Below are 72089 nucleotides of genomic sequence, written 5' to 3' on the forward strand. Positions count from 1 at the left end.
CGTTTACAGAACAACCATAGACTACTGTAGTAGAAGTTCAAACTTCTCGTGTTCAGAAGTCCATGCATCACACAGAAAGGATCACAGGAAGCATCCATGTGTAGCTTCTATCTTCAAAATGGAATCATATAACTTGGGGGAAGAGGCTTATTTTTTCAATCCATGTTACCATTAAAAAAAATAATGCAGAAAGGGATCATGCTCCAACTGAATAGTGCTGAAAAGTAGCCAGTTAATCCAAAATGACTGTGTGTGCACGTATGCAAAAAACCCCAACAAACTTGTGAGGATTCCCCCCCACAGCTCATAGTGCGCTGTCCAACCATTTGTGCTTGTTGCTAACTAATGAGGCCACTTCACAATCTGCAAGTGCAATTCATGCACAAAAGAAGCAGAACATGACACCTATTAAAACAAACCACGAATTCTTTATACATTATGTGTAGAACTTGAATGTGCATGTGGGGAAGCAGAATCACGTCCAATGATTCTGCCTGTGAAAGAGCTTACATGTTTGAACAGGCATATCATTCATAGACTGGTAAAAGAGCCAGTGGAAAGTGTTAAGATGTGTCCAAAGAGGCTTCAAATTCCATCTCAGCCGACTGTGGATGCTCAAATTACACACTATAATTTTCTGCGCCTCTTCCCATCTAACAAAGCTGGTGTAAATGGGGCAAACCCAATGAAGGCAGATGAGTTTAGGTCGAGGTGGAATCTGAAGCCCAGCTTCTCGAACAAAACCAACACCCATCCAGATTCAATTTATTGTAACGGCTTAGTTTTAAACTCACTTATGGCCAGTTAAATAGCGGGCAGCGAAGAGAGAGTGTGTGACAAAAATACACCCCCGGGATCTGCTCAAAGCACCAGCTGCGCCTCCCTCCACTGTGACGAGATTGAATGGAGGAGACATGGGTGGGAGAGGAGACTGCAAGCCGCTCGGGGCAGGGGGCCGCCGCTCAGCCAAAGGCGCTATAAATAGGCGAGATCCCCCCAGCCAGCGACAGAGCGAGCGAGGCCTGCCCGCTCGGCGTGCCAGATTTGCAGCGGGCGGGCAGGGCCCCCTGCTGCCCGCCGGCTGTGTACGCAACAAGGCGGGCTTTCGCCGAGCGAGGCGGCGCTGACTCAGCCTGGGCCGAAGGAAGCGCAGGGCAATGGCGCTCAGCCCCCCCGAGAGGCAGCCGGGCCCGCCCGAGCCCCCGAGCCCGGCAGCGGCGGCGCCACAGCAGCAGCACCAGGCGGACGACGAGGCCGACCTCGACCCCGACCCGCAGCAGCAGCTGAGCGGCCTGGAGCCCGACGCCGGCGAGGGGATCCCGCTCCACTCGCCGTGGACCTTCTGGCTCGACAAGTGAGTGCGGGGCCGCCGGCACACCGGATGGGGAAGGCGAGCGGCAGGAGGAGGAGAAGGAGCTCGCGGCGAGAGCGCGGGGCCTGGAGCTCGCCTCTCCCGCGCCGGTAGGGTGGGAAAAGGCGCGCTCGAGGGGGCAGCGGTGGGGTGGGCGGCCGGCCTTTGTTCGCCGCCGCCGCCTCCTCTCCTGCTCAGCTCGCTCCTTCCCCGTCCCCACGGCGAATTAATTCCCTTCTCCGCCGAGGCCAACGAAAAAAAGGGGGGGGTCTGTACTCCAAGCCCCACCGATTGCTTCACTTCGCTTAACCCACCCAGAGCTGCTGTTTCTGTCCTTCCTTGGCTCTCCCACACTCCACCCCCCCCCCCGGCAACCAGCCCTGGGCGCCCTCAGGCTCGCTTTCTCCTCCTCGCTATTTCCAGGGTTCTCAACGCGAGGTTTTGAACTCTTGAGACCTCTTTTTCCAAAGCGGGGGATCATCCCTGTTAAGCGTGTTGAAGTGATAGGGGCTCTTAGAGGAAAGTGATAGAGGCTCACTTTTCCTGACTCGGTGGTATCCACACACAATGCATGCGCGCATCTAGCTTGCAGGCAGAAAAGCCAACAAGTGCAGCTATACCCCTCCTCAAGGTTTGAGACGCACAAGGTCGGGTGGGAAAGGGGCAACATTACTCGGTGGGTTGCCTTGGGAAAGGCTCGCCTCTTAGGTACGCTAGAACAACTTGGGGCATCCTAGCTATTGTGTTTTTATCCCATTGGGTGGCATTTCTGCTCCGCTTCCCTTTGTTGCCAGTTTCGGAACTTCTTTTTAATGCACCCAGCGCTTAAGGTGGTTTGTTTATTGATTTAACCAACCTTCTCTGGATAGTTTTCAGACCAGCTGCTGTCTGGAAATACATCCCCTAGGGTATGGATTCCCTAAGCTAAAGCAAAACAAAACAAAGTATTTGTTTTGCCCTGGCCTCCTTTGGGAGGAAGGGTGAGATTATAAATTTAACAATAAGGTTTTTTAATTGCACGTACCATAAAACAGGCCTTGATGAGAAACCTATTGTCGTGTGCACCCCGTTTTCCCCACCAGTGACAAGAAGTTAAAAGGGGTACTGCTACTTCTTTTGCATCAGTGGACAATGCAGTCCACATGCTTTATTTAAAAAAAAACACAAGGCATAAATTGAGGCAAAGACTTAGCCATAATCCTTTACCCAATATCAGAGAGGGGCCGTGCCACAGCAAGGCCTCTTTTACCAGCTAAACAGTTTCTGTCTTTCCCTACTTACTTTTGAGACTGCTTACTGCTGTTTTTCCCACTCATTCTTCCTAGTCTTCCCCACAGGGGGGCACATCCACACGCATTAAAGAACAGTGGGGCTACTATCCTATACACTTTTACCTGGGAGTAATTCCCACTGAACAAACAAGTAGGATTGTGCTGCAAGGTTCTTCTGTGCCACATCACAGAGTCACTTTAGAAGTCATCTTGGGGGGAAAGCATAGTGGTAATATAGGTAATATTCACAATTTAGAAATGACTATTTTTTCGCCCTTTAAAGGTGTGTATTCCAGGCCACAGTACAAACCGATGACTCTTTAATAACCATTAACCATCCTATTTGGCATTATCTTTCTGTGCATGCCTATAAGAAACTATGGTGTTGGTGAAGTGGATTACAGTGGTGCCCCGCAAGACGAATGCCTCGCTAAACGAAAAACCCGCAAGACGAAAGGGTTTTCCGATTTTTTAGCGGCTTCGCAAGACGAATTTCCCTATGGGCTTGCTTCGCAAGACGAAAGCCCATAGGGAAATCTCCGGAGACAGCGGGGAAGCGCAGCGCGCCTTCTCCTCTGTTCCCAGACCTGTCCTAAGGCTTGCGGTGGGAGGTAAGGGAACAGAGGACAAGGCGCGAAGGGCTTCTCCTCTGTTCCCGGGGCTTGCGGTGGGAGCAGGGTTTTTCCTCCCCACCGCCAACATTCAGAACAGCATTCTGAATGTTGGCGGTGGGGAGGAAAGCCCTCCTCCCACCGCAAGCCTTCAGGACAGGTCCGGGAACAGAGGGGAAGGTGCGCAGCGCTTCTCCTCTGTTCCCGGGGCTTGCGGTGGGAGGAGGGTTTTTCCTCCCCACCGCCAACATTCAGAACAGCATTCAGGACCAGGACCTCTTCTGAAGGCTGGCGGGGGGCAAAAGTCTTTGTCCCCCCTGCCTGCCTTCCTGGGGGCTTTTAAATCGCCCCGGGACAGCGGAGAAGTCTCCGCTGTCCCGGGAAGGCAGGCGGGGGGAAGCAAAGACTTTCGCCTCCCCGCCGGCCTTCAGAAGAGGTCGGGGGACAGACTGTCCCCGGACCTGGTCTGAAGGCGGTTTCCATAGGAACGCATTGATTGATTTTCAGTGCATTCCTATGGGAAACCGTGCTTCGCAAGACGAAAAACTCGCAAGACGAAAAGACTTGCGGAACGAATTAATTTCGTCTTGCGAGGCACCACTGTATAATGAAAGTTAGGGAACTAGTGGGTGGTAGTTATTCTGGATTAAAGGCAGATTATTTACACACACACAAAGACACTTAGTGAACATGTATCAATGGCAAACATTATTTCAGCACAAACCTTACAATCCGTGCTTGGTTGCCCCTTTCCACCTTTCCTTTAAAGTCCTACAATGGGCAGACAATCAACAGGTGAAACTTCTGGGTGAGCCTTGGCAATTTTTACAAAGGATTAACTACTGTCTCTTCCCTTTGCTATTTTATTTTATATCAACCCATATTCTTGAAATATCCTTCTATGGTTGAAACTTTGATCTGCTCTTAACTGTCCATAATTTGCAACATGATCTCTTCCTACCTTGTTTTTCATTCACTGCTTTAAAATAGATCTGTCTGAGAATCCATCCTTCCCTCCACTCATTATAAAAAACAAACAAACCTTGGTTCCCCTCTCTTTTTTGCTAAGAAAGCATAATCCTTTCTTAAAATCTCTATCCTGTGTTTATTTTCCACAAGATTCAAAGCCATATAAGACTTGTTCCCAGTGTCTCTCATTCCAGATCCACTCCTCCAGTCATTACAAAATCAGACTGACATGCTTGCTTTCTTATACTGCATCAGACTACAATTGGTTGCTTCTTTAGCTATGCTTTTTATAACTCCATGATATCCCAGTACTTGTCAAATGACACACACGCACGCTGTCCATTCGGAGCTTGTCATAGGTGGTTGGCTTGTTTTCCTGTACCAATCTGCTTTTGTAACTTGAGAAAGAAACATGTCCTTGAGGTATAAACAGCTTTCTCTGGCAAGCTACATAAATCCTGAAATGTTCTTATGACCAATTGCATTTGGTTAGCACCTTTTACAACCACTGAAGGGTTTGCTGAAATGAAATACTAAGGGACAAGCTACAATGTGACCATGGTAGTTTTGTGTACTTAAAAATGGAACTCTGATATCGTGAAGTTAGTGGGAAGTGCATCTGATTTTAACAGCAAAAGGAACACATTGGTGAGATGTGCCACCCCTTTACCTCTCACAACCAAAGTCACTTGATGTTTTGGAGCTCAGCAAAAGTACAGTGGTGCCTCGCAAGACGAAATTAATCCGTTCCGCGATTTTCTTCGTCCAGCGGTTTTTTCGTCTTGCGAAGCAAGCCCATTGACAGCTTAGCGGATTAGCGCTATTAGCGGTCTAGCGGCTTTTAGCGATCAGCTGAGAAGCGGCTTATCAGCGGAACAGCTGAGAAGCGGCTTAGCGCTTAGGGAAAGGGCGGAAAAAAGCAGAAAAAAACACGGGAACTCGCAAGATTTTTTCGTCTTGCAAAGCAACCCCATAGAGAAATTCGTTTAGCGAAGCGCCTCCAAAAACGGAAAACCCTTTCGTCTAGCGGGTTTTTCATCTTGCGAGGCGTTCGTCTTGTGGGGCACCCCTGTACTTGGGAAAGAAGATGCAAGGAGGTAAGGAAGTAGAATTCACTCCTCATCTGGGTCCGCATTTTTGCTGCTAAAATCACATCTCTGCCATCTCATTGTCCGCTTAAACTCATCAGGAAATTATACTTTTTAAATTTTCTCATAGCTTGTAGGTCAAGATTGCTCCTGCTGCCTTTAAATTATAGCCATCTTGCATTAGGTATTTCAACACATGGCAGGGCATCTTGCTGAAGGATAAAGAACGATCTAAGCTACCTCACCTTACAAACCCCTTCGGTATAATCCATATATTGATTGTAGAAGCAAGCAAGGTGCCCAAAACACAGTGTGTCTGCAGGCTAGAAATAGTTCAGCAAAACCATTCAAAAGGCCTTGGGTAAGCAAACAAAGCAACAAAAGGTGACGAGAAATCTCTAGGGTCACTATAAGCCAACATTTTTATTATTTAATGCATTTATATCCCACCTTTCTCCCAAGTTGGGATTCACCAGATGTGGCACCAAATATGATGTTAGGTGCTTTCCTATTGTTGCATTTTTTAAAAAAAATATCCCCCCTCCTCCCGGGACTAATCCATAGCATCCAGTTTTCACCAGTTACATGAAGTACCCAAAAAGTTAAATCAGTGATTAGATACATATTATTTAGGTGATATATATTTGGTTATATACCATGGTGGGGGTATCAATGAGTTTTGTTCTAGTTTCTTAAGGGCAGGAATTGTGAAGGAGAGATAAGCGTGCAGAAGTAGAGGACAGGAATAGACAATCAAATCTCTGTCCAGGTTGTAATTTACTTCCTAAGTCAGGGGTATAGCCAACATCAGACATAGGCAAACTCCGGCCCTCCAGATGTTTGGGACTACAATTCCCATCATCCCTAGCTAACAGGACCAGTGGTCAGGGATGATGGGAATTGTAGTCCCAAACTTCTGGAGGGCTGGAGTTTGCCTATGCCTGGCCAACATAGTGACTGCCAGATGTTTGTTGTACTACAGCTCCCACCCCTGACAGTTGATCATTCTGAACGGCACTATGCTGGCAATTACTGCCCAAAGCCGTTAGCAAAAGCTGTTTTGTTCATTAAAAAAAAACCCTTCATACTCTTGAGTTTCTATGATTGCTATCATATTATGTGTTGGTTTCATGCATAATTACACTCAGGGAGCCATCTAGATATTTACAACCTTTCATTTCAGTTGTCTGTATCTCATGCGTTTTGAAAAAAATAAAATATCGGGCCTTTGATGATACAAATCCTTCCAAGGTTGTTTAATTACTTGGATGCCAAGAGTAAGACATTACTGAAAGGTAACAAACCCAAGATCAGCTTGCAGAAATGCCACCATAGTGAGTGAGACTCACATAAATGGAATACTCTTAAATTTCTGTACATACTGCAAATTATGTAATGTGCCACACAAGGAAAGAATCCCCCACTCAAGATGTGCCTCCTAATTTGAGGGCTACTTTAGCAGGAAGTCAGCCCACTACACGTTTTCCATCACAGCCTTGTTTTCAGTAAGGAAACATTTGTAAAAGACTTTTCTTCTGCAGTTACATCAGTGACCCTACCCGACCCCAACCTATTATTAGAAGCCATAGTCTTGAGGACAGAACAAGGCAGCTGGGCACTTGCTGAGGTTTATTATTATTTAGATGATTGGAAATTAGAGTACCGTAATTGGTAGGCTAAGTCTGGAACAGGACTCCTCTTCTGCCTTCAGTTCCACCCCAAGTTAATCTGGCCTTCTCACATGCAGAATAGAATCTTCTGAAATCCTTTTTGCAGAGGTGGGCAGGCTGGGGCTCTATGGATGCTGTTGGATTCCAGCTTCCATCAGTCCCAGTCAGCCTCACCAGTGGCCAGAGATGATTATGTGAGTAGTAGTCCAACAATATATGGAGGGCCAGTGTTTCCCTTACCATGTTTTAATGACTGGACTAAAGCGAGGTCACATATTGCAGTGGTAGCAGTTCATCTGAGGCATGCATAAAAGCTAGGCCAGCTTAAAGGGCCATCTATTCTGCTTAAGCAGTGGCCAACCAGATTCAGGTAAAGTTGGTTCTCATAATAAATACCAAACACATGCAAATAAATACGTGCCAATAGCAAGCACAATGCCGCCTTTGGTTGTATGAAACAGCAGAAGTCATTGATTCGTATCTTGGTCACCCTCTTGTGCACATGTTCCAGCTTCACCTGGTAGGTAGTTTGGCTAGATTACTGTGACCTCTGGTCCAGGAGGTAGGATGAATCCCCATTGGGTCAAAGCACATTTTGCATCTTCCTACTTGGCAGATTACGACTGCACAGCCTGCAATTGACACAACAGCTCTGTGGATTGAAGGTTGTTAGCTTGGTAGCCAAAGTGACAACCTTCAACCTTACGGGCTATTCTACAAAAGTTACCAGTTTATTTACCCAGTCATATGTTAGCTATTCATGGCATTTAGATTGTGTGGAAGAAGAACCTGTTCTTCCAACTAAGTTACCCCACCTGATTGCCAAGTGGTGAATCTTGCAAGCTGCTGTGTTTGGCAGCTTGAATCATAGAATCTTAAGAGTCGGAAGGGACACCAAGGGTCATCTAGTCCAACCCCCTGCAATGCAGGAATCTCAGCTAAAGCCTGTGGACAAATATTTGTATGCCACTTTTCCAGACAAAACCCATCCAAAGCAACTTACAACAATAAAATTACTAAGTACTGTATAAGAAATTATTGTATACACTAAGAGTAACTGACAAAATTGAAACAGACTCGGAACTCCTGCTCCTTAACCATACTCTAGATTGCAGTCAGTGCTAGGGTAGGCCAAACAAAACAAATGATTATTTAAGGCCTTCTGAAAAGCCTTTGTAATCACATGCTGCCACTCTACTGAGGGGGGGTGTTAATAGTGTGGAGCCACCACAGAAAAAGCCCCCACTCTTGTGATCACCCACCTCATAGATTCAGGAGGTGTTCACAGTCCAGGGATGCCCTCAGATGCTAGGGCCTCACTTACAGGAGTTCTAAGCCTCTCACTAAAGTATTCATAAGCAAGGGCAGCATTGCAGATGCAGCACAGTCCAAACCAGGGGTTGGCAAAAGAAATTAGCCGTGGGCCGGTCCACTGTCCCTCAGACCTTGTGCTGGGCTGGAGAAGCGGCGCTGGGGGGGGGGAGCTGGAAGAAGAGGGGAGGGGAGGGCAAGTAGTCCTCCTCCCCATCCCCACTTACCTTCCCAGGGGCTGCTGCTGCTGCTTCTCATGGGTAGGCAGAGCGAGCTCATCCGCACCGCTCTCTGGCCCACAGGAGCACCAGGGTGGCGGCGGCAGAGTGAAGATGAGCGGTGTGAAAGGGCTGGCTCCAGACAGGGGCTGTTTAAAATGGCACTCAGCCAGCTCAGCCCAGCCCACTTCCTCCTCTAGGCAGGGTGGGGAGAAGCCAGGAGGAGGGAGGGAGGAGGCGCCGCCACGGTGTGTGTGAGGAAGGGGGGGAATGGAATGGCACAGGGAGGGGAAAATGGTGCAGCCCGAACGAACAGAATCCCCATGCCGATCCATGGACAGTCTACGGGCTGGATCCTGAAGGCAATTGGGCCTGATCTGGCCTCCAGTACTTAGTTTGCCAACCCCTGGTCCAAACAAACCAGGATCAAGCATCAAGAATCAGTCTAGGTTCAAATGTGACCTAGGTAGAAAGACAGGCAATAGTCCAAGGGCAGATAGTTCAGGTAAGGCAGAAAAACTAGGAGCTAGAGACCTGTGTTATTCCCAGCGAGTGGAAAACTCGAGATGGAGGCCTTATACTAACTAGCCTTTTAAACTACACCCTGACCACCAGCTGCTAGCAGTGAAGGAGTAAGACCCAGAACAGTTTAGGGTTTGTGGGGTGGAGGGAAGTCTCATTGTGTGAGTGGACTTCCTTCCATGCACACATTCCCCACTTAGTGCTACACTGAATTTCATCCATAATCATAGAAATAAACCTAATGAGAATCTGCATCGCTCTACATAGTACCGTTCTGTATGGTATTATAATGATCAAAGAGCCTCTGTTCCAGAAAGAGAGAGAAAGAAAAGGGAAGAGGTAACTCAGAGAGCTTCGTTTGTACACATCACCACCTACAGGCACACCTGACATTTGCAGCACAGTCATTTGAAGTTCGTTCTGTCACTCCCCTCTGCAGAAGGCGGGAGGAGGGAGGTCATAAGGCTTGCAAAACCTGATGCCGATCTGGGATTAGCACTTACTGGATCACCAGATTTAGAGGTTGTGGTTTCCAGGAGTCCCGGCACCTTTGTTACTGCTAGAAATGTTAGTAGTAACTTGAACCAGAATTTCGCAATCTGATTTTTATCTCTCCGTGCTATTGCACCACATTCTGCTAATTGTGAAACGTTAGATTTTACTTTGTATTTGTTTAATACAACCGTACACTTTTTGCACATTTTATGATTATAATTTTGCATGAAATGTAAAGTACATGTGCGTTTTTAAAGAGCCTGACAAATATTCCTGATGTAGACTAAAAACTTAGAAAATATTTGTTTCACCTAGCATACTTCTCTTACATTTCTCGGGGGGGGGGGATTTATGGTGCTGTATGTGTTATGCATGGTTAAAAAGACAGGGTTGTAGTTAACTATCTTTTACTTGGAGTAGATTTATTGAAATTAATTGACCTAAGTTAAAACAAAAAAAATTCCTTCCAGTAGCATCTTAAAGACCAACTAAGTCAGTTCTTGGTATGAGCTTTCGTGTGCATGCACACTTCTTCAGATACACTGAAACAGAAGTATATGAAGAAGTGTGCATGCACACGAAAGCTCATACCAAGAACTGACTTAGTTGGTCTTTAAGGTGCTACTGGAAGGATTTTTTTTTGTTTTGACTATGGCAGACCAACACGGCTACCTATCTGTAACTGACCTAAGTTAGTTGTGGTCACTAATTTCAGTGTGTGCACTCTGCATAAAAGTTGACTACAGCCCACTATGAGTGAGTTAAAAGCACTGTAGCTAGATGTTATTTAACCAAAAAAGGTTTAGTTACAGATAGGTAGCCGTGTTGGTCTGCCATAGTCAAAACAAAAAAAATTCCTTCCAGTAGCACCTTAAAGACCAACTAAATTAGTTCTTGGTATGAGCTTTCGTGTGCATGCACACTTCTTCAGATACACTGAAACAGAAGTTTCCAGACCCTTCTATATAGTGAGAAGGTGGGGAGGGGTATTACTCAGAAGGGTGGTGGGAATGGGTGATTGGCAGATAGCTGTGAAGGGTGGTGGGAATGGGTGATTGGCAGATACCTGTTGACGACTCTTAACGACTGCAATAGGTCTTACAGGAAAAAGCAAGGGGTGAGAAGGTGAAAAATGGCTTTGTCATGTATAATGAGATAAGAATCCAATGTCTTTGTTCAGACCAGGTCTCTCCATGGTTTTAAGTTTGGTGATAAGTTGCAATTCAGCAGCTTCTCTTTCCAGTCTATTTCTGAAATTCCTTTGTAGTAAAACAGCTACTTTGAGATCTTGTATAGAATGTCCTGGGAGATTGAAGTGTTCTCCTACTGGTTTCTCTGTCTTGTGATTCCTGATGTCCGATTTATGTCCGTTTATTCTTTGGTGTAAGGTCTGGCCTGCTTGTCCAATATAGAGAGCTGAAGGACACTGTTGGCATTTGATGGCATACACAATGTTAGACGATGAGCAATTAAATAGTCCCGAGATGGTATGTGTGATGTTGTTGGGGCCAGTAATGGTGTTGTCCGGGTGTATGTGGCAGCAAAGTTGGCATCTGGGTTCATTGCAGGCTCTGGTGCCAGTGTCCGTGTTAGGTCTGGTTGTAGTATTATTGTGGGTTAGGAGTTGTTTAAGATTGGGTGGCTGTCTGTAGGCAATGAAAGGTCTTCTTCCCAGAGCTTGAGAAAGAGAAACCCAGATGCCAATCACCCATTCCCACCACCCTTCTGAGTAATACCCCTCCCCACCTTCTCACTATATAGAAGGGTCTGGTAACTTCTGTTTCAGTGTATCTGAAGAAGTGTGCATGTACACGAAAGCTCATACCAAGAACTAACTTAGTTGGTCTTTAAGGTGCTACTGGAAGGAATTTTTTTTGTTTCAAAAAAGGTTTAGTTTAACATGTTAAGTAAAGGTTTCTCATGTTCATTCAGTGACAGGAAATTTAATTTAATTTGTACAAATATTTATATACTGCTTATTCATAAATGATATCGGAGTGGTTTACAACAGTCATACTTAAAACTATACAATAAAAATAAGAATATTTTTAAACCAGAGATCAACTAACTATTTCAGAAGTGTATAAATTGCAGCTGTTAAGGGACACACCCTTAATAGACATGTTGTTTAGGCATCAGTTGTATATTATCCTCTGCTGTTGTTAGTTCCAGTTTCACTGGAATAGGTTAGTTCTTATTTCACTATGGAATAGGGTGACTGTCAGTGGCCATCTGACATTTGCCCTCTTAATTTCAGGGAAGTGAAAGTAATGAAAGCCTTGTGGAGTAAATTACTGGCCAAAAACAACTTGTTGTCATCACCATAAGTGCGTTGAGTGTCTTCTGAAAGAGACTGTGTAGGAACCGCTCAACAAAATTTGTTTCAGGCATGCACTGTTGTCTGATTACAGTCACTTAATTTGCACTGAAATACCATTCTCAGCCTGGCAGGCCAAGGTTACCCTTGGAGTGCTAACAGAATGTTTTCACATCAGTATTAAATTGTCCCCTTGGAACTCTTTCATGGACATTTTGATATTGCCAAACTTACTTTTTTGTGCCAAGTCTCTCCCTCCCTTCTTCCAAAACGTATTTTAGTTTGCTAGAGAAAATAGTTTAACATTTAGGTGGGAATGTCAACCTGGGCCCAGTGCTGGCCTGTATGCCAATCCTCTATAAAGTTAATGATAAATCTTTCATTGACATAACCAGATGTAGACAATGGCAGCCTTTGGAAACATATTTCACCATCTGATATAGCAGGAGAGCTACATTTTGTCTACACTATGTTGCAGATTCAAAATGAGGATCATTTTGTTTCATGGATTCAGCACTTGGGTCTGTTTCACACCAACATACGTGTATGTATTCAGGTAGTAGTTCTATAAACAGAAGAAGAGCTTCACTTACAGAAGTAAATTCATACACCAAGGCTGCCAGGCAGACCCTCTTTTGCACCCATCTGCTTGTTTCTGTTTAGTGAGGGTGGGTAATCCAGGATTTAGTATGCAGCCTGTGTTGGACGGGGCTGCACTCCTCATAGGAAGTTGCCTTACACCAAGCCATGTCATTAGTTTATCTAGCACTGCTAGGGATGCAGGTGTGGTCTAAACCACTGAGCCTGCCAATCAGAAGGTTGGCAGTTCAAATCCCCGTGATGGAGTGAGCTCCCGTTGCGCTGTCCCAGCTCCTGCTAACCAAACAGTTCGAAAGCACACCAGTGCAAGCTGATAAATAGGTACGGCTGTGGCGGAAAGGTAAACGGCATTTCTGTGTGCTCTGGCTTCCGTTGCACCAGAAGCAGTCTAGTCATGCTGGCCACATGACCCGGAAAGCTGTCTGCGGACAAACACTGGCTCCTTCGGCCTGAAAGTGAAATGAGCGCTGCACCCCATAGTCAGGTTTGACTGGACTTAACCGCCCAGGGGTCCTTTACCTTTTATACCTATCTAGCACTCTATTGTTTACACTGACTGGCAGCACTCCATGATTTCAGACAAGGGTCTCCAGCCTTTCCTGGAGGTGCCAGGGATTAAATGTGGGATCCTGCATGCAAAGAGTATCCTTTACTACTGGGGCATTGCGCAGCCACTTTTAGGATGCAGAGTTGTAGTCAATCTGTCTCTGCTTCTAATCACTGCTGCTACCTGATCATCCAGGAGTCCTTTGTCTAGGTTTTGTTTTGTTGACTATTTCACAGATTAGTTGGGCTGCAGAAGGCGTGCTGGAGAGACCACACATTCAAGAAACGCAAAAGTAACTTTTGCTTAGTTTAACAACAAATAACAAAAACAAAAAATCCTTTTTCACTAAATTACATTATATCAGTAAGTGTGACCTACTATACCCAACAGCTTAATTAACATAAAAGCACCTGCTATACTGCTTCACAGCTGTAAAACTAGGTCATGTTATTTTCTCTGGCCCTTAAAGACATACAAATATTGTGAAACAATAATGAAATCTAAAATTTAAAGAACCCATTCAACAGGTTTGACTATTACACCACCTGTGTTCTTTCCTGGAGATGACTGACCCGGCCACAGTCACACATGCTTTAGTAACCTCTAAACTGGATCCCCGTAATGTGCGTTTGGTGGGACTGCCCCTGAATAGCATCCTGAAACTATGCTGTTTCGTAGTATTGTCTGAGGCAATCTGCAGTGAATCATATGTCTTTTACAATTCTTGCCCATTTGGGTATTTCCCCCCTTTAAAATACAACTTATGAAAGTTTACCAAAGAAGCCTGTGATAGTAATAATTAGTAGATCACTAGTAGGTTCTCGGGAATCTGTTTTGTGTTAGGTGCAGCAGATGGAAGTTAATAGTCTAAGGTAGCTAACTAGAAGCTATCAGTTTGGGGAAAATCTAACTTGAGTGCATGTGCATTTTCTAGTTAAGTTTGTAATAAGATGATTCAGCATCTCTCTTCAGCATACCAAAGGAGAAATCAGTTTTCTCAAGCTGTTGTAAAATGACATGTGGTTCATTGCTATGTGAGGCAAATTACTGGAATAATCTTTGTTCTACCCATACTTTAAAAATAGTTAAGATAGCTAAGATTTCTGCCATCTGCAAATGTACTGAGTGTTTCTCCAATCAACAGAAATAGTATTTGGAACTAAAAACAAGAGGTGTGATCCAGAGAAATGTACAGTTAGAAGTGAATTTTGCATGTCTAGCCATTCCAACAGTCAGCCATTGGTTTTGATGTTGTCTGTTACCTGCTTTTCAGACAGAGTCTAAATCCACTCATTCCCTATATTGTCATGGATTTGGGTTGCTTTTTTAAAATAAAAAGTTGTAATGTAATGATTGCCTCTGGCTAGAGTAAACATTACAAGAAGGGATACTTTTTCAGTACATTAAGCATTATCTCACTTTCCATCTGTTTATGAAACTGTTAGCAGAAGACACGTAGCTCCAATCACACATTCATTTGGCTCATCTTCTATAACAAAGATAACATAATCTCTTTGCTATCCTGAGTTTGGTAGTCTCTTTTGAAGGACCAAAAGATAGCTTGCTTGATAAAGAGGTAAAGGTACCCCTGCCCGTACGGGCCAGTCTTGACAGACTCTGGGGTTGGTGCGCCCATCTCACTCAAGAGGCCAGGGGCCAGCGCTGTCCGGAGACACTTCCGGGTCACGTGGCCAGCGTGACATCGCTGCTCTGGCGAGCCAGAGCCGCACACGGAAACGCCGTTTACCTTCCCGCTGGTAAGCGGTCCCTATTTATCTACTTGCACCCGGGGGTGCTTTCGAACTGCTAGGTTGGCAGGCGCTGGGACCGAGCAGCGGGAGCGCACCCCGCCGCAGGGATTCGAACTGCCGACCTTTCGATCGGCAAGTCCTAGGCGCTGAGGCTTTAACCCAGAGCGCCACCTGCGTCCCTTGATTAATTATCTGCTTGCTTGATAAATTATCCCAATTTGGAGCTTTTCGTGGTACAAAAAAAGGGGTCAGTTCTTACAGCAAGGCAGGTGTTCCTGTTAAGTAGCTATAAAGGTGCGCCTTGAGTTTCAGTAATTCTGTAGGTGAGCAAAGACTGAATCCAAGCCCAGAGAAAACACTACCCTTTTGCTACAGATACCGCTAATGGGATCTTTTTGCTTGGCAAGACTTGTCCATCTTGCTGCTATGTTTGTCAGCTTATGGTTGTAATTGGTTACTGAACCATATTGGGTGCATATTGCTTGCATGAGATTAGATAGATCCTGGTAACTCAGTAGTCCAGGCATAGGCAAACTCGGCCCTCCAGATGTTTTGGGACTACACCTCCCATCATCCCTGACCACTGGTCCTGTTAGCTAGGGATGATGGGAGTTGTAGTCCCAAAACATCTGGAGGGCCGAGTTTGCCTATGCCTGCAATAGTCCATAGGATGCTGTTCAAGTTAGTTTCGCAACGGAGAAGCAACATTATTCCTCCAGAGTTAGTCTCTTATAAAAAGCATTCCAGGATATCTGTATCCAGTGCTTTTTTCTGGGTGGGGGGGAGTATGCAGGGGTACGTGTACCCCTAAACATTTTGTGAATCTAAGTTTGGCCTCATTGGGGGGCAGTATTTCATTATGAGTAGGAAAATGAGAGTATCCGCCAAACATTTTTTAGAAGAAAAGCACTGTCTATATGGATAACTTAACCAGAAGTATATTGTACTGTATTTGTACGAAATGTATGCAGGTACATTTAAGACCTCTGCATGGCCCATTTCATTATGAGAATGGGGTCCCATGATAAAAGAATAAAATAGATAAAAGAATAAAAGAGCTTTTATTCTTGGATTTTACTCACTATAGAGAGGGTCTTGCTAGATTTATAGAATGTTGCCATCTAGTGGCACAGATGTAAAATGAATAGAATAATTTATTAAAACCCCTGTGTTGTGAGAATAATGCTTCTTTAAGCCTTGTGAGATGCAGAATATGTTCAAAATACAGTGGTACCTCTAGTTATGAACTTAATTCGTTCCGGAGGTCCGTTCTTAACCTGAAACTGTTCTTAACTAGAGGCGTGCTTTCGCTAGTGGGGCCTCTTGCTGCTGCTGCGCCACCAGCACACGATTTCCGCTCTCATCCTGGGGCAAAGTTCTCAACTTGAGGTAACTCTTCCAGGTTAGCGGAGTTTGTAATCTGAAGCATTTGTAACCTGTTTTTTATTATTATTATTATTATTTTCTTTTAACAACACCAACGCTTGTGATTATAGTTTAGAAAAAAAGAGGAAAATTTCTGGATTCAAATAGAACTTATGCAGAATTACAACGACAAAATGTCTATAAAATTAAATAAAAACTGCATTCTATTTCAAAATGAATTAACCAAATTGAAAAAGAGGATTGGAAGGAAGGGGGGAGGGAGAGAGAGAAACAAGAAACTATATCATCACCTTCTGACAGTAGATGTAACCACCCTCCCCAAACCTGACTTCAAAACAGAATAGGGTTTTTTAAAAAAATGACTTCCATTTTCCTTCCACCCACAAATCCCATGGTATTGGTAATTCTCAAAGACACAGCTTCGTTGTAAAGCAGTTGGATGATCACACAAATATATTGATTAAAAAAAAACACCACCAAAATATATTGATCAGATTCACCATTTACCATGTCAACTTCCATGATGTAAGTTATGGTACCTGTTCTCATTGTATATAAATGTATTTTAAAAGCATGCTTTTGTGTTATTATAATTATTATTACAGTGGTACCTCAGGTTACAAACACCTTGGGTTACAAACACTTTAGGTTACAGACTTCACTAACCTGGAAGTAGTACCTCTGGTTAAGAACTTTACCTCAGGATGAGAGCAGAAATTGCACGGTGGCAGCGGGAGGCACCATTAGCTAAAGTGGTACCTCAGGTTAAGAACGGTTTCAGGTTAAGAACGGACCTCCGGAACGAATTAAGTTCATAACCAGAGGTAGCACTGTATATCAATGTGTTTCTTTTCATAAATCTGATGAGTACACTTACTATACCGAATCTTTATATGGTCTCTTCCTCTCTCTCTTTTTTTCAAGGTCACTTCCTGGGACAACAGCTGCTGAATGTGCATCAAATTTAAAGAAAATCTACACAGTACAAACTGTACAGGTAACAAAGATGCTGCATATGAGAATTTCATGTTGCAATATAAAATCCCATATATTATCGATAGACCAAACAGGTTTTTTTTCCAGAGCTGAGATGTAACTTCTAATCTAACAAAACATTTGAAAAATCAGTCAGTTTGGTTTATGATAAGGCATTGTATTACGATCAGTAGAAATTAGAGAAAAAATGCTTTTGCAAACACCCTTTACAGGTCTAAAGTCATTGTTATTGCAGGAACAGAAAACTTAATATGTATCACCGAGTTTGCCCCTAATAAAATGATCATTCTTTGTATGTTAAATTTAAAAGTATAGTTTATTTTAAAAAAACCAAAAACACACATTTACTAATTTACTTTAAAAAAATATTTTTTGTCATGAATGGATCTATAAGCTGCTGAACTGTAGGGAATCCAGCATCAGTTTCTGCTAATTTATGATAAACAGGCAAAAATTTGAAGCTGAGAACAGAAGAATTCCTCAGTGCTATAGTAAAACAAAGAAAATTATTGTGTAGTCTAACTTGGTCTCATCACAGTGTCAAGCAGACACAGAAAGTGCTCATTTCAAGAAGCGGGGGTTCTGTGAATACTAATTTTGGTGCATGAAACAAAAGGAATTGGAGGCCGTGTGATGTAAAGGCCTTGTCACTATGTTGCAGTACAGATGCACAGAATCCCAGGCTGCATTCCTGCTGCCAGTGTCCGCTCCCCATCTTTTGAGGCCTACTCAGGAAGACAGAAATGGAGCCACCAATCTGTTTAGACCAAACATCAACATGAGAAAGCCCACAAGCAAAAAAGGCACTGAATAATTCTCACTTATCTTGTGGGAAATTCCAGTGCCGCCTTGGAAGCAGAAATGCAACCTGCTCTTGCATTTGAAAGTTGTGCTATACTTCTTGTTCTCAGTGTACAGGGATTGTAATGATCTGATTCAAGGTCATTGCATGAGTGGAACAACGTCTGTTCATGCCTTGGATCGTAGCTCCCCCCCCCCCAGTGTGCACCCCCAACTTGCTCTGGAGAATTGGGGGGGTCCCTTAGAGCAGATATTTGTGGGGGGAGAAGTTCCGTTGCACAAGTGGAAGATGCTCCCCCACACAGTGATTTGGTTAGATGCAACCATCTGTACATTGTCTTGCATGAAATTCTTCCCAGAGTAGTCTCCTAACAGAACAGAACAGATCTGTTGAAATCACTGGACATCACTTATTCACATTCTTTAATTTCAGTGAGTCCACCGTGAGCAGAACCTAGTTGAATACCACCCATAGTCTTTAGTTTGGGGGAGTTAAGGCCAGGTAGGAATATATGCACATGGTTGTCTTGAAGATTTTGCACCCCAGGATTCCCCTTACCCAGTTTCTTAGTAGCAGCTAGTGGCATAACAGAATTTCTCTTCTCCATGCACTCCCCCCATGCACACTCAAAAATCTGTACACTCAGAAAAACAAAAAAGCCACAGAGCAGGGGGGCGGGTGGAGGCACATGAAAGGGAAGGTGAAGATTCAATGCCGAAACAGAATTCATTCTGCTTGTGCAATGGCTTCATTGGATACAACCCTTTGAATGTTCAATGCAGAACTAGTTAGCTATAGGTATACTGGATAGTTGTCCTTTCAAAAATAATAATTAAAAAAGCATGCTTAAAATGTCATGTTTAAAATCATTGTTTAAGATGCTTATTGTTGACTCAATTCCCTTGTTGTTTAGGATGTTGGGGGTTCCTTGTTTTCTTTATGAAGATAACATTATAGCTACAATTTACTTTAAAATGTGTTAGTTGTTTTGCCGAAAGTTATGGGCTGCAAGTTTAAGTGGTGACTTACAAGCTCATCCGAGAGGGCATTGAATACAGAACTGTTGCATTATTGAAGATCAGTTGTAGGCTGGTGGCTCAGTTTCTACCACGGTGGAAGAAAACCAGCTTCCTTAGGAAACACAACTGGGTCTAGTTCCAATACCTTGCATTTTGCTTGAAACTGTTTCACTTGGTTATTGCTTTTTAAATCACTGTAATGGTTTTGGACTGTATTTTATAGTAACCCACCCTGGCATATTCTGGTGAAGGGCATATAAGAAATCAAAAAGTCTTGGTGCAGCTATCCTTCAGGTTAGGGGAGCATGTGGAAAAAATGAGCAAACCCTGTTCCCTATTTCCGAACATGGAGAGCTCTCTTATACCAAGTCAGTTCCTTGGACTGGCAGTGACCCTCTTGCGGGGGGTGGTCTTCCTTATCTGGAGATGCCAGCGATTGAACCTGGCACCTCTTTCAGACAGAGCATGTGCTGTACCACAGAGCTAAACAAAGCAAGGAAATGCCATGCTGTTACGTGTGAATTTACGAAGTGTAATAATTCTCTTTAGATCTTCTGGAGTGTTTATAACAATATTCCTCCTGTGACAAACCTGCCTCTGAGATGTAGTTATCATTTAATGCGTGGAGAAAGACGGCCGCTGTGGTATGTTTATATTCATATTATTATGGCGCTCTGGGCACAAACTGCATTCATTATTTGCTTATTTATGTGTAAGTTAGAAGAAATGGGGGGGAGGGATAGAAAAAAAATGGAGAGGCGGGGCAGGGGGAACATCAGAAGGTTATTTTTTTAAAAAAAACCGACAACAATTATGTTTAGTAAACATGATAAATTACACTGAAATGGTTTTTGTTTGCCCATGGTGTTTTTAAAACGTTAATATTATGCAATACGATTTTCGCATATAATTGCCTAAAAGTAGGCTTTGCAAAATCAAGTTAAAATATGTTGAAATTTTGGTTATTTGTGGCAAGTGCTGCATAGACAAGGCTGGGCTTCAGGGAACTATGCAATCAGTTGCCCTCTCTCAGCATGAAGCTTTGGATTTATGTTTCTTGAACAGTAGATCACTTTTTCATGTGGCAGACCACCTTTGAAATGGATACAAATGCAGAGATACAAGTGGGGTTTTGCGGGTGGCGGTGGTGGGGCACATCTTATGCTCACAAAGTGCAATATCCTGCTGGGTGTGCTCAAGGTCTTGGACATGCCTGAAGTAGCCATGTCCAATGTATTTATAAAGGGTAAAGGGACCCCTGACCATTAGGTCCAGTCGCGGCCGACTCTGGGGTTGCGGCGCTCATCTCACTTCATTGGCCGAGGGAGCTGGTGTACAGCTTCCGGGTCATGTGGCCAGCATGACTAAGCTGCTTCTGGCGAACCAGAGCAGCGCACGGAAATGCCGTTTACCTTCCCGCCAGAGTGGTACCTATTTATCTACTTGCACTTTGAGGTGCTTTCGAACTGCTAGGTTGGCAGGAGCTGGGACTGAACAATGGGCGCTCACCCCATCGTGGGGATTTGAACTGCCAACCTTCTGATCCGCAAGCCTTAGGCTCTGTGGTTTAACCCACAGCACCACTCATGTCCCAATGAATGTATTTATACAAATAACAAAAGCAAAACACTCCTATGGATCTTGCTGACTTGAATCAAACTTCTGCTTACTTGAATGTTGATGCTGACAACCTGCTTTTTAAAACCTAAGACCAAAATGCGGTGCACGTTCTTGTTACATGCACAATGTATTTCCCTTAAAACCATGAGAGGAGTCTACTGAGGAAAGCAAGACTAATAATAATAATAATAATAATAATAATAATAATAATAATAATAACTTATTATTTATACCCCGCCCATCTGGCTGGGCCTCCCCAGCCACTCTGGGCAGCTTCCATAGAACCCAAAAATACAGTAAAATATCACACGTTAAAAACTTCCCTGAACAGGGCTGCCTTAAGATGTCTTCTGAATGTCAGGTACTGTAAATCATAAAACACTCTGTACAAATGAACACATTTTTTAAAAAACACAGATGTGTTTTTTTTTAAAAGACACTTGCTGCTTAAGCTACAGTTCTGAAAAAAGTACTGGCCATCAATGGGGAAAGGCAACAAACCATTATGCCAATCTTGCAGACTCAGGAAGTTAATGCTATGAGGGGCTGCACCAGTCTACAGTATAGGTTTAAACATGGGCAGATTGCAAAAGTGAGCAACACTTGATAAAATTGCTGCTTTGGTGAGCCTCACCTAGTTTGCTGACAAGTCCTGCCCGCACCTGATGCAAAAAGTCATTATACCCAAGATCAAGGTGAGCTGTATGTTTGGGCAAGTCTTTTTATCTCTTCCAAAATTATTTTAGACTTGCTTATAGGGATTTGTTCCCTTTTTTTCTATGCTAGAAGGATGCCAAAGGGAAATGAAAGCTGTTCTGTTTCCTTTCATAGCTGCACTTGTATTTGAAAGCTGCATCTAAGAGGGGCCATAGTTTGAAGGTCATAATTGAAAAAATGTGCTTGTTTCTTCTGAAGTCCCCTTGATCAAAAGTTTCACAGTCCCTTTTTTTAAGGGGAAAATGGGTAGCACTAATGTCACAGCTAAGTCATTTCCTTTTAATTATTTTGATAGTGGCCTTGTTTTTGTCTTCTAATTCATGAAATGTGGTATAATAATCAAGATTATAATTAATAATGTTTGAGGAGTGTATTTATTATATATAATAAACCATAGACTTGCGTGCCTTCCTTGCCGTTTTCACTTATTTTGAAACTTTCACCAGCAAAACTGCCTATCCACAACCCAGATTTTGCTTTAAATGGCACTAGAATGTATACTTGTATCATAACTGTTAGGTTCTGAAGTAGGGTTACCTAAATTGCAGTATTGTATTCAACAAAGTTATTCTATTAGTGCAAAGATTTTCACCTGTGCACCAGGATGTCCTCTCCCTATGCATCCTTCAATCTGTTCTAGAGGTTCCTCCAGCCCTTTGAAGCAGATTGGGCAGGGAGGGGAGAAAAGTCTCATCACACAGGAAGATGGTCTTTGCATTATTGGGACGAACTTGTTGGATATGATCCGTGATAAATACATGTTTAGGTATGATCAGGCTATGTTCAGAAAAATCTTTTCATGCACCAGCAGATTACTCAGAGTCTGCCTACCGTTAGGCAGTGTGAAGCAGTTGTTTCAGGCAGCAGGTGCTGGAGAACAGTAGCAAAATAGGTTTCATTTTTTTCTCAAAGTACTTCAAGTCCTGCAACTTATATAAAGTATGAATAAGCTTTCCATTATTATTATTTTGACTGATTTATTGTGTTGGCTTGGGAAGGGGTGAAGAACTAAAGCAGGCATAGGCAAACTCAGCCCTCCAGATGTTTTGGGACTACAACTCCCATGATCCCTAGCTAACAGGACCAGTGGTCAGGGATGATGGGAACTGTAGTCTCAAAACATCTGGAGGGCCGGGTTTGCCTATGCTTGAACTAAAGCCTGACCTGTTGACCATTAGGCATCCTATTTGGTCCTTTCCTACATTCTGAGAATTCCCTACAAATTCCCCCCTGCTTCAGAGCTTAAAAACCTGCATTTATTTTTATGTTTTATGTTTAAATAGGTAAGATTCTGGGCTGTTGGAATCTGTGCCTTTGCACTGTACCTAGGTGTAAAAAAATTGCCAGTCTGTGCAGCCAAGCTTTGTTTTTTCCTCACAACTCAGGGAAGAAGAAAGCAATGCCAAGGGAGGTGTATGGAAAATGAAGGTCCCCAAAGACAATACGGTACGTGCTTAACATTGTATATAGTCGTACCCAGTTGGTTATGGTGATGCAGGTGCGTGTGGTCTACTTATTTAACAGTAAAGGATCACTCACACTAAACTTCAGTTGTATAATGAGATGGCCATTTATTTATTTATTTATTTATTTATTTATTTATTTAATCATGGACAGCTCAAGACATTTTATGTCTGCCAGTGTGGTGTAGTGGTTAAGAGCAGTGGACTCGTAATCTGGCGAACTGGGTTTGATTCCCCGCTCCTCCACATGCAGCTGCTGGGTGACCTTGGGCTAGTCACACTTCTCTGAAGTCTCTCAGCCCCACTCACCTCACAGAGTGTTTGTTATAGGGGAGGAAGGGAAAGGTGATTGTTGGCCGCATTGAGACTCCTTAAGGGAAGTGAAAGGTGGCATATCAAGTTCACTTTTACTTTTGCCCTCTTTTCTGCCTATAGTATCTGGTTTGCTCCAGAACAGATTTGGATGCATGATCATTGAAGTCTTGATTGAAGTTGGTGTGATATCCAACTAAATCATACTCTGAGTAGACCCTATGAAATTAATGGGCAAGTCCACTGGTTTTATGGTTCTGCTTTGAGCATGAATTAGCTGGATATCACCTGTTGAATATGTTCAAGTTAAATGTATAGATATAATTCATGTGAAATTGTAATAAAATGCACCAGAATAATGTTGTGGCTATTGTGGACAATATAGCTGTTCAAACTGCAGATGGAATACTTGCTGCAACGTAACCAGGTTCTTCATTTTCTTGTTTTTTTGCTAGTCTGCAGTTTGGAAAGAGCTGTTGCTTGCTACAATTGGGGAACAGTTTACAGACCGCTGTGCAGGAGGTGAGAAAGTACTTCCTGTTATTTGCTTTTGTCTTGATTTTTGCTAGCACAACTTACAAATAAAAATCCCCTGCTGACACTTTTCATCCTATCAAAGTGCATTGTCCCTTTGCCTGATTAAGCCTAGGGAGAGGGATTGATTTTCTCCAACTTCGTTCAGGCAACCTCCATAATCCAAGAGAATTATCCAACTGTTTGATCCTTGCCAGGAAAAGAATGTAAATGTCTTCACTTGCCATCCTACTTTTGACATATCAGTATTGCTCGCTTTTTGTAGTTTTGTGGACAGAGAGTGGGAACAGGACTGCCACAGATCCTGCACAAAGTGACTCAAAGGAAGAAGAGAGAACCTAGAAGAAAGAGGTTGCTCTTTCATTGGCTGCCATCACTTTTGGTCATTAACAGTGGAAAGGCATCCTCCTGCTGTGTTGGTTAATGATTCGAAAGGAGTAGTTCTTGACCAAGTCAAGACAAATAAAGCATAAGAAGGCACTGGTGCTTTGGCAAAAGATTCTGCCTCCCTTAGTGCCTGATTATGCACCAACAGAAAGCCTGCACCACACACTGCAATCAGGGTCCTAGAGATGTTAGGCACTCCAGCTTTTTACACACAGGATTCATGAATCATGCTGATGTTCTTTGCATCTCTCTAGATTTCCATGCTTTTATTCGGAAAACAGGCTTACCTTCAACAACAAAATACAAATTCTATTAAGTTTCATATAATAGAATATCAGTGTTGCCAATCATGCTTAGATTTAGTCTTAGTGATTTTGGGACCTCTCTAATTGTCTAAAAACACAAAACAATGCAATTGTTGTACCATTTTACGTTATGTCTACTATATATAGTGATTGGGATGTCTAAATAGTCCCCCCTCCCTGAATAATTAGAGCAGACAGAATTATACTGGTGGTTAGGGCAGTAATCCTGTATACACTTACCTGGGTGAAAGTCCATTGAAATTAACAGGATTGTCTTCTGAGAAAACATGCATTGAGCCAGGCATTCAGCTACTGCCTGACCATGTTTGGTCTTTTTGTGTGTGCATGTAATATATAAAAATCAGATACAGGGCTCAGTTGTTTACATTATCCCCATAATGTGGTTTGTGACCTTTTTACTGCTCTGCACTTTTATCTGTAGTGTCATATTTTCTTATGTAGCACTTTTTGGGATAATGCTAGCAAATAGCATTAGAAATAGGATAGGTGCTTTTCTGTGTTAAAATCTGAATTTGCCTCATTGGTCTCCCTCCCCGGCTTTGTATACCCAATATAGTTCCAGCCATAAATAAATAAATGGCCTTTTATAGGTACACTTATTTTACAGCAGGCACCCCCAAAACATCTGGAGGGCCGCAGGTTGGTGATGTCTGTTTCACAGTGATAGAATAAGTACCGTAGATTCCGGCGTATTAGGCGACTGGGCGTATCAGACGACCCCCCAAATTGGCAGCTGCAATTTGGGGGTTCGTCTTATAAGCCCAGTCACCTAATACACTGGACAGCTCCGCACCGGGAGAAAGCCGCCCGGAGCGGAGCCCGCCACCGGCTGCTGTTGCTTTGGAGCTGCCGCCACTGCAGCAGGCGGGCTCCACTCCGTGCTGCCCGGCGCATAAGACGACCCCTGACTTTTTAACCTCTTTTCTGGGGTTAAAAAGTCGTCTTATAGAGACTTCCGGGTTGGCGCCATCGATTAATGGTGGATTCCCTCCGAGCTCCGGAGGGAATCGGCTCTGCAGAGACTGGGTCTTGCCGCTGCAGCGACGCGGGGACCCTTAAAATCACAGGCGCGGAAGCCTGTGAGCGTAGTGACTCGGCGGGCACCATTTGCGCCCCCCCAATCCGTGAAGGAGCCTTTTTAGAGGCTTCGGAATGGGGAAGGGGTGCGGTGCGGTGCTGAGAGTACTCCTTCCTCTGCGGAGTGAAGCCGCAAGCCATTATCGGAGAGCGCTGACTTTTTCCTTGGAACAATCGGACTCTAAAACATCAACTTGTGAGTAATACGGAAATTGGAGCTTTAAAGAAAAATTTGGTGGATCAGGAACGAGCGGGGAAGGGTTAAAAAGGAAGTCCACCCCCCCTCTTTGTAAACAATTCAAAGCAAAGGACCTGCTAGCTAAGGTCGAGAGAATCTTTTCTTTCTTTTTAGTAAAAGACTTTAATTTCACGGTTTTGACACTACAAAATTTTTTACTGGAGGATAATAAGATTAATTTTGGGAGCTGAAGTTTCACCCCCCCCCCCCGGACCCTGGAGTGTCCCGCAAGAGAGCCTGTTGATGAAATACTGAAAAGTTTGATAGCTATCAAGTTAGCTGTCAAGACGGAAAAAGAGAACCTTGTTTCTGTTGCTTCTGCTGGTTAATTTGTAATAATCTGTTGAAAATAAGGAAGGGCTGATACAAAATAACTTGACTTTTGGACTTGAGCTGAAAGGAATATTAAGGAACTAAAATCCCCCTAGAGGGGTTTAGTGACATTACAGGAATGGCTGGAGGAGGGAAAATCCAAGTTGAATTGGACAGCGTACCGTAGTTTTCACTCCAAAACACACACTTTTTTGCTCCTAGAAAGTAAGGGAAAATGCCTGTGCGTGTTAAGGAGCGAATGCACGGATCGGAGCCATGGCTGCCGTCAGTCAAGCAGAGCGGAGCCGCTTACACACTCTACGAGGCTCTCTCGCTTTGCTTGCTTTAAAGCGACCTGGAGCCGGGGAGGAGGGAGGGAAGGAGAGCCATGGCAGCAAAGCGGGCAGCAGCCGCTTACACGGGAGGAGGGACAGACGCTAGCAAAGGTCCGTGCGCTCTCTAAACAGAGCAATGAGGCTGCAGAGGGACGGCAGGAAAGATAAAATTTAAGCAACCAGCAGCAAAATAAAACCAACCTCGAGCTCTGAGCCACGCAGTGAAAACCAGGAAGTTAAAGAAAAAAGGCTGGGGATGAGGGAGAGGGGAAAACTTCGCAAATCCCCGCGTCTCAGCTGATCCGCTGGGAGGGAGCAGCTTGTTTTCAGGCAGGATAGATTCGAGCATTGTCTGGGTCCTAGTGCCCCTATCACTTTTTTGTGCTCCATTCTATTGCTGCTGGTGGCTGCTTATCACTCAGGCTGCAAGGAGGAGCGCTTTTACACAGCTAATGGTGAATCCCCTGCAATCCAAGTCCTCCTCACTTGCTCAAATCTACTCTGCCTCAAAACAAGGAGCGGAAGGAAAAGGCTGCAAACTGTTAAATGGAAAAAAAACCAGGCACAGGGCAAGTACCTTAAGTATACCTTTAAAGCAACAGTGCTCTTTCCCTCCCTCCTCCCCGCTCAGCTCACCGAAAAGCTCCTTCTCCACGCATGCTCCTTGTCCCTTGAGTGCTTTTCCTTCCCTCCCCACTTAAAACGTGGTTACAAAGCACGGATCCACATGGATCCTCAGGATTTTTGCATTGGGCTACCCCAAACTCACCATCAGATCACATGTCTGTGGCCACAGCATGAACCATAAAAATCATGCACCCACTGTTTTGTTCAGAATATTTTTTTCTTGTTTTCCTCCTCTAAAAACTACGTGCGTGTTATGGTCAGATGCGTGTTATAGAGCGAAAAATACGGTATTTGTTCTCTTGGGAAAGTTACAAGGCCAAATCAATGTTTTGACTACAAATGTTCCAACTCTGGACTTGACAGTAAATAACATTGTTGAATCTGATAAGGATTTGAAACAGGAAGCCTATTCAACTGAACAAATAGAGAAAACGGAGAGCTTTGACAATATGGAGCAGGTGACATATGTTGCTCCTGAAGAAAAGGAAGGAGGAGCTGAAATTTGGGAGATGTTAAAGGAGAGTTGCAATTTGAGGCCTGACATGATGATAAAAAAGGAAAATAAAAATCTGATGTGGAGAGCCTGGCCTGAATTGGAGAGTGGAGCACAGAGAGATATTCTTATGTGGAGATCTGTAGACCGAAGGATTATAAATTTGATCAAGGTGGAAGCTGGAGCTTGGGGGATATTTGGACTTGAAAGGAGTACAAAACAGGATTTGAAGTACCCCATAGGTTTTACTTTTAAATATGGAGGTCTGGCTGGTAGAAACATGGATCCTGTTGGGCCGGAGCTTACTCGAGATTTGGAGTTTAACATTAAGGACTATCAAAAAGACCGGCAGAGAGGAACTGAGAGAGAATTGAGAGCCTTGGACGTGAGATCTCCAGGCTAAACAGTATATTGAGACTGATGGACTTTTGTTGGGGACTGAAACCGGGAAAAGAGTGGGTGGAGTTTGGGAATCCAAAGGGTATATAAATATAGTTGGCTCTGTTTTTATTTTGTTTTGCTATTGGTATGGAAATTGGGAAAGTCGTGGAAGGGAAATTTTGGTCGACTTTAGGAAAAACGTTTAAGAAAAAATAATGAGGTATAAATATTAATGTGTAAATTTGGATAAGTCAAAATTGGTTTTTAAAATGGTCTAAATTAAATGAAAATAAGGTTTGTAAATATAAATTGAGGAAATGGAAGAAAGAAGAAAAGTAAAATAATAACATGTTAGAATAAGGATTTGCTGAGCTAATAGTTTAAATTGGAATACAAGAAGGGGAGGTGTGAGGAGGTCTGAGAAACAAGTTAAAAGAAAATAAGTATTTGAACTTTTAAGTGGTTTTAATTGTTTTTAAGTTTTGGATTTTTGTATTTGTGTTATTTTTTGTTTATTTCTGTTTTTGTTTTTATATATATTTTTTTCCTTTTTTGAAAATGCTAATAAATATTCATTAAAAAATAAATAAATAAAAAGTCGTCTTATACGCCAGAATCTACGGTAATATGTGTCAATGGGTAGTAAAATAAAATAATGTTATTATTTGATTGGTTTGGAAAGCCATGCAGGGTTGGATTATTTGCCATCTCCCAGACCCCTGTGGTTCAGTCAAACCCAACAAAAACAAGCCAAAAGCACAAACAGAGCAGCACATTTCAAAAATCTCTATAAGCTTAATACTAAAGTTACCTATTTATAGGTCTTAATTATTGAGGTAGAATTTATACCAGTTACATGGGAAAGTTGTACAAAAAGCATGTTTACAGTAAAATTCCACCACCTCACAACATGTCCTTTAGGACTAATTTGTTGTTTTTTATTCATGGTGTGTTTTTGATTTGGGGTTAAGAGTCCATACTGGCTCCAGTAAAAAAAATAGTTTTTAGATGATGATGATGATGATGCTTTCTCTTGGCAGGTGATGAAGTAATAGGAGTTAGCGTCAGTGTCCGTGATCGGGAAGATGTTGTTCAAGTTTGGAATGTAAATGCATCGTTAGCAAGTGAAGCTACAGTTCTAGAAAAGATCTATGAACTTTTGCCCCAAACATCTTTTAAAGCAGTTTTTTATAAACGTAAGTAAAAATTGTGCATGTAGCATGAAGCAGAGTGTGCTGTTCAAGTGACTTTAATCAACAAAATGTATTTAATACTTGCATATTTAATAATTGTGTCATCTTGCCTTTCAGCTCACAAAGAGCATCATGCTTTTGAAGGTGGACGCAGGAGACATTAACACAGGAGACAGTCCTGAACTCAAGTTGTAATTTTTAGGTTTTTTGGTTTTTTTTTGAGATCATCACAGTGAAAAGATGGACAAAAACACTTGCAAAAGCACCACAAAGCCTGGTTATTTTAGATTGTTATATTCCTCTTGAGCTGGTGCTATTCAAAAGCAAGGAGTATTGCTGCCTCAGTTGCTGATTGTGATGTTTCCTTTCATGACTGCTTAACAAAAAAAAAAGTCACTTTTACTTAGTATTCCTTTCTTTTTAAGGTAGAAGACTTTACAGTTAAGTAGTTTACTATACCTAGTTCAAATGCAAATATGCACAGGCATGATATGCTGCTCTTTCTAGACTTGCTGTACCTAGAGAAATTAATAGCTTTGTGAACCATGTTTTTCTGTAATACTTTGCTTTGAGACATTCCTATCATGTTAAGAGATACACACAGATTTGTCCCCCAGAGAGGTTGTAATTTGCACTGTCCTAATAGGCAGTGGGAGAAATCCAAGGGGAATCCTGCTCAAGCTCCATGGAAATGAATGGAGCTTGCACAGTACCTGGGTTGCTTCCAATGTCCTCTGCTTATGCACTGATAATGCGCATACTGTAAATATATTTTAATGATCACTGAACAGAGCCCATTGACTGAAAATAAACTTCTGATGTGACTAATTTTAAACTCTTTAGATACAAGCCGCTTAAAATAAGGGGCTGGTTCTCACTTGGTGATGGCCCATATCTGTCCTGAGAGCACGGGTAGGCTTGAAGCTGGACATTGCTCGGGTTGAAGCATTGTTTGTGATGATGTATCACTGTTGATTTCTGTGATCATAGTCACACTGGAACAGATGCAGTTATGCTGATTATGGTATGGAAGCTGCCATCAGGTGTGGAGCAGTCAGTTCTTGTTTGGCATTTGTTTTTAGCTATTTCAAATACCTATTGGGTGTGTGTGAATGAAATCGCAACTCTTTGTTCCAGAGGTGCCTAATATAGTTTGAATTAAAAATAATAATAAGTATAATATTTCTTTTTTTAAAAAAAACAAAACACCAAAACTTAAACCCCTCTGCTGTGCTCTCACTTAAAATGGGAACCTTAACAAATCTCGTTTAGCAAACTTTTTATAAAACAGATCTTCCCTTCTTAACCCCCTGCAATCATATCAGATGTGTTCTTCACCCATGAAGGTCAGTATCAAATGCATAGTAATTTTTATTGTAAACTTAACTAGTTCAACTTTATCTAGTTGCAAGCTATGATGGCGCCTTAAATACATTTTTCGATAGAGAAGAAAAGTTGATTACACTTTGAAGCATGAATGTGAAAATTCTCAACATTAGTTTGTGTGTGTTTTCCTCCCCGCACTAATTATTGGAGTTTTTGTTCTGCTTTTTATTACAGTACCAAAGATTTATTTAGTTCCTCACAATGAGCTAGAGGAATGTGCATTCTCTTCTAGGCAGCATTACTGGATTAGCATTTAGTATTTTGGAAATCGTTCTGACTGCACTGATAACAACCCATTTAATCCTACAAGAGGCAGCCATTGGAATTCAATGTGTTTCTAAATGAATCAATTTCCCCTTTTTAATTTTTGTACTAGTTCATTTGTATTTATGAATTAAGATTTGTGCATTTTAACTAGCATTATTAAAAGTTTTATAAACTCGTACACATCTATTCAGAACTGCATTTATTATTGGGTTCTCTCTCTCTCTCTTTATTTAAAAAGAAATATAAGTGTTCTTCAAGGCCACCACCCTGATATGCTATTTTTATACATAAGAGTAAACATTTGTCTATATTTTTCAAAGACCTAACAGTACAGCATGTCCACAGTATTTACAGAATCAGGACTGAAGAAGCCATTACTAAAATTTCAAAAAGGGCTCATAAATCGCTTTCGTCTCATTGAGGAAACATTGGAGAGGCAGCTCAGCACTGAACATCACAAGATGTTCTAGTCTAAAACATGGGTAAGCAAACTAAGGCCCAGGGGCCTGCCCCAGCCCAATTGCCTTCTAAATCCGGCCTGTGGACAGTCTGGGAATCAGCGTATTTTTACATGAGTAGAATGTGTCCTTTTATTTAAAATGCATCTCTGGGTTATTTGTGGGGCATAGGAATTCATTCACTCCCCCCCCCCAATATAGTCCGGTCCCCCAGAAGGTCTGAGGGACAGTGGACCGGCCCTCCTGAAAAAGTTTGCTGACCCCTGTTCTAGAATATGTCACTGTCATTCTCTAACTTTACTTTATTTGGCTTCCATAGCAACATAGTAAAGTCCCTCTTAGACATAGGCATGCACCATGTACAATAAAACCATACCATTTAGCAACCATACCTGCGTTGGTGGGACGTCTTTCCTTTTGGCCTGTTGCCAGCAACAGAGGTGACTCAGACGCTGACAATGAACAACCAGGAACAAGACCTTGGAGTCATAGTAGGTAGCTCAATGATGATGTTGACCCACCAGGGTGCAGCAGCTGTGAAAAAGGCAAATTCCATGCTAGGGATCATTAGCCATGGAATTGAAAACAAAACTGCTGATCTCATTATGTTGTCATACAAATCTATGTTGTGGCCGTATTTGGAACACTGTGTACAGTTCTGGTCATCTTGCCTCAAAGAGGATATTGTAGAATTGGGAAAGGGTTTAGAAAGAGGCAACCAAAATGATGAATGGGGTAAAGTTTGGCACATCTTAGTTTAGAGAAAAGGTTGGCGTGATAGAAGTCTATAAAATTATGCAAAGCATGAAAAAAATAAGAGAAGTTTTTCTCCCTTTCATAACACTAGCTCCTCCACGCCAGCCACTCTTGGATGGCACTGATTGTATATGCGTCCAGCTCAGAGTGACTTTTAGCCTGATTGGCACCGAAACAGTCTTGGCTGGCCTGATGAACAATGCGTACTGGGGAAAAGGCAAAGGAGTGTCGTGTTGGCAATTTCCCAGGATTTCTCATTGGTATCTGACACCCATCAGCCACGGTATCCTTCTGGACTCATCCCGGTATCCTTAGGATACCTTGGCTCCCGAATGCCTTGGGAGTCGAATGTTCCGGCTTCCAAACAATCAAAACCCAGAAGTGATTGTTCTGGTTTTTGAACGTTCTTTTGGAAGCAGAGTGTCCAACGGGGCTTCCGCAGCTTCCAATTGGCTCTTCCTGCAGCTAATAAGAAGCTGTGCTTTGGAAGTCTAATGTTTCGGGAGTCATATGGCCTTCCAGAATAGATTCTGTTCAGCTTCTGAGGTACGACTGTAATTCTTTTCCTACCTGCCGGATTAACTCCTGAAAGTAGTGTTGGGGAATTCTCACTCTTTGTTTTCTGACACTTGTGCTGTGAAATACTGCAGTGCTGTTTTTGTCCCCCGTGCCATGAAACGTACTACAACAACAGCACCAAATGAGGTCGTTTGGAGTGAGGTGTTGTAACAGTCATAAATTATATTTCCATTGATATAGTGGAAGTGTGGAACAGGTACTTCTGTCAGCATTTCCCTCCTCCGTTGCTGATGTGTGACTGTTACATCACATGTCTGTGCTTACTTTCTAAGCTTGGAAAGCCTGAGAACGGAAGCTAGCCTTTTCTCTTCCGCTCTGTTGTGTTTTTGTACTTTTTACTTTCTGTTCTCTCTCGGAGCTGAAGGGAGAGGACGCCATGATCACTTTGTCCCGTATATACTGCTTAATAAAAGCTTAGAATGAGCACACCAATCTCCACTTCGTTTCTGCTAATCTCTGCTGAGTGTGCGTACACATAGGCATCTGCTATGCGTCACTGGAGTGCCCAGGGACTGATAATTTGTGGACGTCCTGGAGCTGTGCAACATCAGGAAGACGTCCAGAGAGGTTTGTCTCATCGCGGGGGCTGTGTATTCTGCCAACCTCATGGTGTAGTTAATGGACTGGATGAAGGTGGACAAACTATAAACTCGGAGTTCATCCCAACAAAATGGAAGTACAGTTAGGGAGGGGAGGTGTCACTGGATCTGGGTGGTGACGTTCCTCTTTGTTTTTGGGTTTCATTCCCCTTTGACAATTCAAGTTTGCAGCTTTGGGATGCCCCTTGATCTAGCCCTTATTTGGTTGGTGTAAGTGGCTTTTTTGATGTGGAGCACCTTTCACCAGTTTAAGCTGGTGCATCTGCTGCAAGTGCCTGGTGACAGCCATGCCCTCGTGGATCTGGAGCTGTCCTTGAAGACTATTCAAACAGTTTTTCTTTTAAAAATAATTAACTGGCTAGCAAGGTTTCTGAGCACAACTCAATATTACCTATAAAACCCTATATAGTTTAGGGCAGGCATAGGCAAACTGGGCCCTCCAGATGTTTTTTTGGGACTACAACTCCCATGATCCCTAGCTAACAGGACCAGTGGTCAGGGATGATGGGAATTGTAGTCCCAAAACATCTGGAGGGCCCAGTTTGCCTATGCCTGGCTTAGGGCCAAACGTTCTGAAGGACCACCTGATTCAAAGTAGGTTCTTAGACACCCTGTACCTCCAGGCTCTGATATAATGTGGTTTTTAATCTGTAATAAAGCCTCCACTGTAGAGGTGCTCTGGTCACAGAATGCCCTCCACTGGAATTTGGTTTCCTTTTTACCGGTTTCTTAAATTTTATGTTTTCACAAGCTTTCAATTAGATGATAATTTTCCGCATTTGTGTGCTTGCTGATTTTACTTTGTTGGGAGGCTTGTGCAGTGATTCCTGCTTTTTCTCTCTCTACCATTTTTGCAGGGTGATGGTGGTGGTTTTTTCAATGTTGAAAGGCAAGATTAAAAAAACCAAAACACAATCCATCTTGCAGCCCCTCACCTGCATCAGATGCCCTTGGTGCACGAGGAGGAGCCATGCCAGATTTGGGTGGGGTAATTATAGAATCATAGAGTTGGAAGAGACCACAAGGGCCATCAAGCCACTGCCAAGCAGGAAACATCATCAGAGCACTCCTGACATATGGTTGTCAAGCCTCTGCTTAAAGACCTCCAAAGAAGGAGACTCCACCACACTCCTTGGCAGCAAATTCCACTGTTGAACAGCTCTTACTGTCAGGAAGTCCTTCCTAATGTTTAGGTGGAATCTTCTTTCTTGTAGTTTGGAACCATTGCTCCGTGTCCGCTTCTCTGGAGCAGCAGAAAACAACCTTTCTCCCTCCTCTATGTGACATCCTTTTATATATTTGAACATGGCTATCATATCACCCCTTAACCTCCTCTTCTCCAGGCTAAACATGCCCAGCTCCCTTAGCCGTTCCTCATAAGGCATCGTTTCCTGGCCTTTGACCATTTTGGTTGCCCTCCTCTGGACACGTTCCAGTTTGTCAGTGTCCTTCTTGAACTGTGGTGCCCAGAACTGGACACAGTACTCCAGGTGAGGTCTGACCAGAGCAGAATACAGTGGCACTATTACTTCCCTTGATCTAGATGCTATACTCCTATTGATGCAGCCCAGAATTGCATTGGCTTTTTTAGCTGCCGCGTCACACTGTTGGCTCATGTCAAGTTTGTGGTCAACCAAGACTCCTAGATCCTTTTCACATGTACTGCTCTCAAGCCAGGTGTCACCCATCTTGTATTTGTGCCTCTCGTTTTTTTTGCCCAAGTGCAATACTTTACATTTCTCCCTGTTAAAATTCATCTTGTTTGTTTTGGCCCAGTTCTCTAATCTGTCAAGGTCATTTTGAAGTGTGGTCCTGTCCTCTGGGGTGTTAGCCACCCCTCCCAGTTTGGTGTCATCTGCAAATTTGATCAGGATGCCCTTGAGTCCATCATCCAAGTCGTTGATAAAGATGTTGAATAAGACCAGGCCCAAGACAATTAAACTAGACCTTTTGAACTGTGAGCCTAGAGAAATAATAATCTGTCCCTTGCATGTGCACACATGTTCAGTAACATTCAGAGTGGCTGGATAGGTCCTCCCTTAAATGCTTGCTCACTCCGTTTTTCCTTTTCTTTATTTTTCTTGCTTTTGGGCAAAACTGGTATATCTGGACATTTTGAGAATGCTTTTTATTTATGCCTAGATATCTATACAAAAGTATGCCATGTTTAAAACCAGTGGGACTTAATTTGTAAATATCCTTAGGAGTGTGCCATTAAGGTGCTCAATAACTCTGCCTCTTGCTCCAGTGCTGCCACAGTACAGCTCAGTTAATAGTGCATGAGACTTTTAATCTCAGGGTAGTGGATGTTTCCTGCATTGCAGGGGGTTGGACTAAATGACCCTCATGGTCCCTTCCAATTCTACGATTCTCTGATTCTCTGATTTTGCTCTCATGCGCACAGTCCTTCTGCTTCTGCTCTCGCCTTGGCATAAAAATATGCTTTGGTCCTGTTTAACGCTTCTTCCAAATGAGATGGGCCTCTTCAGTGAAACAGAGGGCTCGATAGCTCCCCGGAGTACAGCTTTGCAGTTAACACAATGCCTTTTAATTGTAAATTCCTCTTAATAAGGATGAAAGGCTGTCCACTGGGCCAACTAATTAAAGAGGCGTCTACAGCAGTAATTACATAGAATTCTGCTGCACTCACTTCATCTGAAGAAACATTTGAAGATGTCAGAAACCTGAGGTAGGAAAAGTTCATATTTCCCATTACCTCAGTCTCTCTCCTCCCTCTGACCCACATGTCTAGTTTTCCCCCCTATCCACCTTATACCATTCATTATTAGCAGATTTTGTTTTCTTTTCCTGATCTGTCGTGAAATGCCTGAGGTTTGTTAAGAATAGCTCTCTTTTCTCGCTCTTTGTTTTCTTGAAATTTGATGAGTTTGGCATATCTCTTGGCTGTGGAACCACTACTGAAAAGGCCCTGGGAATGCCCTCCCTGTTGAGGTGTGCCTGCCTCCATCCTTACTAACTTTCAGGAGGGATATGAAAACATTCCTGTTTACTCAGGCATTGGGGTGGCTGATGACATCCACAAGATCCCTGGATGGAAGAATCTTTTTAATTGTAACTGCTTTTAGAGATATTTAACTGTAGTTTTTTTCTAACATTTGACTGTTTTATAACATTTTTGCTTTGTTTTTTAAAATTTGCCTCCCTGGGCTGCATCAGGAGGAAGGTCAGGATATAAATTCAATATGTAATAAATGCTGTAATTGTAGCAATTCAGTAAGGCTCAGATGCTTCACAAGGCAAGGCAAGATGGGCCAACTTTGCTGGTCTCAAGCACTTCATGTGAATGTGCAGAACAAATGCATGGAAATGGCTCTAACAATTTCTACTTCGAAGAAACTTACTCTTTTTGAGAACTGTCTGCATCACAGCAGAGAAAGTTAGCCTTTTGAATCTACATGATCTTACATGTATCCATCATATTTTTTGTGAGATGTTTCCTCTTTTTTTAAGAATAATAATAAGCACTTATTCAACATCTTCAGAAATGCTATGATTTGAAAGCTAAACCGTGTTCTTCAAGTTCACTTCCAGTTAGAGCAATTGACTCTTTTTTTACATCTTCATATTACGCATTGAAAAACATCTGGCTCAAGAATCGCTGACAGCTTAGGAGGATTGAATTGTCCCACTGCGCTAAAGCTGAGGCTGTTACTGTGGATCTCAAAACACTCCTGCCTTGGATAAAAGGATTTAACTGGATGGAAGTAAAACGGGGAGGGGGAATCAGAAGACAGCAACCTGCTACTTGAGAGACGGTACATCAAGGACCTGTATCTGTTACAACTACCGAGTCTGCCTTCACTCATCTCCTGAATTCCATGTCTTACATATTCTTCAAAGGAAAACTCCAAAGAGATCACACACTTCTATCAGTGCCAATTAATTAAATGTTGTCCTCCTACATAGTGGGTACAAAGGAGCAGCAGCTCCCCAAGGACTGTGTCAATGCATTTTTCTGCCAACTGGAAGATGTACAGAGGAGAATGGTTTGTGTGTGTTCCTCCTGCCATGGGATCAACTTGAAGAGTTACGAACCAGGAGTGGGGAGGAGGGAAAGAGAGACACACAGACTTGTTATAATGCAAATAACTGAATGCAAGAAAGAGACACAATAACTGACATAGTGAATTACTTGTATAAACATTTTCACATGTACCTAAATGTCAAAATTTATCTTTTTTCTTTAATTAACAAAAAGAAAGTATCATGAGCAGTTTTGAGTGCAAAACAGTTCATCTTCCCCTTGTGATAATTTCTCATAGGATGCTGGGGGAGTAGGAGGAGAGATGAGGGAAATTAGATAAAAGAAGTAGAGGAGGGATATCCCAAATTTTGATCTAAAAAAATCATCGTCAATCTTAACTACACTTAACTCTGACAGATCTCCTAATTTTCCTAATTTGACAAGTTAATGAAGAATGAAGTTCTGTCGAAAATCTCATGCAACTTGAAACAGATTTAAAATATGTGGTATGCCATTGTGGGTAGCTGACAGGAATTGGATTTAATGTGTGAACAATGGTTCCTAAACTAAAGAACAGCGTCTCTGCCAGATTTCAAAAGACTGAAATAAGGGGTTAGACTAGATTACTTTTGAGGTCTTTTCAAACTTTTGTGAGCCCTAAAGCCTTTCCCACTACAAGAGTATGAAATGATCATTCTGGTGGTCATTCTATAGGACAAAAAATACCATCCTTTCTCTCCTCAATTCCAAATTCTCTGCCCTTTACCACATCTCTAAGTCCCACAAGTGACTTACTGGAGCAGGCTCTCTTGAGGTTCCATCTCTAGGCATCAAGCAGAATTAAATAGTAGGTGGAGAAAGTGGGTGGATAAATGAAGCTGAATGTTAAGACAATTCGGGACAGACTGAAGAAAGCACTTCTTCACACAGCACATAGCTATGGCTGCCAAGTTGGATGGCTTTAAAAGAGGATTAGACACATAGGCGGAAAAGGAAGCTATCTGTAGCTACCAGCCATGATGTCTATGTACTACCTCCACTTTTGGAGACAGGCAGTATGCCTTTTAAGTACCAGTTGCTGAAAACTGCAGGTGGAGAGAGGGCTTCTTAATGCTCAGGTGCTGCTTGCAGGCTTCCCATAGGCAACTGGCTGTCCATTTAGAACCAATGAAGGGAAAGTCCTCTGGCTGAGACCCTTGATAGCAGCTTCCAGTCAGAATGGAACAACACACTGGGTTAGAATAGAAGAACACACTGGGCTAGATCTGTCTTGTATCCTGTGCACCTATGTGGCCAAACCACTCACTTCCCCTTTCATGTTATAGTAAACTGCACACAGGAAATGCATTTCCCTTCCAGGGAATGCATTTTTGCAGGTATTGTTGATACTATTAATAATAAATCAATATTAGTGTATCACCTAGATTTTTTTTTAGGGGCTTCAGAATTATATGCCCAAAGTACTGCAGAAGGTCATGCTTTAGGGAATATATTAAGAAGCACCTGAGCACTGAAGAAAGGAAAAAAATGCAAACTAGAGTTGTATTATATTATCCTTGGATGAGTCTACGTGTGGAGGGTTAAAAAAGGTGACACATAAAAAATAGCAAGCCAGACAACTTAAAAGGCCATGATAAAACAATGTTAAATTAGATTCCTGTTATTAGTGGCATGGTACAAAGTAGATATTAAGGTATTTTATGTACTCTGGTGCTTTAACATAAACCTGGAAGCCACTCAGGAAACAGTAACTCTACAAATAAGAGAATGCTGAAAAGTTTGGGTTTGGCATACGCCCTCATGATTCCACTTGCTATATGGAAACTGTATTGTGTTTGGCTGCCAGTTGCTTGCATCTGCTACATTGACAGAGAAGCAGAGGATTCATGTCTTGCAAAAAAAGAAGAAAAAGTTAATCCTCTAGGAAGGGTAGTTAAGAGCCGAAAATGCGCTAACGTCTCTCAAGTGAGCAGTGATCTGTATTCCTCCTGTAGAATTGACACCACAGCCCCTCCAAAGCTGTTCTGCCACAGACAAGCCAGTCAGTGGTATTTCATGGTTTACTGATGCCTAATTTCCTCTATCAAGCCTCCAAACTGTCTGCTTTTAGTATCAGTGTCTATGACACGTTATCTGTGATGGAGAGGGGCTGGGAGAAATGCTTTCCGCTACAGCTGCTGTCAATAAAACTCCATAAATCAGCGAGCCAAGGCAGGCTGAAGGCAAAGACCAATACATGAACCATCCATCACATCCTCAAGTAGCACAGAACCTGCTTCAGCAAAAGCCTAGAGAGGAAAACATGAATTTGATTGTAATTGAGGATGGGAGTGATGAGTTTATAACATCATGATTTTGTGCGAGGAAACCCATTAGGTTATTTTTATCTATATAGCTCATTGCAGTTCTGTTCATTTAACTTCCTGTAATGGACATGTGTTAACAAAGCCAAGGAAAGTGTGTGTGTGTGTGTGTGTGTGTGTGTGTGAAGCAGCTAAAGCCCATTCCATGCACAATACTGTCCCAGTTAATGCATATGAAAGGACTAGGTCATAACTGCAGCCTGGGCCCTCAGTGAAGCTAAGCCTAAGGTCATCTGAACCAACATTTTCTCATGTCCCATTTCTTGCTTCCCTTGCCTCTGCTAATTTCCATGGGGAGGCTAGAATGGAACGTTGAGCAGAGTTAGGCCACATTCCCACTACTGTATACATTTAAAGCACTATGGTGCCACTTTAAACAGTCACGCTTTCCAGCAAAGAATTATGGGAGCTGTAGTTTGTTAAGGGTGCTGGGAATTGTTAGATTAGAAGACCCCCTATTCCCCTCCCAGAGCTGCAATTCTCAGAGGAGTTTACCAATCAATATCTCTTCCCAAGGAATTCTAGGAAATGTAGTTCTTTACTGGGTCCCTTTGGCCTGAGCTTTTGCTACACGGATCCTCTGGTAGGCAGTTCGAATTAATTATTTGCTTCCATTCTGCGTAGGAGACAGAGCTGTGTCTGGTAAGTGTGGGCTTTTGGAGAAAGAGGGGGTGGGAGAATTGACTGAATGCACAACGTGAAGGATTGTTTGCTTGCTTGCTTTTGTGTGTGTGTGTGTGGGGGGGAACTATTCAAAACCTCTGGTATCACACCAGTTTAAAACGGGCTCTTTTTCAAGGTAACATTGCCACGCACTAAATTGCCGCTAGGAGGATAATCTCTGATTATAGCTCTTTGAGGCTCAAAACACAGAATAATATTTTGCTTGTGAGCTTTCCAGAAGCCTATGGTTGACCACCCTGAGGAATATGATCTGGCAGAGTTCTCCTCATTTATCCCCAAGTAATACATTTGCTTGCTTGGTGAAAAGAGTGGAGGTGAAGAGACAAATAAGAGAACTTATTTTAAGCAGAGCTCTAAAGATGGGCTTCAGGGATGGCTGGTTTGTTTGCAAAGCTGAATGAATGCAAAGCTGTTTACAAAGTCTGTAGGGAACAGCATTGTAGCGGCATTAGGAGAGGTGGCTAGAGGCCCAGACCTCAATTTGTCTGCTTTGTAGTGAACCTTTTTTAAAAAATTTACAGGCAATTTGTGCTGACTATATCTATAAGCTGATCAAAACTTATTATCATTATCATTACATAATGATTTGTATACTGCCCTCCATCCAAAGATCACAGGGCGGTTCACAAAAATGCAAAATAATAATAATATATATATATACAAAACTTAGTATCAGGATCTTATTCACAACCAGGAAAAACCTGGAAATGGGTTCATTTTCTTTCCTTCTAAGTCAAAGTGTCTGGAGCAGCTTAAATCTAAGGGTTTTATCTTGTCTGGGAGTTACCTGCTTAAAACATGTTTTGAGATCATTATATGTATCCATTTATCACAGTGGGGTTTAATCATTCCTGCAGTGCATCTTGTAGCCCCATAAATATACACAAGAAGATCTAGGAGCACCAACGAAGAGTGCGCTCTGTCCAGACAATCCAAGGTAAGACAGTGGTGTGAAGCTCTCCAAAAGAAGTTGGTGAACATTAATCCAGGGAGTACATACATTTCAGTGGAGGCACATATGCTCTCTACATATGATCTCCCAGCATTCCTTCAATCTCCTTCAAGGGGGCTTGCAGCTATTTTATTTTATTTTTAATTACTTTACAGCAGGGGTGGAAAAACTGTGGCTGTTGGACTCCCATTAGCCCCAGCCGGCATGGTGAGTGGTTAGAGATAATGGGACGTATCACCCAACAACGTCTGGAGAACCAGAATTTCCTCATCCTTGCTTGATAGTACAGTCATACCTTGGAAGTCAAACAGCTTAGTTCCTGAACGTTTTGGCTCCTGAACGTCACAAACCCAGAAGTGACTGTTCCGGTTTGCAAAATATTTTTGGAAGTCGAACATCCGACTGGGCTTCCAGGGCTTCAGATAAGCTGCAGGAGCTTCCTGCAGCCCATCAGAAGCCGTGCTTTGGTTTTCAAACCTCTTGGAAGTCGGACAGACTTCCGGAATGGATTCTGTTCGACTTCCAAGGTATGACTGTAATATAGTTGGAGTTGGCTAGAGATGTAGTGTGCTTGCTCTGCAGCCTCTCTTGACAAAAAGCTACTTGCAAGTGCTACAATTTTCAGTCAATTAAAGTAAGTCATTTGAGGGCTCTTGAAATTATTCTAGCCTACACATTTTAGAAATAGCATGGTTTGAATAGCTTCCAGCAGAGCAAGATCAAGCTTAACATAAAGACATGTTTCAACAAATCAGAATTAATAGAAAGTTAGAAGGAATCTGTAGTGTACCTGTGTGTAGACTGGACACTCAGTTTTTTCCCAAGCTCAGTTTAGAGATGAACTTGCTGGTGATCTGTCATGTATCAAGAGAGCAAGAGCAGAAAAAAAAATACTACAATGTCTGGGTGTTTCTCAGTGAGATTAATATAACCTCCAGAATATATGGAACATTTAGAAAGTGTTGTTTCACAAAACCTCTTTCTATAGAGCTGAGGAAATGTTTCCCTGTTTAGAACTGAGAAACACATTTGGGTAGGGAAAGCTTTATTTCCTTGGGTAATGACTGTGTTGTTAATTGAAAGAGGAAATTGTCATGCTAGGCATATAGTTACATCTGAAGCAACATTTTAAATTAAAGTTCAGCTTTCAGACTTTCAAGCCAGCGTGTGATTGCCGTTCTGTTTACTATTTGATACTTTCAGACAGTTACGATAGGACTGCTTTTATGGTCAGAGGAGCATCATCCAGAGTATTAAGGGACACAAAACAGCTAGAAGAAACAGGAAGGCTTCACTGGCAGAAGTAGGCCTTTGGGCTTGGGAAATTCCCCTGCCTTCAGGTCAACTGCAAAATGAACTGAGGCGAGAACCAGAAATTCAGATGGCCTTTCTGTGGCATTTGGTGTCTGAAATTTCTGAAAACACAAATGATTTGTTTGTTATTATATTAATAGTCCACATATTTCACTGGGTAAGACTGGATTTCATTTTAATTTGCTGCAGGGAAACCAAAGTTTTTGGCATTCATTTCTGCTCTGTAATTAATTGCTGCCCATTTACAGCAGGGTGAAAGGGGAGGAAGAAGCCCCATTCCCTCTGTAAGGTTCCTCTTGGCTAGTCTGTTTATCTGTCAAACAAGTTGGTTTTTGAAGAAGTAGCTACGCAATAAATGACTTTGTTTATTTCCTCATTTGTTTTGAATGTGGTTGGGAGGGGGAATTCCACGCTACAACTTAATGGCATAGGATTCATGTCTGGAATTTTTTAGATTTATTTTACTTTCTCACATTTATACCCACCTTTCTTCCAGTGCGGAACTCACAGACACATATATGTGGCTCTCAGGTGGCCTCCTATCCAGAGGCACAGACCAGCCTCAGAGCTGTTTAGCTTCAGCAGGGTGTGCCTCAGAGAAGTATTGAGCCACATTAGGTCATGTATTTGCTCTGAAAGGGAATCCCTATGCTGAAACGGCAGCAAAGAACATATTCAGTCTCCGATTTCTACCTTTTCCTTATTCTGTGTCACTATCAATACAGGACCCGCAGTTCAGATTTGTACTGCATGTACAGATCCGACAAATGCAGAATATCAGCTAAGACCTTTCTAGAGGAAGAACCTTCTGACTGAAATAATAAAAGGGTTTCTAATTAGAAATACCTAATTCTATAGATTAACGCTTCTTTTTAATGGGGTAGGGAACTAGGGCAGAATACAGTTAATAAATATACAGTTAATAATCTTCTTCTTCTTTGGTGATCTTTGGTAGCCGAGTAAGATTGTCTTCCATAAACATGATTTTAACAATGGGTCTGTAAGTGACCGTGGAGGCCAATTCTGGATCCACACATCCTTCCACAGTGGGGACATAGGTTTCCGGGTGGGAGTTGATCATGGTGTGGATTTGCCAAGCGTGCCTTCCTCTTAGCACGTTTCTCCCTTGCGTCCTGAGTTCGAGTGTCTTCAAAGCTCATGACACCTTTGGTAAATGCTGTTCTCCAACTGGAGTGCTCACAGGCCAGTGTTTCCCAGTTGTCAGTGTTCATACTACTTTTTAAAGATTTGCCTTGAGACCGTCTTTAAACCTCTCTTGTTGACCACCAGTATTACGCTTTCGATTTTTAAGTTCGGAATACAGTAGTTGCTTTGGAAGACTATCATCAGGCATCTGCACAACATGACCAGTCCAACGAAGTTGATGTTGAAGAATCATTGCTTCAACACTATATACAGTTAATAAACAGTATATTTGCTTTTATTATCCATAAGAAAGTAGAATACCTCTAAGGAAACAAAACTGTGTGTCCAGTTTTGTTCCATAACTCTCTTTCAAGTTCTATATTATACAGCCATCAGGCTTTGTTTTTTAACTTGCTTTAAACCTTTAAAGTCATTAAGAAGATACCTACGAAATAATTAAACAGACATAAAATAGTGGTAAGAAGCTGCCATAAGATGGCACCATAACCTAATGTATGGAGAAGTCATCTCTATATGAAACAGAAAACTAGCATAAAGGAATATGCTTGCTAGCTTGAAAATTGGCACACGTCTAACTTTCGCTCTCTTCTTCCCTCAATTCTCTCTCCCCGCTTCTGGTACTGAAGACAATCCGAGGACGTTAAGTGGCGTGCATTAAGATAGAATTTTAAAAGCATGGATATCTGCCGAAACCTTTCCCCCCTTTGTTTCAGTCTTTTTATTAATGTCCCAGCTGATTTGTACATCATTCTAACATATTCTGAAACAAAGTGTTTCCAAGATATAAGCAGATATTGAATAATAATATATCAGTGGGAGGTAAAGTGACATGTATCACTTTGATTAGAGGGGAAATGTGCAGGGCTTTAAAAGTTTATGGTATCGCAAAGCGCTTTTACTTGTATAATGAAGATTATTTCACTGCCTACAAAAATGAATAAATCCTATACACAGTAAGCTCCACTGAACTGGGTAGAGCTTACTTCTGCATAGATATGCAGAGCGTTGTACTGTGAAGAATCATTGAATCATTGAATTGCAGAGGTGTAAGGGGACCTCAAGGGTCCTCTAATCCAACCCCCTACAATGCAGGAATCTCAGCATACAGGCACACATCCAAATTTGTTTCTTCCTCCCTTCCCTTAATTGTAATATTGCTGGAGCACAGGGAGCAAATATGTTTGGAAGCTCTCTAGGCCACTCTGTGTTCTTCTTCCTTTCCCTTCAGGGCAATATGATGTCCAGCCCTCTGATAAGTGGCTGGGAGATGCAATCTTCTGGGGGCCACATACAAGTGGTGGGCAGGGAGAGAAGCAAAAGTGTTGTGAGCAACAGGTGTTCATTTGGTCACATCTCTGTCTCTGTCCCATACCCTCCAACCTTCCTTAGATGAAAACCAGGAGCAGTGGCAAAGCAGGAGCGGGAGGAGGCTGCCTCAGTCGGCAACTCTTTCTTCTTAGCCCTACGTGAAGCCATTTCTAGTTAGTGTACCTCAACAAAGATGGCGATTCAGGACTTGGCATGAGAAAGTGAGAAGCTGGGAGGGCTTAAGGGTTTCCTGACGGTACCGGCATATTCAGGGCAGGTGGAGACTATGCTATCCTCCAAGCAAGGAGCATTAACGAAGTTCAAGGGCACATTTTAGCCAGGCAAAAACACCCAGTCGGGGTGCAAAGCCAGTGAGGAGTGTGGACTGGGGACAGCCTTGAGGGCCTGATAGAGAAGCTTGGAAGACTGCATTTGACTCATGGGCCTAAGTTTGCCCATCACGGGGTTTTCTGTGATACCTCTCGTTTTCTAGATACATAGGCTGAGTTTCATGAGTTTTATAGATCTATAGGCCAGCACATTGCATTTTGGGTAAATTAAGAAAGCAGGAAGCCACCACAGATAGGAGCCAAGCTTTGCTCCCATTTAAAAGCAGCAGCAGTACCTGCCCACTCCCACACGAAGTCTGAAAAACTGGAAATGACCTGAAGAGGAATTTAACTGATCTGAATAGACATTTCTGTTCAGAACAGAACACCTGGGTTTTTCTTCCATTGCCTTCCAGTCGAACTGCCCCCCCCCCCGCCCGCCAACATTTGTTATTACCAGACCTTTCACTCGCCTTCTCTTCCTACCTTACTTGCCCCTGCCTAAGAATTCCAAAGAAGCTGCACAAAAGTGGGCCTAGCTAAAATTGCATTTGGACATGCAACTATTATTTGCTTGTATTAACATTTAATTCTGCTGTTTGGTCTGGGTTTCCTAAAGGTATGAGAGAATTTGGAGCTTGTGGGGTAGAATATTAAATGAGAATGAAATAAGCACTAGTAAATATTCTTCTGTTTATAATTGGTCCCCTTCTTTATACATCCCCCCCAAAGGCTTCAGTTATTTTGCGCTTTCTCCCACATCCGAGTAGGCTCTGTTTATACTTCCACCCTTGTAACTCGTGTTTGTGGAGAGCAGCTTGTCCTTGCCTTTTCCATGCTGGCTGATCACTGAGGTGACAGGCCACATCTGGCCATCTTAGTCACATTCTGTTATATAACAGCAGCCTGCCAAACAATCCCTTCAGTTGGCAAAATGCAGCAACCATCCAGCAGCCAGGGGAGATTGGTTCTGAGCACATTGTTTTTGAAAACGGCACTTGGCAATGACACGGTGGATTAAAGCTCAGCTAGACACTGAAGAAGGCTGAGGGGGAGAGAGCAAAGGAACCTCTGTGTTGTCTGGTTTGTTCTGAACAACTGATTGCAGGCCCTCCATGGTACCCCTGAGTAGTCTTTAGGAACTGGAGTTTTTCCAAATACAGAGAAGGAATGGACCTGTTTAATGTTAATGAGCCATGAATCCAACCCAGCTGTTCCTCACATCCTCTTCCTCTTGAGTCAGATACATTTCTGTCAGGTTGATAGAAACTTTGCCACTGGTTTATGCAGTAAACCTTAAAAGGAGAAGTCTCAAAATATAGGCATACCTTACCCCCCCCCCATAAAAAATAAAAAAAAATTGTCCAGTAGCACCTTAGAGACCAACTAAGTTTGTTCTGGGTATAAGCTTTCGTGTGCAAGCACACTTCTTCAGATGCACACAAAAACATATACCCAGGACAAACTTAGGTGTTGCTGGACAATTTTTAAATTTATTTTGAGTGCGTCAGACCAACACGGCTACCTACCTGAATCTTACTCCCAAATGTACATGAATCTAAGCTTTATTTTAGCTGTCTACGGGGGCATTAAAAGCAGCATCTTTCTGCATACTTAGGGTGTCTCCCAGGCATGAAGAAGCCTCCTTCTTCCTGAGTGGCCCTGATACACTGCCATACTAACCAGTATGGAGCCACTTCACTATTAGTGGGAACAGTGATTGGTTTCATTCATGGGTACAAAATCTTTTGGATTTGCCAAGGCCTTGATGGACAAACATGGTTTGCTTGTGGCATCATTCCCTTTGCCTAGGTGGTGAAATATTGGACATCTTAAAGGCAGGTCAATGGGGAATTAACCCATGAACTTCAATGGAGCAAGGATTATTCCAGGAGCTACCACTGCATTGAATGATACTTGTTACGAGAAATCTAGTGGCATGTACATTTATAACTAAAACGAATCCTGACTGATGGTGCTAAAGTGCAAAGGGGTAAAAGGTCACATGACCCAATTGCTTTGCTGCCATCTATGTACCTGGATGAGCTGTAGTTTTGCACAGCTTGCAACTTATTCATCAATGCATATGCCAATAAGTAAAGCATTAGTATACTTTCAGATCCTAGCATGGGTGAATCCTGCCCCCGATGGCGATTCAGCTTAACATGTGCGCTGCCTATTAACAGAAAGATACAAGCCTTGGCAATGTCTCGTCTTGCAATCAGATGGCTAATGGTTAATCCCCATTAACATCAGTGCTGTAGCATCTGACCATTAAAATGAGCAAAGTGTGAGGTAGCTAGGATTTATTTTGAAGGCCTCTGGAAAGTCAGGACTGTATACAGTCTGGCAGAAAAGTCACAAACGTGGCACAATTATGGATCAGTGAATCCCGACATGGATGGGCTATTTCATAGCTGCTACAGAGGTTAAGATTTTCTGCTGTGCGATGTGACCTATTCCTGCTGAACTTCAAATTCCCCAAATTCACTGGCTCAGTTGCTAGAACAGTTGTTATTCCTGCATTGGACGGGGTTGGACTAGATGAGTGGTACCTATTTATCTCCTTGCACTTTGACGTGCTTTCAAACTGCTAGGTTGGCAGGAGCAGGGACTGAGCAATGGGTGCTCACCCCATCGCGGGGATTCGAACTGCTGACCTTTTGATCGGCAAGTCCTAGGCTCTGTGGTTTAACCCACAGCGCCACCCGTGTCCCTTTTACTCAGTATGGTAGGGGTCACCAATGTAGCACCTTTGGGTGCAGTGGCTCTCTCTCTTTTTAAAAAAAGATTTCTTGGTTTACAAAAGTATGTGCAATGTCTCTTTTTTCAAGTTACATTTTCTACAGATCAGTTTCATTTGTTGAGACATTAGTGTTACATTAGGAAGAAAAGGGGGAAAGAGGTGGAGGGGGCCATGGTGAGTGGTTTCCCTGGTGCCCACAAAGCCTCCGAGCCCACCCCTCCACTCACTGGCCCCTTCATCGGGAGTTGATGGGGATGATTACCTCCCTCCCTTGTTGAAAAGTAAATGGAGCTAAAGAACAAAGTAGAAGAATGGTACTCTCTCCTGCTTCCTCTTTTTGGTTTGTGTGCTTTTCAGATCAGCACCTGAGCAGCTGAACAGAAAGTGGAGCACCTACAATTGGGGGGGGGGGCGGGCGAGCAATTTGGAACAATTTGGAATGGAACAATATGGGAAGCAGTGCAAAGAAGGTGCTGTGGGAATCAGGAGAGGGAATGGAGTGCCTAAGAGAAAGAGAGAGAGGCAGGGTGCATGTGTGCACAGTTGAATCCTGTAAATCAGATCATATTGAAATACATGTTCATGTACTCATGAGCACAACCCCAAGTGCTTCTTTTTTTTTTTTTTTTTTTTTGGTACCAATCACCTATCATCCTTTTCCGGTCCCTGATTTTTTTTTAAAAAATAACACAATATTTAACTAATTAGTATTTTTCATCCAATGCCACACCATTGAATGAAATATAGATGTATCACTTCCTTTGCCATTCATGGTGAACTGCTTGTTGACATGCAATCATTCAAAAAATGATTTACATGCCCTTGGTTTGGGAAGCCATATTTATCCTAGTTGAGTGGAAGTGAAGTCACTTAGTTAAATAGTTATGATAGCTACCCTACCATAATGTAGCGGTCTGTCTACAGCAAGGCAGTACTGTTGATATCTATTATCAACTAAGATTGAAAGTATTGATCTCAAATAATTGCAATGGACAAAATAAAAAGCAAAAGGGTAATTGACAATCATGTCCTTCATTGATCCAGCATCACAATTGACAGTAACTGAATGATTTTCAAGCTACTTTGGTCTATTATTTTTTCATTAACTAGTATAGATTTGAGCAACATGCACCTATTAGTTGGAGGGGTGGAGTGAAGAAGAACAAAACATTTATCAGTGCAGATGTAAAGATCTCCATTCCTTCCAATTGGGCAGAGATTTCCAAACTGTGTGTCGCGACACTCAGTGTGTTGGCTGCAGTGTGTAGGTGTGTCATGTGAATGCTGCCCGCGCTCCTCCCAGGGCTGGAAAGTGGTTAGTTTAACCTCTGGTTTGCTAGTAAAACTGAATTACTGTGTCGTGAAATGATGCATGCCTAAAAAGCGTGTCACCAACAACAAAAATTTGGAAAGCTCTGCAATAGGGATTAGGTAGTATTTTGACATGAAACCTATTCAGATAAATAATGTTCATGAGCCATTGAGTCCTTTGTGGATTTAAGGCTACCAGCTGTCTTGATTTCAGCAAGAACAGTACAAAAATTCACCAGTTTGTAAGCACACTCCTCCTAAGACTACTTTAAGGTGGCTTTCTCCCTCATGGTGACTGTCTCTCAACTTGTAGACATGTGCACGTTTATGAACACAGAAAATCTGTCCCTCAGAGTCTGATCTGACTTAAGCATTGTGCCCTCCCAGTAGCCACTAACAGTATTATGAAGATCCTGACCTACTCAGGTCAGCAAATCTTGAAAGAGGCTTGCATGGGGAGAGCAACCACAGGTGGTCATTATGTATGTAAAAAAAAGAGTGCCGATTGGAAGGTCGGTAGTTTAAATCTGCTCAATGGGTGAGCTCCTGTTGCTCAACCGGAACTCGCCGGAACTCAGTTCCGTCACCTCTCCATTGCCACGCTAAAAGAATGAGGAAGGTGTTCACGATGAGTTCCAGCACTTCTTTTTCTAGAAAGATAGCATTGGGTGGGTCTAATGTTGCCAGTGTGGCATGTTTGTTGATTCCAGGTCTTCCACCACAATAATATCATGTGAAGGAGGGAACCATGTGAGCAGATGGGTAATGTGGCTATTTCCCACAGCAGTGCCGGGAGCTAACAACCTAGGGAAGCAGCCACATAATGCTCCCATCCAATGTTGTTCAGACAGACCGGCCTGACTGTGTGCAAGTGGCAACCACAGTACACAGGAAGCATTAGCCCCCAGTCAGATGGTGTAAGGAACTGTTTTGTCAGATGGGGAGAAAAAAAGAGAGAACCCTGAGGCACTGAGCCACTACAATTTCCTCTCCCAGCTATTGATAAATAATAGTATTGGGAGTTGCAGGGGAGGGGGGTCCTGGAACCAGCAAGGGTTAAAATCCAATGGCGGAATCAATTGTTGAAGCAGCCAGACCAGCTTCTTGGTGCGTTAATGGTCCTATGTATGGTTGTTAGTATAGCAGAGGAGGTTGCTGTATGTTATTGCACAAATGGGTGGTCCCCCTCCCTCACCCAGCTGGTAGTGAGAAAGGCAAAAGCCAGAGTGTGCATGAGCTGGGCTAGAAGCAAGCAGAAGCCAGAGAGACAAAGCCATGCCTGATTTCTGCTGTGGCTGTGGCTATGGGAGGAACAATATCTTCTGGGTTGTTAATGCTGGGAGCCACTCCATCATAGGCTCAGGTTCTACATATGTATAAATAGCTGGATCTTGGGTAAGCGCCTGGAACCCCTGGAATCTCTCACCACTTGGAACCTGGGGTGGCGTGCAGCAATATTTTAAATGGCATGCCATGCTAAGGGTTCATTTTGCTGCTTGAGGCATACCAAACCCTGCCCTTACCCGAATCAAGGTGCATAGTACCCAAGGGCAGTCAGATTATGTTGACAACAGAGTCATAAAATCCCACTAACACCTCTCCCTAGCAGGGAAAAATAAAAAAATAAGCAAACAACATTTTGCTGCCCTTTCATGATCCTGTGGTGGCCTTCCTTATCCAGAGCTACTTTGAATTGTGTGAACAAAAAAAATTCCTTCCAGTAGCACCTTAAAGACCAACTAAGTCAGTTCTTGGTATGAGCTTTCGTGTGCATGCACACTTCTTCAGATACCAAGTGTGCATGCACACGAAAGCTCATACCAAGAACTGACTTAGTTGGTCTTTAAGGTGCTACTGGAAGGATTTTTTTTTGTTTTGACTATGGCAGACCAACATGGCTACCTATCTGTATTTGAATTGTGTGGTTCATAAAGTGGAAATCCCAGTACAGTACCACCTTGGGTTAAGAACTTAATTCATTCTGGAGGTCCGTTCTTAACCTGAAACTGTTCTTAACCTGAGGTACCACTTTAGCTAATGGGGCCTCCCGCTGCTGCCGCACGATTTCTGTTCTCATCCTGAAGCAAAGATCTTAACCCGAGGTACGATTTCTGGGTTAGCGGAGTCTGTAACCTGAAGCGTCTGTAACCTGAAGGGTCTGTAACCCGAGGTACCACTGTATGCACAAACCCCCATTGTTCTTCTGCATCCTATTTAGCCATTCAGCTTTTCCTACTAGCCATACATTGTATGTACAGAATATTTATTTTGATGTTTGCTCATTGGTTGAATCTGTGACTGGATTCACCCCACTCCTTTTCATAGGATGCTAAAAGTGCCATCGACCCTTTCTTGAGCTCCTTGTGTGCATGTCCGAATACATTCAGTGCAGGATGCAAAAACAATAGCAGGCAATTTTTAAAATCAAATGTTTTCCAGCTGGTATAGAAAGACATGGTTTTGTATGTGTGCATGAGCGTAAGTAGATACAAGGCGCCTCTATTTTAATGCTTAGGAAAACACATCCTGTCCCTTTTACCTCAGTGTGCATTAAACAATTTCCCCCTGATATGGAGAAAGGAGACTTTTCAGCCCACACAATATGTGTCAAAAATAAATAACCTTGCCTCACTAGATCACTTATAATGTTAATTTTTAAAGCATATATATATATGTATGTAAAGGTAAAGGGACCCCTGACCATTAGGTCCAGTCGTGGCCAACTCTGGGGTTGCGGAGTTCATCTTGCTTTATTGGCCGAGGGAGCTGGCGTACAGCTTCCGGGTCATGTGGCCAGCATGACAAAGCCACTTCTGGCAAACCAGAGCAGCGCACGGAAACACCATTTACCTTCCCTTCGGAGCAGTACCTATATATCTACGTGCACTTTGACGTGCTTTCAAACTGCTAGGTTGGCAGGAGCTGGGACCGAGCAACGGGAGCTCACTCCGTCGTGGGGATTCGAACCATTGACCTTCTGATCAGCAAGTCCTAGGCTCTGTGGTTTAACCCACAGTGCCACCTGCGTCATACACACACACACACACCACTTTCTTGCAGCTGATTTCCCTCACACTCAACCCCTCTCCCACAACTATCATGGCAAAGGAACAGAAAGAAAAAAGCACCCCAAATTATAGCTATCAAAGCCACCATAAGAGTATATAAAATTCTTATTTGTAATAAAGAAGGTGGAAATACAAACATAAGATGCATCACCTCCTAAGGACCCCCCCCCCCAGCTATTGTCTAGTACCACATGTGGCAATGAAGCACAGTTTGAAGAAATCATTCATAAGCTCAACTAAGCAAAAACATTTATAAAGGAAACCAATTTTGAAAGTGGGATACAGGCTGTCAGAGCCCTCAGTTATTGGTGGATTTCATCCAGTGCCCGTAAGTTAACCTTTTTGGAAAAGTGATTCTTTTCCCCTACCCTCAGTTTTGTATACAGTGGAGTGCAGTGCAACTCAGTGTGTGTGTGTGTGTGTGTGTGTGTGTGTGTGTGTGAAGTCATACTGCTGTGTTAGCAGCATCGAAGTGACCTCCCCGGGGCGCAAGCCTGGGCAGTATGTATGGAGGTCCTAAGCTGCCCAGACGACAAGACCCCCCTCTTAGCCTCAGTGGTGCCTCGCTAGATGAAAAGAATCCGTTCCGCGATTCTCTTCGTCTAGCGGTTTTTTCGTCTTGCGAAGCAAGCCCATTGACAGCTTAGCGGATTAGCGCTACAGCTGTCAAGCGGCTTCCAGCGATCAGCTGTTAAGCGGCTTATCAGCGGAACAGCTGATAAGCGGCTTAGCGGCTTAAAAAAAGGGCGGAAAAAGCGGAAAAAACCCGCGGGGGGATGCAAGATTTTTTTCGTCTTGCGAAGCAACCCCATAGGGAAATTCGTTTTGCGAAGCGCCTCCAAAACGGAAAACCCTTTCGTCTAGCGGGTTTTTCGTCTTGCGAGGCGTTTGTCTTGCGGGGCACCACTGTAATGCTTTTGGCACTAGCTGGGACGCAAGAGTTGCCAGCAGGAGGCATCGGAAGGTGCCTTCCAACCATCTTAGGGACTCCACACCAGATTGGCGTAGGGTTTGCTCCTTAGCCTTTTCTTCCAAAGATAACTCAGAAAGCAGCAGAGGTTTAGCATGAGAGTTTTCCTTCTCTTAGGTGGGCTAGTGCCTCTCAAGCAACAGGTGCTTCTAGATGGCAACAAAAAGCCACAGAGCTGGTGGGTGGCAGCAGACTTAAATGGCTGTGGGGCAGATACCACCCTTTGCAGTTGTCCGGAAGGACCCACAAGATACATCTGAATGAATTCAAAAGCCAAAAAACAACAACACCAGAGCACATTGCAGATCTTTCCTACTAATATGGAGATTAATTTCACAAAGCAGGGAGCGCTTTCTGTCTTGTCAGAGCTGCTCTTTGTTTCCCCCCCTAACATAATCATTACCCTGCATTTTCCTTATTATCCATATAAATGGCCGTTGCAATTACCAGGCTTCTAAACTATGAGCAATGTGCTTCTCCCTATTAACTTCATTAGTTAGCATGACAAAAAAATAAATAAGGGATAACACATTAATGTGTGTTGCAGCAAGTAAGCTGGGCGGTTATCAGCAGGGGGCCCTAATGGAAAGGTATTTTATTTATTTACTTAGCTTGTCAAATTAATTTTAACAAACCTGAAGGCTTTTCTTCCTTGTATGTGCGAACCATTCCATTGCTGGAAACTTAAGAAACAGGTTCAGAGGGATGGAGTCTGCAGGTGACTAGAAAACAACTTAAATAACATCAAATTATGTTTTGTTGATGGGCCATTAAGAAAGGGGTGCTGGGTATGTGGTACAATTACTGCATAGTGCAGATGTTCATATTAGACGAACCTTACTTTGCATACATTGAGATGCAAGCAGGTACTGCCTTGCCTCACGCAGCACCGAGCAATGAAGTAAATAAATATGCAGCTGCTGAGTGAGAATGAAGTCCAAGGGACTAGACGACATCATTTGGAGGGTGTTTCAAAATTGTTTATTTGTGTTCCAAGAGCTTTCCAGTTGTTTTGGCAGCTTTCTGGTCTCTGCTTTGGACAGTCCCCAAGGAGGAGTGAATAGCAAGTGAGATGGGTTACACAAACAAGCCAGGATGGAGAATTAGGCAAACTCTATATATCTCATCCTTTAAAAATGTGTACAAGCCTGTAACAAAATCTGAGACAACATTCCTCCTGGTAATTAGTGTTTCCACCGCTTGCTGAAGAAACGACATCGGTATGAAGAATTCAGGAAAAGTAATCAGTAGCACAATTAAGCAATCTGCTATAATGACAGAACACAACATTTAGTGCCGAGTAATCAGAAACATATTTATTTCCCCCCCTTTTTTTTTTAGAAAATCCAAAAACTCAATTATTTACGTTGGCAGGCTTAGAATTGAAATGACCTCTGGTGTAGGGTTTTTTTTTTTTTAAAAAAAAAAGTATTCTCCACAGTAACGCTTATGTTTTATTTCACGGTATGTAGCAAAATTAATGCTTGCCACTTAGTACGGTTTCCATTTTTTACGGTTTCCATTTTTGTACTGTTGTAGAGCTTCAGGCTTTGATTAGGCATCCAGACATCAATTTCCCCTACATATGTTTTAGTAGCAGTTGGTGACAGCTACAGTTGTGCAAAGACTACCTCAAGAGAAAAGTACCGACTAGCAGTGGACTATCATAGTACATTTGTTGGCATCTGTCTGCCTTGGGAGACAATGGGAAAGTGTGCCTTTGGGGTTAAAGTCAAACCACTGGAGAATTACAGCGCCTCCTGTGGCTGTGGAGACCGATATGGGTTTTATTGCCCTTGTGGGAGATAAAAGCGTCCGGTTTTGCTGCCCTTGCGGAAGATAAAAGCGTCCCGTTTTGTATACCACGGTGTCTCTTTTTGATTCTTTTGCAGTTGTGTCGTGGAGTCCCATGGATTCCACCTCATCTCTGTTGCTGTTTAATATCTACATGAAACTGCATGGTGTTGTCATCCATATTCTGCTCTTTCTCCTTTTCATCAGAACTAAGTGCAGCAGTTACTGTTAGTTCCTCAATTGCTAGCCTGCATTCTAAGGCTAAATAAACTGAATGAATCAAGGTAGGATGAGTTTTTCATTGCTGGAAGCTGCAGAGCCTGGGAAGTATGTACTGTAATGGCTGTATCTCCTTTGGAGAAGTGCTCTGGAAGACAAGGTCCATAGCCTGGAAGTGCTCTTAGATCTGGTCTTGCTCCTGGAGTGGAGTGGCTTTGGCTGGTGCATCAGTTACACAGAATGCCTTTTCAAAAGCTATATACATAATGTTACAATTGCACCACATGTATATGTTCCTATTGTAATAATCTAACACCTCTGCTAATATTTAGTTCAATATCTCAACACAACTTTACTCATACTATACTGGTAGATCAATCCAGATAGCAGTGAGAGTCTTCCCTAATACTTTAGTTTTGGTGCCTGGTCTTCTTTCTCTAATAGATGTGAAGTTCTCTTCCTCCTCCCTAATCTTCTGAGGCTAGTTCGACACCTCTTTATGAAGTTTATATTGGATCTACTCTAACAATAAACTAAGGGGGATTTCCATATCTGGGTATACAGTACAGTGGTACCTCGGGTTACATACGCTTCAGGTTACATACGCTTCAGGTTACAGACTCCACTAACCCAGAAATATTACCTCGGGTTAAGAACTTTGCTTCAGGATGAGAACAGAAATCGTGCTCCGGCGGCGCCTCAGCAGGAGGCCCCATTAGCTAAAGTGGTGCTTCAGGTTAAGAACATTTTCAGTACATTTAAGTACGGACCTCCGGAACGAAATAAGTACTTAACCTGAGGTACCACTGTATCTCCCTTATCTACTAACACACATCACATATGATGTTTTTTTCTTATTCATAACAGCCTTGCAAAGTAAGTTACATTAATTTGTTCAAGGTCGCCCAGTGAGCTGCCTGGCCAAGAAAGGATTTGAGATCAGGTTCCCCAGTTCAGCTCCAACACCATCTCTACTATGCCTGCGTTTCCCCTACCCACCCCGTTTTTAAATATGTAAGCTTGCCCTCCTTCCTGGTGTGTGTCAGGGCAGCAAAAATATTTGCATAAGAGGGTTACCTGAAATATGAGGGTAGGGAGAAAATATGTGTATGTATCCCTTACTTTCTACTGCAGTGAGGGCAGGATGTTATAAACAGACCAGTCTAAAGGCATACCATTCCTCCAGAAAGTGAGTGCTTAATACAGAATGACTTTCCTACTGCTGCACCAACACAACATCACAAGCCGTGATTTTATGCCAGCATTACAGGCTGATAGGCTGCTGCAAATGCTTAGGATCAGATTGACAGGCTCCAGCTTGAAACTCAAGTTATTGTTGCTATCATGAAAGCACCAGCTTGGCATCTTAGTTCAAACTGCACTGCCAAGTTAAAGCCTGCAAACCTCAGATCATTGAAACCAATGGGATGCTCCAGAATAATTGTTATAAGAACCACGGCCAAAATAACTCAAATGTACTCCGTGGGGTATGCATGGATTTTAGCTACAGAACTTAGTAAACATTGTGCAAATCGAGAAACTCGCCAGAGAATCTCTCTTCTATTGCTGTCTGTGTTATCAGATTAAAAAGGAAGCAAGTTTAATAGCCATACATATACTGTACGTTCTTTGTGTGTGACAAACTGTGCACCATGCAAAACTAGATGTCACAGAAAGCATCAAAATTGTGAGAATGAGCAGATGTTCCGCTGAGCAAAATCCACGTACATCTCTGAAGAAAGATCGAAAGACTTCAGGAATTCGTAAGAGTCACTTCATGTTATAATATCAGTAGAGAGTGTTAACGCATTCAGCACAAATGCAGACATTGCCGGTACTAATATGCTGCCTGATATGTATTTTAACATTATATTATAGTAGAACTCAATAAGAATATAGGGGGTGGTAGGTGAGGATTGAAATTGCTGCTGGGAACTTGCTTTTTGTTCAGCGTAAGTGCTGAACATCTCAGCAGTCGGGAAAAGCTTCTCAGCAAGATTATATTGTTACATCAGAACCACAGTGGGTTGAACACAATTCTCAATTTGCAGGCAAATGGATGTATTGTGTTGGGGTTTACCAGTAGGAGGCTGCAGAAGTATAAATTACAATCCAGCAGCATTCTCTTACCTAGATTTGTGGCTAAGCACAAGGACCTTTGCCTGTGGAAGGAAAGGAAGTTCTGCATAGGGCCTCCATGTTCTTGCATATTACTCTCAAGTGTGCCTTCTTCCTGTTATGATCTTAGGCATAGCCTAAATGGTTGAATAATGTGATAAGCATATACATAACTTTGAGTGTATGTGAGAGAGTGCTACTTGTGCAGTGATGCATAGTTACTACTGCCACAGCTTTTATTATCATTTAATGTTCCTCCAGCATCAAATCTTCTAGGTGCTGCGCAGAGCATGGAAATGACACGGTCTCTGAGTGGAAGGCTCACAGTCCAAATGAGATGGGTGAGTCAGTAGTCACCAGAAAGCTTTAAGAAGCTAGAATAATCAGCCTCCACTGTGGTAAGGGCTAACACCGTGCCAAAATCGGTCCTCCAGTTTCTTCCTCAGTGAAAGATGCTTCCATTTTTTCAGCTTTTCTCGGAATTTAGAATTTCAGTGGATACACTAGTGCCTTTTCAGAGGTCCCAGCACTGTCCTTACTCAGCAGCAGAGCATATGCCTGCGCTGCCCAGGGCGGGCGCGCTCCCAAGGGATGTGTGGCACGGAGGGTGCCCTTGCAGGCATGGGATAGCTGTTTGGGTGTCCAGAGTGGTGCACGCTCCCTGCAGCCGGGGGCAGAGCAAGCTGCCCATGGCGAACATTTGGCGCGCCGTCGCTCGCGACTCCCAACCCTCCCCCAAGCTACCAAAACGAAGGGGGAAGGCAAAGCGGCGCAGCTCCCCCCTTTCCCTGACAGTTTGGGGTAGGCTTGGGAGTCGTGGGCGGGTGGCACACCAAATGTCACCCCCCTCAGTGAGGGCACTTGGGGCGACTGCCCCCACCGCCCCCTTCCTACGCCCCTGCCCTTACTGGGATGATCCAGGGTAGCAGCAAGGGTGGGACTGCACCAGCTGAGCCGGTGTGATGTTCCCACACAGCCCTATCCTAGCTGCATTCCAGATCCACCCCTGCATTTCCCCAGTGGCACCAATGCCGCTATTGGGGCAGTAGTACACCGCATCTCTATGTAGAGTTTTAAGCATACTTATTGTTGCAAGATGGCCAAAAGATGGCTTTGCTTCTCAGTAAACATTTCTTCAGCACTCTGCAGCTTCTCTGGCTGCCCCGCACTTCCGGAAAAAAGCCCTGTGGGAGGAGTTATCTCAAGATGCCTTCCCCAAGCATTTTTGATCGAAGCGCTGGCACCCAGGAAGGCTGCAGAGACAATGTATACAATGAAAGAATGGACGCTCACAAACACCACCTCCAACGTAAGGTAATCACTTAGAAACACACATACAAAGACACACCACAATTTTCTCTCCCCTGTGATAATTCTCAAATGCAGTTTCTAGTCATATTAATTGTTGGAGAATGGTCAGGGAAAAATCTAGAACTTTTCAGCAGAGCATTACTAAAAGTAGGAAGAAGACCCTGTTTAGCTTCTTAGGTTAATCTGTTAAATCAAGACTGGGGAACTTTTCCCAGCTAATAAACAAAATCCTAGCCTCCTGCATCGGGGACAGTGCCGACCAGTGAGTCACCTCAGCTGCACCAGAGAGTTCCTGGTCCATCTCAGTAGGACTTGCTGTCAATGCCCACCAGTGAGCCCTGCTTGCTGAAGAAGAACTGGGAGCTCACTTTAAGTTCCAATGGTTCCTCTGCACCTGTGTCCTTCCTTGCAGCTGATGTCACAGGTAGGCGTTGTTTGAGGAAACCAGACTTGCAGGCTAACTTAGGATCCCTCCCTGGCCTAATTTGCCCTGTGGCCAGAGGCTCCCCATGTCTGTGTTATATGGACCTAAATTATCAACTTATTCAGTGTTGCTTGTGCATATCACTGACTTGTAAGTACTAACTTACCTGGTTGACTATGACAAGCAATAATTGCCTCCTTGCAACCAGCCAATGAAGCTTCTGTGAAATGGAAAAGGAATTGTGGTCAAATGTTTTGTGAGCTAGCAGCTACTGAGGACTTGTTTACAAAGCTGAATGAGGGATGGTGATGGTGACTGTTTATGTTTATGCTGGGTGGGGTTAGGTGAGAAATGCCCAAATTGCTTCCTTGTTTGCTTCACACAGCCAGCTGACTGCGTGGCAGCAATAATCACACCGAGTAAGTTTCTTAATACATTAGTAGCAGCAGTTTCAGTAGGGTAGTGGGATTAGTAATATTCTGCCTTTTGTCTTTTCTGGCAGAAAAGGTGGCTCACATGAATAAAACCAGTCAACAATCCATAACCTAAGCAAATCTAAAGCTTTAAAAAAAAATTAAAAAGGACTAAAAACCAAATAAAATCATTAAAGCAAACACCATCCATTCAGATGGATAGAATCCTTACAACATGTAAAGCAAACAGTAGCAATTACCCCACAAAAGGCTGCCAGAAGAAAAGATGGCCTTCATTTACTTTCCAAAAGCCAACAGAGAACTGGTCCCGCAGGTTTCCTTGGGGGTGGTGAGTGCATTCCGTTGCATGGGTGACACAACAGAAAAGACCTCTCACAGCAGCTGTGAAGGCTGCATACACGCCACAGATTTAAAGCGCACACACATGCCCCAACCCTGGGAACCATAGTTAACCCTGCACAGAGCTAAAGAGGCCCACACTCTTAATGAACTACAGTTCCCAGGATTCCTTGGGCAGGGAAAATGGTTTAAAAATGTATGATGTGTACGCACTATAGTGGTCAGGCCATGATGGAAGTAATGCAAATCCGATAGTAATATCTGTGCATTGAGCTTGACACACCCACATATATAGATTCAGGAGCATGTCTTTTTCATTGCTTCTTTCAGCTATCTGCTTGAAAATTAATAATATGTAACCATGAGTGGGGTAATATTACACTTATCTCTCCTCTCAATCTGATGGGATGGAAACGGAGCATATATTTCTATCTAAATTTGCATATTAAATGAAAGCTTAGATTTAATAGAATCCAATAGGAAGGGAACCGCTGATATGGCACTCCACTAGTAATTGCCTCAAGCCAGTCATTGCTCAAGATATCACATTGTTTGTTTACTTTGATTGCATTTTGTTCTGAAATCGCCGTGTAGGCAAGAGCTGCTCAATCACAACATGTTATTATTTGTTATTGGATTATATTTTGATCATTGATCATTTTAATGGAACGGTTAACTTGCAAATTGTCAAGAGTTGGCTTATGAAAGTATGAGAGCAGATCACCAAGAGAATTCTGCTCTGGGGCTCCAAAATCTATGCTAATGTCTGTGGTCACAAGTCAAGGTGCTGGGTGTGGATGACAAAAACAATGTGTTGTTATTGGCAACAAACAGATAAGAGTGATCTGTGATCCACCCTTATCCTAGCCTCCACACACACCACACGCCCCTCTGCAGTGTGGGGATAAATATAGCTTACTTAGGTGGCTGTGGTAAGGATTATCAAGATTGTGTGGCACATTTTTAACAAAAAATTAAAATAAATTGTGTCTAGCATCTGTATAGATGCCTTTAAAGGTAAAGAGACCCCTGACCATTAGATCCAGTCGTGGCCGACTCTGGGGTTGTGGTGCTCATCTCGCTTTATTGGCCTAGGGAGCCAGCGTACAGCTTCCGGGTCATGTGGCCAGCATGACTAAGCCACTTCTGGCGAACCAGAGCAGCGCATGGAAACGCTGTTTATTTTCCCGCTGGAGCGGTACCTATTTATCTACTTGCACTTTGACGTGCTTTCGAACTACTAGGTTGGGAGGAGCTGGGACCGAGCAACGGGAGCTCACCCCGTCGTGGGGATTTGAACCGCCGACCTTCTGATCAGTAAGCCGTAGGCTCAGTGGTTTAGATCACAGCGCCACCCGTGTCCCATCCCATAGACACTTTAAATCTATATAAATGTGGGTGGGTGTTGTTGTTGTTTAAATCTGCTTTGTATGTAGAAAGTCCCAGGTATAATCCTTCCCTCTCTGATTAAAGGGATACTAGGTGGTGAGCTAGAGAGGCAGCACCAATCAGAATAGAGAGAATATTGACTACATGGAAGATTGAAATGGCTCTTTATGGGGCAGCTGCTCTCCCACACCCTTCAATGCATGTCAAGCACTTCAATGCAGGTTGCATTTCTCCACTGAGCAAAATGGAGTGAGAACAATCACAGAAGACTGTGGAAAAGTTGTGAATTTTTTAATATTTTTTTTGCACTTAATCAGCAGTTTGAAGCAGGCAACCACAGTTTTCCTGAAAAGGCTTAAGCAAGAACGACCTTCAACAGCCCTGTGCCAAAGTGATGCAAGGGCATTTTTGTGTGTGGAGTATATTAGTTGTCTTATCAAACTCACTTCCCAGAAGATGAGGAGAGGCTGGTGGATTGTTTAGCAAACAAAGGAGTTGTGTTTGTCAAGGAACCAGGGCACTCTGTAATTGCACAAGTATTTGTCTTTGGCTGAGCCTTCCAAGAGATTCAGATTCCTGTTAACTCCAAAAGGCCTTTGACGCAAACCCCTTGATTCCTCTGGTCTGGAGCATGTTCAAAGACGCAACAGATGATAGCGAAGTTTCCTCCAGATCATTATTCCTTTTATTCCCTTCATTGCCGCAATGTGACAACACCTCACTCCACAAATCTGGGCATATAAAATAGCTGTTTATGGGTGGAATATGTTTACAGGAAATCTAGGTGGGGCATTGTGCTGTGCTATTTTGAAAAAAAAAAAAGGGTTGGAGCAAGACGTGGGAACTTTATCTTGTTAAACAAGGCTTGGCCTCCCACACCTACATTGATCGTATCCTCTGGCTCAGCCTCCCTCGGCCTTGTGTGCTCCAAATGTTTAGCACTACAACTCTCATCAGCTCTAGCCAGCCTGGAGGGCACCAAGTTGGGGAAGGCTGATCTTGCCAGTGAGTCTCAGTGGCTCTCATCAAACAAGCTGCCAGCAGTAGTGTCTTGTGTGGATGAAAAAGTACATTTGCTTGAGAAAGCTGAGACAAGGTTTATTTGCTCAGCTAAGATGGAGGTGGGGGGGTACACACTCAATCTTATTAAGAGTTACACACCTACACATGAATGTTAGTTTAAGCTAAAACCTCTAAGGTGCTGCAGAAGGAAAGGGACTAAGAATTTAAACCAACATAACTCTTTAGGTAATCTTTATGGGAGAAATGGGGCTGTCATTGGAAGCTAAGAAAACAAAAGCAGTTTAATAAGTGGAAATAGAATGCTTGCAACAACAAGGCGGGGGGGGAAAAAAGACCTGGCAAAGTATGTTGCATAAGTCTAACGACAATAAATAAAAATGATGGGTGACATCCAGTTGTGTCTTCCTGCAGGCGGAATGGATGCCTGTTTGTTCAACAAGACTTCTTCCTCTGCAGCTGAACCTACAGGCAATCACCTCCCAAAATTTGCTCTAAATAGGAAGTCCCATGTGAGATTGGATGTCACCCCATAATTCTGAAAACTGAATAGGTGCATTAATAGCACATTTAAAATGGCAGCCACAACAACGCCATTAAGGTGCACAGCCACCTGCTCTTGAGTCTTAAGGAAATGTCGAAAGCGGCTTGCAATGATGTCTTGGGTGTAGCTGTGTGGATTCAATATTCCCTTATGGCCAGGTACAACCACTGAGGTCACAAGGGTTCTCTGGATCATGGCCATAGTAGGCCGCATTAGCAAGACCATCTGGTTCTGTGCAACTGGGTGTCCCAACCAGGCAGAGCTGCTTCACACAGGCAGGTGCTCACGTGTTGGAATTTCTCTGCAGACAACGGCATGCAGCGCATGGTTGTGGCAAGAAAAAGGCCCAATGAGGGGGGAAATAGCAAAAAATGCCCCCACTCTGCTATCAGCATGGATATGCCTTACACATGGCCAGGCACGGATATATATATATATATATATATATATATATATATATATATATATAATCTAGCCAGACAAATAAACAATGCTTTTGATCAGGAGTCTTCTTTAGAAGGAAGGCCATGAAATATACCACCCCAAAGACACAGCTTTCTTTGCTTCTTCCCAACATGATATTCTGGTTAAACCTCATGCACTTATTTCCAAGTCAGCTTACCTACTGAAATAAAGATTTTCCTTTCTGGTGCAAGCTGAAATTATTTTGATGACGTTTAATAGTGCATTACCATGACAATGCAGAACTTTTCCAAAATTAGTTGGACAAAGCATAGACGTCTTGCCTCATTATTTCTCTCATACACAAGATACTTGACAGAAACATGGTTGTGTCTTCTGACTTTAAAAAAGAGAGAGAGGAAAATAAAACAAAATATTTTTGTAGTACTCACCTTTCACTCTTTCCCAAGCTAAATATATACAAGGGGAGTCTGAAGGGCGAGGATGGTGGCTTCAGGAATGGGCTTAGGACATAAAATAACCATACAAACAATTGTGTATTGGGTCCCAGTCATTTTAACAGTTGCCCCACCACATCACTCGAATACCACATGGGGAATGGCAAATGAAGCCATATGGTGGAAGATTACATTGCATTGTTTCAGACTGCAGGTGGGGGTTCAGGTGTTTGAATGATCTCCTGCATAAAGACTTCTTGTAAATGAAAAAAATGATAACAAAAAGGAAAGGATTAAGCTCAAACCCATCTTTCGGATGTTCAGTATTAGTTTTCCATTTGCAGGAAGCCCCCCCCCCCCCCGGAAACCACTAGATGAATTTATTTGTTACATTTATATATTGCTCATTAACCGAGTCATCCGTGTGTTTTAAAAATGCTATTTATTTATTTATTTATTTGCTGCTTTTCTTTCAGATGAATCTGAAAGGCCTGGAAACGATCCCTTATGAGGAACGGCTAAGGGAGCTGGGCATGTTTAGCCTGGAGAAGAGGAGGTTAAGGGGTGATATGATAGCCATGTTCAAATACATAAAAGGATGTCACATAGAGGAGGGAGAAAGGTTGTTTTCTGCTGCTCCAGAGAAGTGGACATGGAGCAATGGATCCAAACTACAAGAAAGAAGATTCCACCTAAACATTAGGAAGAACTTCCTGACAGTAAGAGCTGTTCGACAGTGGAATTTGCTGCCAAGGAGTGTGGTGGAGTCTCCTTCTTTGGAGGTCTTTAAGCAGAGGCTTGACAACCATATGTCAGGAGTGCTCTGATGGTGTTTCCTGCTTGGCAGGGGGTTGGACTCGATGGCCCTTGTGGTCTCTTCCAACTCTATGATTCTATGAATCCCAAAGCAGCTTAACAAACAATAAAAGAACAATGTGTAGATGATGCAAAAGCCAACATGGCAGCATAAAATCAGCTTAAAACCAGTAAGGGGAAAGAAAATTGTGAGAGAGTTAAAAGGAAACCAAATCTGTATGCCTTTTGAAAATTAAAATTATTGGGATAATAAAAAGGCTTTCACATGGCACCTTAACGAACATAATGGGAATGCCAGGTAAGCCTCTCTAGGGAGGGTATTCCTTAAACTCGGGGACACCACTTGAAAGACCCTGTAATTGCCATTACCTGCTTCAAGGACCAGGCATGTGCATTTGGGATAAGATTACCCATCAGATACCCTGGTCTCAAGCTGTTTGGGCCAAGCCTTTGAAAAATGTGAATATGCAGTTAAAATGTATTCATTAGACTTTCTGATTACTGCTTATGTTTTATAAACTATCCTAAAGCAAAGACAATACTATGATCCATGGAGCCAGGTAAAAACCTCAAATACAGGTGAAAATCAATTGGAATACCATTTCACAGATCTGTTATACCCAGGCTATACAGGGTGAAATTGAATAGAATAAGAGGCAGCAGGGTGTGGGTGTGGGTGTGTGTCAGAGAAATGAGATTAAGGGTGCAATCCTGTATACACTTTTCTAGCACTATTTCACTGGGGCTTACTTGTGGTCTCTTCCAACTCTATGATTCTATGATTCTACTTCTGAGTCAACATGTATAGGATAGCATTTTAAAATAATCTGGCAGTCCTGCAAATAACAGAGGGATCCCACACTAGGATGAAAACACACAGGTTCCAAATTCACGTCTTCATCATAACTTCAGAGTAGGCATTTTGCAGGAAGTGTTTAACCCTTTCACTGCATACTGTGACCCCCACTTACAACCCCCCTTCCTGGCTGTTCCCCCAACTAGGCTTCAAAACTGAAAGTTAACCCAGCTGAGCGACAGAGGAGGGAATTGGTGGGCATAGTAGGGGTTTAAGTTAATCACACTTCCATCTGCTTTACAAATACTTTCTCTACCTCAGCATTTGGACTAAGGGCGCTGCTGGGAAGTGTTTTATCAGAACTTCATATGTGTACTTACATGTGTTAGGAAGGAACACTGCAGACCTGGCATGCAACAGATTATTATCAGCACAGTAAATGTATATTCACAATCTGCCTAAAGCTGCAAAATCTAATTTAGGTTGAAACCAGTGCAAGATATTCAGGGCCAACCAGGCTGTTAACCAATTAGCTGATTGACTGGCTTGAAGTAAATGTTGAATCAATTAAATGTGGTTTAAAATAACTATTATGGTATGTATCCACAGGTGGTATTCTAAGGCCTTTTCGTGACAGACAAATTGCTTGTCTCCATAAAATTAACTGAAATACCATTACTATTTCAAAAATAATTTTAGGCAAATTCTAGAATGAAGTGTTATATATCTATTTTAGAAAAAGAGAGGGTTTTATTTCCTGGGTTCTTGCTGTTATGGGTTCTGCTTATTTTGTAGTTATTGTGGTTTGGTGGCTGTTTTAAAATTTGTTGGCTTATCATTATTATTATTATCATCATCATTATTATTATCATTATCATTATTATTAAAAGCTATAGGCAGCTGAATCATAAAACTCTTAAGCTGTGTGCACAATAAAATTATTGATAAGACACAGCTAAAATCCAGAAATCTGTTTAAAAAACAAGTACACATTTATCAATAAAACACAGCTAAAATCAGCAAAATGTTAAAAACGAGTGCATTGTATTTTGCTAATGCTTTTATGGAAGCTGCCTTCAGAGTGCTTGGTCCTAAAGGCAGTACATAAACGACTCATATAAAATAAAGGAGTAAAAACAGTGTTGGCACTGAACAAATTAATATTCTGTCTTTTGAAACTGGTGATGCAGAAGAATCCATTGTTTTCAGGTCTAATAAAGCTCTTCCCTCCCCTCTGAGGAGTTCAGTTTGCAAAACAAAACAGACCATTTCCCCCCACACCACTCCCAGTGACTGTGTATCTGTAGTACCACTTTGATTTTTGATTTATTTATTTTTACAGTATAGACATAGTTCACCTATGGGCAAGGTACACTTAAACCAATTCTGGTCCCCCCCCCCATTTCTTCTCATGCGGTACAAAGCAGTCTTGTTGACGGATTATGAGGACCTAATAAAACATCTCCTAAATCATAAAGGCTCCAAAGAATCATGGCTCATAGGATATAAGGGGGTGTGGCACAGCAGTGGCTTGAAAAACATTCTGACTTTAAAACTGTAACACCTATAATTATGAAGGCGTCATCACCTCCATAATTTTTTTTTTTTCTAACAAGCTGTAGTCATAACTTGTGTACACCCTAACCAAAATCTGCCAAGCATTCAGTCACACCTGGGATTTAAGGACAAGAAAGGGAAGGAGCTTCTCTCTGTTTTCCCTTGCCCTTGTAAAAAGACTATAGCAGTAAACAATTCAAGAGCAATTAACAATTGCATAGGAGGTAAGGGATAAATCCCACTGCTGTTATTGTCAGAGGAATTAATCATATTTTATGGGGCTGGCCGACTGGTTTAAATCAGCATAGCAAAAAATAAGGTGGCAAGTCTTTTGAACCATAAACAAATGTTTGTTCAAGGGCTTTGGCCTTTTACAGAATGTTTGCTCCTCTTCCAAAAGATGCGAAGAATTCCACCATCTCTATATAGTCTTGCTTCATATTCTTTCCTGCCCTTTCTTGGGATTGGAGACAAATGATGGAAGCAAGCATGGAGGAAATGGAAGAGACTCGATAAAAGCTACCTGCCTCAATCCTACCTCACACATTTATAACTAATCCATTTTATTTCAGGTAGATGAGCTACAACATGAAGGTTATCATTTTGCGTCTGATTTTTTTGACAACTGCATCTATGCAGTAATAACATGATATAAATGCAGTTACAGATAGGTAGCCGTGTTGGTCTGCCATAGTCAAAACAAAAAAAATTCCTTCCAGTAGCACCTTAAAGACCAACTAAGTCAGTTCTTGGTATGAGCTTTGTGTGCATGCACACTTCTTCAGTATCTGCGGCTAAGGTGCTACTGGAAGGAATTTTTTTTGTTATGATATAAATGGTGTAGCTTTACTCGCTGTCATTAAAGATTATTCTTCAAGTACATCTAAGCCATCTTTTCCTTGGCAAATATTTATTTGCAATGATTTTCCTCTTAATTATTTAAAATATAATAAATTAGGCATAAGTACTTTGCCATTACTGCAATTTAAAGTGTAATTGCATATCAGAAGAGTCTTTTCTTTGGAACATGTGCCTGTTTCCCTTTTCCACCAAAAGGTGGCGTCCTATTCCCGTATCCTTCCTTTTACATGAAAATCCCTCCTGTTTTAATTTGCCAAAAGAAACTTCCATTTGATTACTGATCAAGAAATTAAAATGTGCTCTATATGAGTGCAACGTGACAGTGTTGAAAATGAACAATATGTTAAGCTGCAGTTAAGTTCCCCACTAATATATACCAAATGGACACGCAAGCTTCTATCATTTTGGTTGAATAGACACTGGTATGCAAAAAAACCATATTGCAACATTTAAAAGCAACTTCCCTTTTTTATGGAGTTTTTTGTTCCAAACCACAAATACAGTAAACTCCACCACTAAATACAAAAAACGGGAAGCAACAAAATGGCTCCTATAAGTCTCAAATAAGTTGCATCACTTGATTGAAACTTCTAAAGCTGCAGTGCCTAAATAGCTTTTCCTTACAAACGACCAAGTTGCTATGACAATACATTCTTGTCTTCAGCAGTTCCAAAAACCGAACCTCAAAACCTTAATTTGTGCACCCTTGCAAATGGAATATCTCTCACCTGCTTTGCTTTTAATTCATTATTACGAATAGTGTTTTGACCCACTGTAGGTCTCAGACTCATAGTCAAACTGTATTGTTTCAAACTGTGTACGAAATGTTTGGGTATTTTACTTATGGAACATACACTAAATGTAATAGTAAAATTGTGTTTTTGTACATGCTTATCAATCAATAGACATAAAAAACCTTGATGCATATATATAATTTTAAGTATCATGATACTATCATCACTCCCTGGGAGGAACCCATCATCTTGATCTCTTGGCATGAGCTAATGTTGTTCCAATGTATTTTACTGCTGTAGACTGTAATGGGCACTCCCAACCAACTTTGACCTACTATATGCTGCCACAGAACTGTCAACTATTGGAGAAGGCCTGTAGCTCAGTGGAAGAGCATCTGCTTTGCATGTAGAAGGTCTCATGTTCAATGCCTGGCATCTTCACTTAGGGCTGGGAAGAGTTCCCAGTCTGAAACCCTGGTCAGCTGCTGCCTAAATGATGCCGAGCTAGGTGGACCAGTGTCTGACCTAGCAGGAGTCAAATTCTTATGTTTCCTATGTAGGTTGGTGTATTCTGATACTTGTTCTTCTGCTACTAAGTACTTACTTCGGAACTGACACAGGCAACTTCATAAAGTTCAGAGAGCAGGGTCTGTGGATTGCAACATAAGTCTAAAAACTACAAGAGCGCTCAATAATGCAGTAATCTCTAGATTGCGTCTCTGGTCAATTTAAGAGAGCATGACTAAAAGTGAGTAATGTTTCAAACACTGGACATGATACAGAGCTCTGTGGCCTTCCACAGGCTGTTGTATTCCAAACTTCATCAGCCCCAGTATGGATGGCAAATGGATGATATACGAGTTACCAATCCCCGATATAGTGGAAATTTAGGTATGAAATACCCATTACATACTTGTTGGAGTTGTTGGCATCCGTCCACAAAAGTTCACATCATAATAAATGTGTTACTCTTTAAGGTGGCAGAAGACTATGACATTTTTGTTGCAGAAGACTAACATGGCTACTGCGCATGTGTGTGTGTGGGTACGTACACACACACACACACACACACACACACACGTACCACAAAATAATTTGTCACACTTCTGACAGTATCTGCAGTGCTTAGGCAAACCAACACGCACTTATCCACTCATTCCTTCACCCTCTCAACAACGCTGTCCAGTACGTAGGCCACAATTCAAATGGGGACCGAGGCCCTGACAGATGTTTGTAACAAAATCTCTTTCCATGGCTTATGAAGCAGGAAAAGGGTAAGCCTTCCCAGCCACCCAGGCTGCTAACCTTTGGTTTCAATAAAATAAAATAAGTACAATAAAATAAAATAAGATGTGGCTCCTCAAACATATACTGGATAAAGAATGATTTGGAGAAGAGGAACTCCTGTCTACATGCACCCTCCTGCCCCAGTTCCAATTTCTCACCTAAATTTGCTTGTTTCTAGAATCAAAGACACTTCTTCAAGACTACTGAGTTCATAGTAATTAAAATGAGATTTGAACCCAGATCAAAATCTAAGACATAGGCTACCACTACGGATTAGTGTGAGATCTATTTAAATTGTAATAACTGTAATTTCTATAGAATCTAAAATTCTACTAGGCCCTTTACAAAAGATATAAATTCTAGGAATGTGGTTGGAATTTTGCAGTTCAGGCCTCAGTTTATTCTGACCTAATTCAAAAATTGACCTTTTTTTACTTTGAACAAAGCTGAAGAGCCAAAAGGAAACCTACTACTACATATAATTTTAATCTGAAAAGTGTCTTAAATTATTTGAAGCTGCATTTTTCTCTCACTGCAATTCTGAGGTAGGCCACTATTATTCTAGTTTTGCCAAAGAGAAATTAGGAGATGGTGATTTTCTCAGTCACATAGAATTGTAGAGTTGGAAGGGAACCAAGGGTCATCTAGTCTAACCCCTGCAAAGCAGGAATCTCAACATGTGGCCCTCCATCCTATGGTTGCTGTAGGATTGAAATCTGTCTCATCTGTCTGCTGGATCAAATTGCCTCTTATTTTCCAAGGGCACAATCCATTCAACATTAAGCACTTCTAACTTAAGTGGGAGATGTTTAAGCATGTTTCTAGCTTTCCCACTGAAATCCATTGGACTTACGATGTGACTTAAAAGTAGCCTCGCCTTGTTTGTATAATTTGAAGGCAGATAATCATTATGCACATATAATGAATTCAGATAATCATTATGCACATATAACTAAAAAAGGAGGGTGAAAGGTTTTTATTCAGTATGCAGAAGGTTAAAGTGCTTGCCTTTCTTGAAAAATACACTCCTGACTATAATGGAACTAGTATTTCACTCTAATAAATAGTTTCCTCTAGTTGTCACTGGTTAAATTTCATGTGGCTATTTTTAAAACTCCAACAATGTTAAGTGTAAGAATAGATTGTTGAGGTTATGAAAGTGTTTTAGTAGTGATCCATTTAGATACCATTTTTATAAATAGTATGAAATGGGTGAATAAGTGGTTAGATTATGCATTACAAGGATAGAGTATTGTTTAGTGGTTAGACCACAGGTCTGAGAGTCAGAAGGAGTTCTGAATATTATTCACAGCTTTACCACTGACTCATTGTGTGAATCTGAGGCAGGTGAGATAACCCTTTCCGTACCTTGGTATGTTTATTTATAAAGGTAATGCAAGACTGTGTCTTACTAAACTTGTTCATATACTTTTGGCTTGGATTAATTCTAAAACAACCAAGTTTAGCCAATTTTGTAGGGATGGCAAAGTATCCTTTCTCTTTGCCTGCTTCTCCGCGGAAACGGTATAGCCACTGTAGCCACAAATGCTAGCAGCTTCTGTGCTGTGAATCTCTTTTTATCTCACAAAAGGCAAGTTCTGCAGCATTGTGGCCAGAGCCAGGGATGGTGGTGCCAGCACAGATGGGACTAACAATAAAGATGAACAGCAACTTTTTCCTCTCTTTTCATCCGTTCCGTAGAAAGCAGTTTCAAGTTCAAAGATTTTGAATGAACAGACAGCAACTTTTCTAGAGTGTTAACCCACCCAGCACTCTTTATTCTAAAATGCACGCAAGGAGCAGGTAATATGTAATTGGCATGCTAGCCCCTGGGTGTGTGTTCCTAAGAGGAACCGGAGAAGGCAAATAAACAACCAGCCTCTCGCGAATGTTTTCTTTCCCGGTCGCTTTCTCGAAACGAGCTAGAGGAGGAAGAGAGTTTCTCCCCCTTCCTTCCGAGTTTCCTAAAGCGGGCCATTAGGAGACGAGATCTTTCTGAATGCGGGGTGTTGGGGGAGAGAGGGAGCGAGACTTTCCCCGGATCTAGACAACACCACGCACTCCCTTTGCATGGTGGACATATCGGCTTCCTTGCACTCATGGGCTTGTCCCTCTGCTGAACTTTCACCTCTCGAACTCGCCTCCTTTCATTGGGTAAAGTGCACAGGGGGAGAGGTGGAGGGGGGAACCCCTTAGCGAGAGAGAGAGAGACGGGGAAAGAGGAAGCCGGCATTTGGCTCCCAGAGCACTTGCACTTTCCAATTGCTTCCCTCGCACTCTCATCTCTGTTTAGCGCCTCCCGCCTCCCCTTTTACAAAAGAATCCAACAAAGCAAGCCGAAGTCCGACCCCTGGAGATCGCCGCAGATCTCCCCTTACCTTGCCCCCAACCCCTCCTGTTTGCTC

The 72089-nt window shown here is 42.6% G+C and overlaps 2 protein-coding genes and 1 long non-coding RNA gene across 3 annotated transcripts in view; 2 read left to right on the forward strand and 1 right to left on the reverse strand.

Annotated features, from left to right (window-relative positions):
• Positions 1 to 992: 992 nt before the first annotated feature.
• EIF4E3 (eukaryotic translation initiation factor 4E family member 3) lies at positions 993 to 30770 on the forward strand. Its single transcript, XM_083725308.1, has 7 exons — positions 993 to 1354; positions 17032 to 17104; positions 19474 to 19568; positions 22647 to 22707; positions 23492 to 23558; positions 28787 to 28942; positions 29057 to 30770. The coding sequence occupies exons 1-7, from the start codon at positions 1158 to 1160 to the stop codon at positions 29101 to 29103; spliced, it is 696 nt and encodes a 231-aa protein (XP_083581434.1). The 5' UTR covers positions 993 to 1157; the 3' UTR covers positions 29104 to 30770.
• A 35870-nt stretch (positions 30771 to 66640) lies between these two features.
• Positions 66641 to 68350, reverse strand: LOC310838290. Its single transcript, XR_014560894.1, has 2 exons — positions 67609 to 68350; positions 66641 to 67427 (listed from the first exon to the last, which is right to left on the reverse strand). It is a non-coding gene; the product is annotated as an uncharacterized lncRNA (long non-coding RNA).
• A 3581-nt stretch (positions 68351 to 71931) lies between these two features.
• FOXP1 (forkhead box P1) overlaps positions 71932 to 72089 on the forward strand; it is a 538949-nt gene continuing 538791 nt past the window's right edge. The window contains exon 1 of the mRNA XM_083723838.1: positions 71932 to 72089. This exon is cut by the window's right edge and continues 852 nt beyond it. The gene's annotated coding sequence lies outside the window, so the exon portion shown is untranslated.

This window comes from Podarcis gaigeae (assembly GCF_964106915.1).
Source record: "Podarcis gaigeae genome assembly, chromosome: 2".
Classification (NCBI taxonomy): domain Eukaryota; kingdom Metazoa; phylum Chordata; class Lepidosauria; order Squamata; family Lacertidae; genus Podarcis; species Podarcis gaigeae.

Bases quoted from the DNA above. Each gene is read 5' to 3' on its own strand.
- EIF4E3 (XM_083725308.1), top strand. From the start codon at position 1,158: ATGGCGCTCAGCCCCCCCGAGAGGCAGCCGGGCCCGCCCGAGCCCCCG. The intron at 22,708-23,491 runs GTACGTGCTTAA...TTTTTTTGCTAG, and splicing joins AGGTCCCCAAAGACAATACG to TCTGCAGTTTGGAAAGAGCT. The intron at 23,559-28,786 runs GTGAGAAAGTAC...TTCTCTTGGCAG, and splicing joins TACAGACCGCTGTGCAGGAG to GTGATGAAGTAATAGGAGTT.